General features: G+C 41.9%; 1 protein-coding gene and 1 pseudogene across 1 annotated transcript; both read left to right on the forward strand.

Moving 5' to 3' along the window:
- Positions 1-3,850: 3,850 nt before the first annotated feature.
- On the forward strand, positions 3,851-29,840 carry LOC112635840 (annotated as a pseudogene).
- Positions 29,541-58,187, forward strand: LOC112635989 (cytochrome b reductase 1). The gene is made up of 4 exons (XM_025404210.1): positions 29,541-30,032; positions 49,376-49,584; positions 53,366-53,520; positions 54,597-58,187. Exons 1-4 carry the CDS (start codon positions 29,846-29,848, stop codon positions 54,898-54,900), a joined length of 855 nt encoding a protein of 284 aa, XP_025259995.1. The 5' UTR covers positions 29,541-29,845; the 3' UTR covers positions 54,901-58,187.
- Positions 58,188-72,089: the final 13,902 nt, after the last annotated feature.

Below are 72,089 nucleotides of genomic sequence, written 5' to 3' on the forward strand. Positions count from 1 at the left end.
CATTTCTATAATAGAAAAGTATATGAAATGTACAGAGATGATCCCAAAAATGACAGAACACCACAGCATGCTGGAGGCACAGGGTTTACAAATTCTCACTAGGTTATATAGCTGACGATGTTACCCGTTACGCAGAGTGATGTTCATCCAGGCATGAGCTACTCAATTTTGCTCTGTTACAGGGAATTTTATACTTTCCTGGTTCTAGAGACTCTTTTAAGTGCCACCTGTTCACCAGGTACAACTAGTACAAAGCAATCTCAGCACATGCCTGTTTTTACTGTGAGACTATATAAGATGAAGTCTAATTTCCTGGTTTTTTTCTTGTTGATTTTTTTCAGACGGGGTCTCGCTCTGTCACCCAGGCTATAGTGCAGTGGCACGATCTTAGCTCACTGCAAGCTCCACCTCCCAGGTTCACACCATTCTCCTGCCTCAGCCTCCTGAGTAGCTGGGACTACAAGCGCCCGTGACCATGCCCAGCTAATTTTTTTTATTTTTACTAGAGACGGGTTTCACTGTGTTAGCCAGGATGGTCTTGATCTCCTGACCTTGTGATCCGCCCGCCTCGGTCTCCCAAAGTGCTGGGATTACAGGCGTGAGCCACCGTGCCCGACCCTAATTTCCTAGATTTAATATCCCTTAGCAGGCCTAGACTTCCCCATACCTATCTGGAGTCCATTTATACAAGTCCAGTGTTGCCAGGTCTTGCAATTTTTTTAGTGGTAGAAATCTTGATTTATGTTAAATGTTCAAATTTTTAAATGACAGCCCTTAATTAGAATATTAAAATATTGCACAAGCCAAACAAAATTAATCTGCAAGCTTCTCTCCAGCATACTCATGGGCTGTATACCTAGCAAGGGCCAAGTGTGTTTATTTCTAAACCTCTTTTTGCCAGTTATGTGTGTTATTATAATTATATATTTATGACTTTACCCATGAAATGTGATTAAAAATTTGCTTTTTATTTTAAAAAGATTGAGTACTTTGGAAAGACTCGCTAAAATTGGGTCACTAGAAATTGCTGTCAAATGCAGTGTGTTCAAAATAGTTGTAAAAGATTGAGAGATGTCTTAGCTTGGGTTCCCCCAAAAGGAGACCCTGAGGCAAAAGCTTATATGCTACCTCCTTGGTAAGGAGTGAAATCTCAGAGAGCAAAAATGGGGGGTAAGCAGAGTGAAGCAGACCTAGAAGGAAACCCATTATGAGGATGTGACATCAAGCTGGCCACCAATAAGTGCAATGAAATGCTTAATCTTGTGGTCACACCTCTGAGAAACCACATAAACCACACCTCCAAACAGTATGTGTGAGATGGGTTGGGAAGAATTTATGATTTCTCAGCTCTTATCTGCCACTCCTCAAAGATTCACCCCAGAACATAATCTCTCCTGAATTTTCAGATTGCCCAAGGCAGAATTCACCTTGACATCAGTGGACAGGCAGCAAGGAGGACTCAGAGCAACATGACGTACATGAAGTACTGTTGGCTTGGCAGGTCTTGCCAGCTGGAAGTTCAGAGTCCACACAGAACAGTCTTGGTAACAGTGGCTGGAACAAGAGAATAGTGAGACCAAAAAGATTGGAATTAAAAAAGAGGTAAATGAAAAAAACTTGGATCCTGGACTCAGATTTCTTCATATATGTCTTTGAGTTCTGATCCACTGTAAGAATAACAGTTCTTGAGGCCAGGTGCAGTGGCTCACGCCTGCAACCCCAACACTTTGGGAGGCCAAGGTGGGAGGATCACGAGGTCAGGAATTTGAGATCAGCTGGGCCAACACAGTGAAACCCCATCTCTACTAAAAATACTAAAATTAGCTGGGCATGGTGGCACGTTCCTGTAGTCCCAGCTACCCAGGAGGCTGAGGCAGGAGAATCTCTTGAACTCGGGAGGTGGAGGTTGCAGTGAGCCAAGATCACACCACTGTACTCCAGCTTGGGCAACAGAGTGAAACTTCGTCTCAAAAAAAAAAAAGAAAAAGAAAAAAAGAAGACACAGAATATGTAACGTGAATGAGAGAAGGCCTCTGGCAGCACTGCAATCCACTGTCTCTCCCAATAGGGCATAACACGGGTGAGGAACGCCACAGATGCAGCTGGAATTGTGCTGAAAGAGCTCAAGAGGCAAAGTTCTTTGAATGTTTTTCACCTCCTGGTGGCCATGGATGGAATCAATGCTCTTTGGTGAAGGATCGCTCTGAAAAGAGAAGATAAGTGCCCAATTGCCCCAGAGGAATTAGCACTTGTTTCACAACCTGAGGAAAATGATGAAAAACGACTGGCATGGAGGTGCCATTGTGTTGACTTTGAGCCAGACTGGGTCTCTCTTTAAGCCCCGGAAAGGGTATCTGCTCAAGGAGTTGCTGGGAAAGGATGAATTTGATGCCCTGGATCCCTTTATTCCCATCCTGGTTTCCAGCTATAAGCCAAAGGAATTCGAAAGTTGTATTCAGTATTATTTGGAAAACAATTGGCTTCAACATGAGAAAGCTCATACAGAAGAAGGGAAAAAGGAGCTGCTGTTCTTAAGTAACGCTAACCCCTTGCTGCTGGAGCGGCACTGTGCCTACCTCTAAGCCACAATCACAATATGCGAGGAAGACAATGGACATCTGCTTTAGGCTGGACCCAATGAGATGAGGAAGCCCCGCAGTACACAGGAAGAGGAGCCAGGCCCTTGTACCTACGGGGGATTGGACAGGACTGCAGTTGGCACTGGACCTGCATTAAAATGGGTTTCACTGTGAACACGTGACAAGATACTGCCTTGTTCCAGAAACTTATATCAGTTTATTGGATGTGGTTTTTCACATTGAAGATAAATATGGCTCTTTTCCTAAAAAATAAATTATCTTTCTAAAAAAAAAAAAATTCTGCTGAGGCAAGCAGATCACAAGGTCAGGAGTTTGAGACCAGCCTGGCCAATATGGTGAAACCCTGTCTCCACTAAAAATACAAAAATTAGCCAGGCATGGTGGCGCGCCTGTAGTCCCAGCGACTCAGAAAGCTAAGGCAGGAGAATCGCTTGAACCTAGGAGGCAGTGAGCCAAGATCGCACCACTGCACTCCAGCCTGGGCAACAGAGCGAGATTCTATCTCAAAAAAAAATTTTAGGCCGGGCGCGGTGGCTCACGCCTGTAATCCCAGCACTTTGGGAGGCCAAGGCAGGTGGATCACGGAATCAGGAGATCGAGACCATCCTGACTAACATGGTGAAACCCCGTCTCTACTAAAAATACAAAAAATTAGCCCGGCGTGGTGGCGGCGCCTGTAGTCCCAGCTACTCGGGAGGCTGAGGCAGGAGAATGGCGTGAACCCGGGAGGCAGAGCTTGCAGTGAGCCGAGATCGCGCCACTGCACTCCAGCCTGGGCGACAGAGCGAGACTCCGTCTCAAAAAAAAAAAAAAAAAAAAATTTTAAAAGGTGGGGCGCGGTGGCTCACGCCTGTAATCCCAGCACTTTGAGAGGCCGAGGCGGGTGGATCACAAGGTTAGGAGTTTAAGACCAGCCTGGCCAATATGGTGAAACCCCCGTCTCTACCAAAACATTACAAAAATTAGCTGGGTGTGGTGGCAGGCGCTTATAGTCCCAGCTACTTAGGAGGCTGAGGCAAGAGAATCGCTTGAACCTGGGAGGTGGAGGTTGCAGTGAGCCCAGACTGAGCCACTGCACTCCAGCCTGAGCGACAGAGTGAGACTCTGCCTTACTGCTTTTTTATAATGTAATACCTTTATTGAGCTCTGATTCCTATACCATAAAATTCACCCTTTCAAAGTGTACAGTTCACGGAGGAAAGGGGGCTACTTGGAGTTGGCACAGGTTCTCTGCTCCTACCAGCTTCACCATGTAAAAGGTTTCCTTTAAGATCACTCTGACGTCCGACCTGCGGCTGCTGTACAAAGTACACAGTGTTTCTGAAAGTACACCTTTCACAGCAGTCTTAAAGATTGCAGCAGAATAATTTAAAGTTTCTGCTGCAACAAGTGCAATTACTGCCAGTGATGGAATATAAATAAATTCTGCACAGACTGCTGGAAATGTTTTTCTAAAACATGGTTCAGAACTACAAAGGATGCCTAGAGATTATATTGGAAGGTAATATCTGTTACTTGAAACATACAATTACTTTTCAGAATAAATATTGCTAATTTTTTTTAAAAAGTGTAGAATTCAGTGGTTTTTAGTATATTCACAAAGGTGTGCAACCATCATCACTATATAATTCCAGAACATTGTATAGCCCTAAAAGAAACCCTGTACACATTAGCAGTCACTCTCATGCCCCTCTCCCCACAACTTCTGGCAACCACTAATCTACTTTCTGTCTCCATGGATTTGCCTATTCTTGACATTTCACATAAATGAAATCACACAAAATGTGACCTGTTGTGTCTGGCTTCTGTCACTTAGCATAATGTTTTCAAAATGTCATCCATGCTATAGCACGTATCAGAATTTCATTTTTTTCTGTCCAAATGATATTCTACTTTATGAATCTATCACATTTTGTGTGTATCATATCCATCCATCTGTTGATGGATATTGGATAATTTTCATATTTTAGCTATTATCAGTAATGCTATTGTAGGCCAGGCACAGTGGCTTATACCTGTAATCTCAGCACTTTGAGAGGCCAAGGCAGAAGGATCACTTGAGACTAGGAGTTCAAGACCAGACTGGACAATACAACAAGATGCTGTTTCTAAATAATAATACCACTGCTGTAAACATTTATATACAAGTTTGTGTGTAGACATATGTTTTCAATTCTCCTGGGTAAATACTTAGGAGTGAAATTAATGGCCATTTGGTAACTATGTTTAACTTTTTGAGCAACTGCCAAACTGTTATACCATTTTACATTCCCAGCAGCAAGGTATGAAAGTTTCAATTCCTCCATATCCTTGCCAACACTTGTTCTTTTCCATTTTTTGATTATAGCTATCGTAGTTGGTATGAAGTGGTATTTCATTATGATTTTGATTTGTATTTCCCTAATGGCTAAGGATTTTGAGCGTCTTCTCATGTGTTTATTGGCTATTTGTATAACTTCTTTGGAGAAATGTCTGTTCAAATCTGTGGCCAATTTTTAACGGGATGATCTTTTTGTTGTTGAGTTGTAAGAATTTTTTAATATACTCTGGATACAAACCTCTTATCAGATACGTAATTTGCAAGTATTTTCTCTCATTTTGTGGGTTGTCTTTTTCTCAGTGGTGTTCTTTGAAGCACAAAAAGTTTTAGTTTTGGTGAAGTCTGATTCATTTTTTTAATTGTTACTTATGTTTTTCATGTTATATTTAAGAAACAACTGTCTAAGTTCACAAAGACTTACTCCTATGTGTTCTTCTAAGAGGTTTCAGTTAGCTCTTACATTTACATTATTTTAATCTATAATCTTAGAACGAATGGAATTTAATGTTAACACTATTTACTTTCTTATTCCCTCCTTCTATTACACAGGAAACAAATGGTGTTTGATTCTAAATGTATTCACTAATACAAGGCTGGGGACTGCCCCATGAGGGGTGAGCATGAGGGCCATAAGAGATATTGCTGGGAGCCCACTTTGAAACAGGAATTGGTGACAGAAGCAAGCCCCAGCCACTGGCCTCACTTAGAGCTGGAGGAACAAGATTTTATCTACTCCTAAGAGGAAGTATGGGAGAAACACAAAGATACTGCCAACACACCAGTACAGGCTCACTGAGAGGGGCTATCTATTCTATCATCTTAAGTACATTTCCCCAATCTTCAGGTGGATATGGTTTTCATATGCTCCTACAGTAAGTGACTACACATTCTATGATACTATGAAATTAATACCTGTTATTTTATAAATGTTGACACTAATAGGTGACAGCAAAATAGTGACTATGTTATTAGCTTGTATGCGAGCAATTGTTAACCTTTTGTGCCTGTGAACCTATCAGAATTTCATCAATGTGCTGTGATAAATATTCGTTATTTTGAACTTAATAGACTACATACAAGTGTCTAAGTAGGCTTTTGAGTCATCACACCCCATCACAGAGTAGTAACTACTGTAGTCATAACTACATTACAAAATAATAACTGCTATATTTATACACAATGACCTGTGTGTCTATTTCATGACTTTGATCACTGAACTCAGTACATGCTCTATCAGAAAAAAAAAAAAAAGAAAGAAACAGCAGTCAATTGTGCTTTTAATTATGTAGGAATAAAATAAACAAAATGCATTTTGATAACTATTGATACCTGCTAGAAGACATGTATATTAGATAGGGAGATGTAGCTAGAAAGTAGAATTTCCACATCAAAGAATACTATGATTATATACAGATTGATGAAGCAAAACTATTTTCATCTGTGCTGATGTTACTTTAAAATGCTGTTGAATAAGAAATCCCATTTTTAGGTGTGTTCAGAAGTACATAGTCCCTGACAGTCATTCTGAGAATGTCATTTGGGTTATGGTATTGCAGTTAATGTGTTTAAATACCTAGAACATGTAATACTTGTCTTAGAAGTTTTGAGAAATATATTGGCGATTCAAAGTGAATCCACAGATTTATCAGGAAGGAGCAGAATTGGCACATAGTTCTTTTTAGCAGAACTGCCCAGACTCATGAAGGACTGTGAATGAACTACACTGCAGGATAGGGAAATGTCTTCATGCAGCAGCTATCCAAGATGTTCGAAGCAGCTAGAAATGCCCCACTTGGGACTGGACTGTTTCAGGATGTAACTGAGGACAGAAAACCTGGGATCACAGTTCGATGGAGCTTCTTGGCCTCATGATCAGCATCACAAAGGAAAGAACCTGGTTTGAAATGGTTTTTGACAGCGTCGTTCCTAAGTTGAGCTGTATCTCAGGAAAGAGGTCTAGAGCTCTTCAAAGAACCTGGACAGGCACAGTGGCTCACACCTGTAATCCCAGCAGTGTGGGAGTCCGAGGCAGGTGGATCACTTGGGGTCAGGGAACCAACCTGGCCACAATGGTGAAACCCCATCTCTACTAAAAATACAAAAAAATTAGCCTGGCATGGTGGCACACACCTGTAATCCCAGCTACTCGGGAGGCTGAGGCAGAAGAATTGCTTGAACCTGGGAGGCAGAGGTTGCAGTGAGCCAAGATGGTGCCACTGCACTCCAGCCTGGGCAACAGAGTGAGACTCTGTCTCAAAAAAAACAAAGACCCAAGAATTACTGTGAACCACCATGTCCCAGTGTCACTTAGATATACTGTAGCAGGGTACCTCAAAGTTAATTTGCTGTATGGTCACTGGCAAAGAAAGTACACACACACACACACACACAAAAGTTTATTTGCAATTACAAAATTCGAGCTGGGCACGGTGGCTTACACCTGTAATCCCAGCACTTTCGGAGGCTGAGGCAGGCGGATCACGAGGTCAGGAGATCGAGACCATCCTGGTTAACACGGTGAAACCCCGTCTCTACTAAAGATACAAAAAATTAGCCGGGCGAGGCGGTGGGTGCCTGTAGTCCCAGCTACTCAGGAGGCTGAGGCAGGAGAATGGCGTGAACCTGGGAGGCGGAGCTTGCAGAGAGCTGAAATCACACCACTGCACTCCATCCAGACTGGGCAACAGAGCGAGACTCCGTCTCAAAAAAAAAAAAAAAAAATTCAAAATGTTCAAAAATGAAAAGTAAATCACCCTCTCATCCCCTTTCTCAGTCTGTTTCTGAACTCTCTAGGTTTGTTCTTGCATTACTATAAGGAAATATCTGAGGCTGGGTAATTTATAAAGAGAAAAGGTTTAATGGCTCATGGTTCTGCAGGCTGTACTAGCATGGCGTCAGCATTGCTCAACTTCTGGTAAGGCTTCAGGAAGCTTCCAATCATGGCAGAAGGTGAAGCAGGAACAGGCACATCAGAGGGTAAGAGGGGAGTAAGAGTGGAGGGGGAGGTGCCACATGCATTTTTTTTTTTTTTTGAGACAGAGTCTTGCTCTGTCGCCCAGGCTGGAGTACAGTGGCGCAATCGCGGCTCACTGCAAGCTCCGCCTTCCGGGTTCACGCCATTCTCCTGCCTCAGCCTCCCCAGTAGCTGGGACTACAGGCACCTGCCACCTAGCCCAGCTAATTTTTGTATTTTTAGTAGAGATGGGGTTTCACTGTGTTAGCCAGGATGGTCTTGATCTGACCTCGTGATCCACCCGCCTCAGCCTCCCAAAGTGCTGGAATTACAGGTGTGAGCCACTGTGCCTGGTCAAAGTGCCACATGCTTTTAAACAATCAGATCTTGTGTGAATTAACTGAGCAAGAACTCACTTATCACCAAGGGGATGGTTCAAAAGCATTTACAAGGAATGGGCCCCCATGATCTAATGGCCTTTCACCAGGCTCCACCTCCAACATTGGGAATCACATTTCACCATGAGATTTGGAGGGGACAAACACCCAAACCATATTATCTCTCTTCTTGATCCTTATCTTTTACATGTAGAGCTACAATCTACCTAGAATTGTTTTTATCTATAATGTGAAATGGGGGCTAACTCTTCCTTGCCTTCATACAAAATTTCCATTAGGCTAGGTGTGGTGACTCATGTCTGTAATTGCAGCACTTTGGGAGGCCAGGGTGGGAGGATCGTTTGAGCCCAGGAGTTCAAGACCAGCCTGGGCAACATAGTGAGATGCTGTTTCAAAAAAAAAAAAAAAAGAAGAAGAAGAAGTTTATTAATCCAGCATCATCTATACCACCTTTGTCATAAGTCAGTTCTCTACATATGGACTCTGCTCTATTGGTTTATTTGTCCATATTTGTACCAGTATCACGCTGTCTCAATCAGTGTAGATTTATAACATGTCTTAATATCTAGTAGAGTATGTCCTTGCACATTCTTCTTTCTCAGGAGTGTCATGACTATTCTTGACCCAAACAAATACACATTTTAGAATCTACTTGTCAATTCCACAAAAATTAACTCACTGCAATTTTGATTGGAACTTCATTGACTCTATTGACAAACTTAACTAGAAATGACGTCTTTACTATTTTAGGTCTTTCAATACATCAACAAAGCACATGCCTCTATTTATTTAGGTCATTTTCCATTTCTTTAAAATTTTTTTTAGGTTTTCTGTATAGAGGTTATCGCATGCATCGTGTGAAGAGAGTCCACCAACAGGCTTTGTGTGAGCAACAAGACTGTTTATTTCATCTGGGTGCAGGCAGGCTGAGTCTGAAAAGAGAGTCAGCAAAGAGTAGTGGGATTATCATTAGTTCTTATAGGTTTGGGATAGGCGGTGGAGTTAGGAGCAATTTTTTGCTGGCAGTGAGTGGATCTCACAAAGTACCTTCTCAAGGGCAGGGAGAATATTACAAAGTACCTTCTTAAGGGCAGGGGAGGATATTACAAAGTGCCTTCTCAAGGATGGGGAGGATGTATCATACAAAGTACATTCACAGGGACAGGGGATTATCACCAAGTACATTATCGCAAGGGCAGGGAGGGTGTATTGTCACAAAGTCAATTGATCAGTTAGGGTGGGGCAGGAACAGATCACAATGGTGGAATGTCATCTTTTGTGATTCTTCAGTTGCTTCGGGCCATCTGGATGTACACGTGCAGGTCACAGGGGCTCAGCTTTAGCTTGGGCTCAGAGGCCTGACAGAGGTATTAAATACCTTTCTTTAGAGTTGTTACTAGGTATTTGATATATTTTGATGCTATGGTAAAGGGAATCTCACTTAAATTTCATTTTTTAATCATTTGATGCTTAACTAGGAATGCAAATAATTGAATGTTATTACTTCCTCTATCCTTAATTCCATTTTGTAGTTGTTGTTGTTGTACTGGTTGGGACCTCCAATATAATTAGTACTCTAATTATTTAGAGTAAACAATTTCAACCATTAAGTACAATGTTTTCTGTAGTATTAAAAAATAGGTTCCCTTTAACAAATTAAAGCAGTTTCCTTCTATCCTAGTTTGCTGAGGTTTTTTTCATGACTGTATGTAGAATTTTACGTTTTTACATCTATTAAGATAATCATAATTTTTCTCCCTTTTCTGTCAATGTAGTAAGTTACATTGATTATTTGTATGTTAAAACAATCGGCAGGGTGCGGGGGCTCACGCCTGTAATCCCAGCACTTTAGGAGGCTGAGGCGGGCAAATCACAAGGTCAGCAGTTCGAGACCAGCCTGACCAACATGGTGAAACCCTGTCTCTACTAAAAATACAAAAAAATTAGCTGGGCACGATTGTGCACACCTGTAGTCCCAGCTATTTGGGAGGCTGAGGCAGGAGAATCACTCGAACCTGGGAGGCAGAGGTTGCAGTGAGCCGAGATCATGCCACTGCCACCAGCCTGGTGACAGAGCAAGACTCTATCTCAAAAAAAAAAAAAAAAAAAATCATGTATTCATGAAATAAACCCAACTTTGTTGTGATGTATCATTTTATGTTTTCTTAGATTTAGTTTGCTATTATTTTGTTTAATGAAGATTTTAACTTATAAGCAGTTTATATTAATTTGAAGTAGTCTAATGTTTTGCTGCAACAATTAGAAAATAAAATGAATAAATTGCAAAATTATATTTTTAAAGATATCAGAGAGTTGTGGAAGAAGGAGGAATAGATGAACTAAAATTCTAGAAGGGTAAGAACCCTCTCTAGATGAACTAACAATTGTCTTTGTTTTCTTCACCTGTGGGCCTGACCCCCAGGCAGAAAGACGCTAGTAGCAGAAGAACCAGTAGAACTTTTGATAGTCACACAGGGCTGTTGTGACCTATAAGAAACTGAAAAAACCCAAATACAAGGCTAGTTTCTCGTCTGAGTTTTAGGGTGATCTGTGAGGCTGGGAGCTGGGCCAAAAAGGCAAACTGAACTCTCCCATTGTCTTGTTCTGCTTAGGGAAAAAAATTCTACGAAGGGAAATGAGTCTTTCACAAATTCACAACTAGTCTGTCACTCATGCTGGTGACATGCCTGTTCAGCCTGAAGAATTGTGAGCCAAATAAACTTTTCTTTATGAATTACCCAACCTTAGGTATTCCTTTATAGCAACAAAATAATGGACTAACACAGTACTAGTTTGCTAGGAATGCCATAACAAAGTACCACAGACTACAAAACTTAAAAGACAGAAATTTATAATCTCACACTTCTGGAGGCTAAAAGCTGAAGATCAAGATGTCAATTAGTCTTCTCCCAATGGACTAATGAGGGGAGAAAAAGATGTCAATTGGGTTGTATTTTCTGAGGCCTCTTTCTTTGGCTTGTAGATAACAGTATCCTCCCTGTGTCCTCACATGGTCTTCCCTCTATGTGTGTGTCTGTGTCCTAATCTCCTCTTCTTATAGGGACATCAGTCACATTACCCATTACGCACCCTAATGAACCCCCCACCTTTTAATTTTTTTTTTTAATCTTTTTTTTGTTTTGTTTTGAGATGAAGTCTCGCTCTGTGGCCCAGGCCGAAGTGCAATGGCATAATCTTGGCTCACTGCAACTTCTACCTCCCAAGTTCAAGTGATTCTCTTGTCTCAGTCTCTTGAGTAGCTGGGATTATAGGCACCCGCCACCACATCCGGCTAATTTCTGTATTTTTAGTAGATACGGGGTTTCACCAGGCTAGTCAGGAGTTCTGACCTTAGGTCAAATGACCTTGATGTTATTGTACTTCATTCGTCCTACACATCCCTTCTGAGTCACTCTTTCCCTGTGGTAGATAAGCCCTGGGTCTGAGGGGTAATGGTGCAGGGATCCACCATCTTGTCTCACCACCACCCAAGACAGACATGACTTCTGTTCTTAAGTTCCTATTAAATGTTTCTTTCCAAGAAATTGGATTTGTCAATCTCTTTCTTCACCCTTTCAGCTTCCTCAGACTCTGGGGCAGATTTGCATAGACCTGCCCACTGCAGAACAACCTCCTTGGATAAATCTATTCCTAGGTATTTTACTCTTTTGGACATTATTGTAAATGGAATTGTTTTCTTGATTTTCTTTTGAATTTGCTCATTGCTGACGTATAGAAACACTGCTGGCCAGGTGCAGTGGCTCACACCTGTAATCTCAGCACTTTGGGAGACTGAGGCAGGTGGATCACCTGAGGTCAGGAGTTCGAGGCCACCCTGACCAAAATGGTGAAACTCTATCTCTACTGAAACTACAAACAATTAGCTGGATGTGGTGGCAGGTGCCTATAATCCCAGCTACTGTGGAGACTGAGGCAGGAGAATTCCTCGAACCCAGGAGGCAGATGTTGCAGTGAGCCAAGGTTGCGCCATTGCACTCCAGCCTGGGTGACAGAGTGAGACTCCGTCTCAAAAAAAAGAAAAGGCCGGGCGCGGTGGCTCAAGCCTGTAATCCCAGCACTTCGGGAGGCCGAGACAGGCGGATCACGAGGTCAGGAGATCGAGACCATCCTGGCTAACCCAGTGAAACCCCGTCTCTACTTAAAAAATACAAAAAAAAACTAGACGGGCGAGGTGGCGGGCGCCTATAGTCCCAGCTACTCGGGAGGCTGAGGCAGGAGAATGGCGTGAACCCAGGAGGCGGAGCTTGCAGTGAGCTGGGATCTGGCCACTGCACTCCAGCCTGGGCGATAGAGCAAGACTCCGTCTCAAAAAAAAAAAAAAAAAAAAAGGAAAGGCTACTGACTTTTGCGTGTTGATTTTGTACTCCACAAATTTGCTGAATTTATTAGCTCTAGTGGTTTTGTTGTTAGTTGTGGCGGTGGTATTTTGTGTGCGTGTGTGTATTCTTTGGGATTTTCTATACATAGGATCATGTCATCTGCGAATAAAGATAGTTTTATTTCTTCTTTTCTAATTTGGATGCCTTTTCTTTTTCTTGCCTGATTACTCTCACTGGAATTTCCAGTACAGTGTCGAACCACAGCAATGAAAGCAAGCATCCCAATCTTTTTCTTGATTTTAAAGGGAAAACTTTCAGTCTTTCCCCAATGCATGTGATGTTAACTGAGGGCTTTGTATATGTTGGAGGGAAGTGTCATAAATACCCTTTATCATGTTGAGGAAGTTCTCTTTTTAATCCTAGTTCTCTGACTGTTCCTTATCATGAATGGGTGTTGGATTTTGTCAAATGTTTTTTCTTCATCAATTGAAATGATCATCTGCTTTTTTTTCTTCATTGTATTAATGTGGTGTACAACATTGATTGATTTTCTTATGTTAAACTGCCCTCAGGTATACATTTTGGAAATACTCTTTCACAGTCTGTGGTTTGCTATGTTTCTTTTTATTGATTTATTTATTATTTTATTTTATTATTTTTAAGACAGAGTCTCGCCCTGTTGCGCAGACTGGAGTACAATGGCATGATGTCGGCTCACTGCAACCTCTGCCTCCTAGGCTTAAGTGATACTCCTGCTTCTGCCTCCCAAGTAGCTGGGACTACGAGCGTGAGCCACCATGCCCAGCTAGTTTTCGTCTTTTTTGTAGAGACGGGGGTTTCGCCATGTTGGCCAGGCCAGTCTCAAACACCTGAGCTCAAGCAATCCATCTGCCTTGCCTTGGCCTCCCAAACTGCTGGAATTACAGGCATGAGCCACCACATCCAGAGCTATATTTATTTTCAGTGGTGCCTTTTGGTGAGCCAAAGTTTTTAATTTTGATGAAGTTTATCAACTTTTTCTTATATGGCTATTGCTTTCTGTGTCTTATCTAAGGATGTTTTACCTATCTCTGAATATGAAGATACTCAATTTCCTCTAAAAGTTTTATGGTTTTAGCTTTTATATTTAAGTTCATAATCTATCACAAAGTAAGTTTTGTATGGTGTGAGGGAATTAAAAAGTTCAAGAGGATAATAAAATAAGCTCTTTTCCTTAGATATGCATACAGAGAGAGTAAATTTATAAAGTAGAGCAGGATAACTAGTATAATAGAAGTCAGGATACTGGTTATATCTTGGAGGAGAGAGAGAATTATTATCAGGAAGGCATATGCATGTAGCTTGTAGGGTGCAATGATAATCTATTTTTTGACCTGGGGAATGAGTTATGTGGTTATTTGCTTTGTTGCAGGTCATGGCCTTAGAATAGTAAAGAATTTATGAAAAAAGATCCAAACTATAACAACCATAAAATAAAAGCCTGATAAATTCAACCACATTAAAATTAAGAACATCTATTCCTCAAAAGACTGCATTGTTTTTAGATATTATACATTCTTTTCTAGGAGCATTATTTTGCTTTTCTTAGCTAGGTCTTTCATATCCCTGGAACTGATTTTTGTGTTTTTAAAAAACTTTCCTTAAACATTTCATTTATAGCTGTTTTATATTTTGTTTATTGTTTATGCAGATTCTCACTAATGGTGGCTTGCTTTTTCTTCTCATGAACTTGATCATCTTTGATTGCAAGCTCGATCTGAATCTGTGGATCCTATAGCTCCAAAGTGGAAAGCTCTCTTCCAGAGAGGATTTGTTCCTGTTTCTGTTTGTAGCCAAAGATGCTAAGTTGGTGCAAAAGTAATTGCAGTTTTTGCAATTACTTTTAATGGCAAAAACCACAATTTTTTTTATTCTTTTATTTTTTATTTTTTGAGATGTAGTCTTGCTTTTGTCACCCAGGCTGGAGTTCAATGGCACAATCTCGGCTCACAGCAACCTCCACCTCCCAGTTTCAAGCGATTCTCCTGCCTCAGCCTCCCGAGTGACTGGGATTACAGGTGCATGCCACCATGCCTGGTTAATTTTTGTATTTTTAGTAGAGATGGAGTTTCACCATGTTGGCCAGGCTGGTCTCCTGACCTCAGCTGATCCACCTGCCTCAGCCTTCCAAAGTGCTGGGATTACAGGCATGAACCACTGTACTTGGCCAAAACCACAATTTCTTTTGCACCAACCTACTACCATTTCAGGATCACTTCAGCGTCTTGGCTCAATTCATCCTTCCCAACCATGTGTTGGCCAAAACCTTAGTATTTTAATAGCAGTGCTACTACTATCAGCATTTTTCTCAGGACAACTCTGGTTTTGTTTTCTCTTTTGGAGGGGAAGTTTCTTTAGAGACCTCCCCTAACTCTTAAGAGACTAACAATATCTCAGAGAAATGAGTCTATCCAAGGTCTAATTATTCCACAGCAGAAGGGTGCGTCAGCAAACCTAGTCAGCCTTTATAGGATACTTGAAAGTCCCTAATAATATATTTTGCATAGTGCTCTAGATCATTACATATAGAGCTTCTTCATTTTATGAGCCTGCATAGCCATCTGTTGTATGGAATCTATTTAGCCAGTTTCCCAAGTATTGATCTGTAGATTCCATTGCTATCACAAGCAATGTTGCAGTGTCATTTCACACCTGTGTGAGTATATCTGTATTATAAATTCCTAGAAATAAAATTACTGGGTCATATTTCCCCCATAGAGGTTGTATCAATTTATCATTTTATATTGTTTATACATGCTGAAATTTACATGGAATAGTTGCTTTATGTAATTTAAAAGAAATATACCACATTACTTTTTGACAAAGAATCAATGCAGTGTTACAATTTGGATATTTCACTGAACTCATTAAGAAGGAGATTTTATGAGATTTGAAGGAAAAAGTAAAACTTTCCAAGTACACTTGGAATACTAAGCAAAATTGATCAAATGCTGGACCATGAAGCAAGTTCATTGCTTCATGAGCTTCAAGTGTCTCAAATGCTATTCTTTACATGTGGAAGAATATCTTGTTTTTCTTTCCCTATCAAGAACCAATCTTTACAAAGATTTATTACTGTCAAATGTTTAGTCAATAAATTTGTGAATCATTTATTTGAAAGTAGTTCAATAAATGATGCAATTGTGCATGCAAGTCTGTAGTCTCATAACAGATTAGATGTCATGGAATTGAAGGTATGATGCTAAAATGAGTAACAGATTCTTTTGTCTTTCTTCCTTTGCACACAGAAGTTAATAGCACCTTCCCATGATATTTTTATGATAGAAAACTAGCCCTGCCTCTTAAGCATTCATAAACAAATAAATCTAAATGATAAGGATATAAATTATCATTAACTTAGTACATTACTCATTGAACTGAAGTCCATTTCTTGCTTTAAGATTATAGTTGTAAGGTTTTGGAAGCAAATAAAGAAAAAGGATGTTCATGTCTTCCAAGTTTTCCAGTTTAGAACACCAGGGTATCTAATGCAGAATATCTTCAGAGTAAAGCAAGTTAATGCTCACATTACTTGACGTCTTCAAGGACCTAATAGCTTATGTGTATTTTACTAGCAGAATATATTCTTACACTTTCTTTGCTTGAGCCACTGATTAAGTTATATTTGATTAAATAGTAAAGAAAGCCTTTATGATGTTACAGGAGGAAAGCCAGGAGGTTACTAACACCTTTTTAGTACTTTAGAGCTAAGTAACCATCTTGACACACCTCAAATGTAAATGTATTACCTACGAGACGGGCAGGTGGACTTGGAGGAATTTCTAGAAGCTGGGTTTGTCATAGCTTGTAACATGGCTAAACCTGGACTTGGTTTGGTTAATGGCTATGATCTGGGTTGCGCTGCTTTCTATAGTTTCTGATTTCAGAATTAATTGACCTACCAGGTTGCAGAAGACCCTGAAGGGACAGACCCAGCTAATGATGGCCATGAGTGGATGTCCAGCCCAGCAGTCAGAACATGGTATCCAAAAGCTATGGCCATAAACAACAGTTAGAAAAACCAACTCAATAACAGGAAAATGCAACCCGAGGTATCATAAAGCTGATCCAGGCTCCCACATATGGTTGTTCAGATCATGCACTGCACAACCCTAGATGATGCTATTTATGTAGATGGTATGTCCTAACAAATAGACCAAGCATAGATTGGGAATGCAGGAATGATAAATAAATAGTTGTCTAAATAGGAAATATATACAGTTGGAACAGAGAAAGCCTACCAATAGTCAAAGATTCAGAGGTAAGACTCCAGAATAAGAAGATGGACCCAAAAGGAAATATTTCTGTCTTTAACAGAAAACAGAATCTTATAGGTTTTGTCAGCTCGGGGTGTCATCAAGGAGTGATTCAGAAGGTGTCACCTTGAATTTCACCTCCTCTGGATTCTTGCTATTGCCATGGGTACTGTGGTTCAGTGGTGTACTACTATGCCATTAAAGTTCTGGCACAAGTGGGCAAAAATACCTTCTTTTAATTCTTCTGGATAGAATAGAAATAAACTGGAATTTTTCTTAAAAAAAGATTTTACTAAATACAAAAAAATGAACAAAAAATAAATATTTAAGGTAATATAAAATTGAACTATCTTTACTCAGCTTTTGCATGTCTAGGAATTTATCCAAATGAAATAATTATGAATGTCAATTAAGGTTTGATCAGAGAAGCAGAACCACTGTGAGTGATCCAGAGGGATTTGTGTAGAGGACAGACCTTACACATTAAGTCAGTATAGGAGCTGGTTGCATTGTCTTTGTATGACTGTGGTCCTTTGTGTGGTACTGAACCTGAAGTCAGCAGGGCCTGTAGTTAGGAAGGGAAGATGCATGTGAAGTGGGAGTGAGCAAGCACAAATGGTGATTCACAGGATGAGCTAACACTGATAAACCGAAACTGAAATTTGCGTCTGCCTCTCATTGCTTCCAAACATCCAACTTCAATGACGTGGAAGACTTTGAGATGATCTAATGCATTCCACCATGGAGCTGCACATGTACCGGGCCAAAATCTGGAGAAGTTGAAAGCTGGATCTGTTGGGCCCAGATGCTACCCCATGGAGATAGAGCTGGAATTGCTACTGGCCTGGTTGCTGGCTCCTTTAACAAGGTGGGCCAGCATGACAATATACATGAGCTGCAATGGTGCCTGACTCTGCACCAATCTTCCAAGCCTAAGCATGATTGCTGCTACTATTCCACCATCCAAATCTCATGCAGTCTTTTCATGGTTCTCATTAGCTCAGAAGCATGCAGGGAGGCGGGGTCTGGAAAATGTAAAGTCCAGTTTACTTGACACCATACAAAGTCATTGTGTAATGTTTGTCACAAATTAACTACAGAGATTTTTATTGCAGTATTACCTGTAATAATAAAGAATAGGATATAACCTAACTTCCAACAATACAGAAATGGTTAAAAATGTATGAAACATCCACACATTATAATATATTACAAAGAGGGCTGGGTGTCGTGGCTCACGCCCTTAATCCCCAATTTTGGGAGGCCAAGGTGGGTGGATCACATGAGACCAGGAGTTCAAGACCAGCGTGACCAACATGGTGAAAGCCCCATTTTTACCAAAAATATAAAATTGGCTGGGTATGCTGGCACACACCTGTAATTCCAGCTACTTAGCAGGCTGAGGCTTGAGAATCTTTTGAACCTGGGAGGCGGAGGTTGCAGTGATCTGAGATTGTGCCACAGCACTCAAGCCTGGGCGACAGAGTGAGACTGTCTCAAAAACAAATTGAAATTAAAATATATTATAAAGGACATAAAAGGATGTTTAAGCCCATGAACATATGTTCACAATACATTATTATTGTACCTGGTTGTGTAAATACGAAATACTATTGAGTCGCTATGGCAAACAGACTAACAGCATCCCAAAGATGGCCACTTCCTAATCCCAGAACTTGTGAATATGTTAGCTTACACAGTAGAGGAGAATTAAAGTTACAGATAGAATTATTAAGGTTGATAATCAGCTGACTTTAAAGTAGAGATTATTTTGAAGTATCTAGGTGGAATATTTAAGAGTGGATAAAAGTGGAAGAGGGCAGGAGAAGAGGGTCAGAGAAAGAGATGTGACAATGGAAGGAAGGGTCAGAGAGATGCAGGTATTGCTTGCTCTGAAGTGGAGGAAGGGGCCATGATCTAAAGAATGTCAGTGGCCTATAGAAACTGGAAAGGCAGATAAATGAATTCTCCCCTAGGAGCTTCAAAGAGGAGCTCAGCAGCCCTGTGAGCCCTTGATTTTGGCCCAGTGAGACCCATGTCAGACTTACATGCCCCACAACTGTAAGATAATACATTTGTGTTAGCTAAGCTGCCGTGTGGTCATTTGTTGCAGCAGCAATGGAAAACTAATACTGCACCATAACATAATAAATGGTCAAGACCACCATGCATGCCAGAATACCAAGTGGGAATTTCCAAGTGGATGGCCTAGAATATATGATGCGGCTCTCAAACTCAACGGAAGATATAGAAAGATGGCAAAACAGAGATGGACTACTTTGTGAGGTTTTCTTTGGGCAGAGCTGTGCAGTGACTTTGCACTCCCCCTCCCAGTGGGAAGGGACAGAGGGTAACTTCCCCTTCCCTTCACTAATTAGAGGGGCTTTCAGAACTTAATCTGTATCCCCTTGAGTTTGGGGCCACAAAGGACTGAGTCTAACTGCTGCTCAGGAAACCTAAAGGGCAAGAAAGATGAGCTGGTGATCTGCTTTGGTTTCAGAGGATGAAGGTCTGCAGCTGTGTTCAGCTCAGCCTGTCTCTCCCAGAGTTTGTCAGGACAGAGTAAACAGGTCTTTTCCTGTGGAACAGGTGTTTTTGCTCCTGCCTTAGGGAAGAGGAAGCAGATGATGAAGTTGCAATAGGAAGAGTCTGAATGAAAAACCCAGAGCTGAGCGGGTAACAGTAGCCGAGGAATAGGCTGTACAGCAGTGACGGGAATTATAGCCAGAGAGGCTCAGCAGGGGAGCCTCCCTCTGAGGCTCCCTCCTCCCTCCCTACAAAGTAACTAGGGTTACTTTGAAGAAGTGCTGATTATAATTGATAAACTGAGATAACTGCAAAAATTCTGACGCAACATGAAATTATCAGTGATTTCTATTGGTGACAAGGTCACAGGTCCTATGAATACTAGTAGGGTTTGCTGCATTCATAATAAAGAAATTGCTAAATTTCAGCTAGGAGTTACTGAAAATAAAGATGCAATTTCCCCTCATCCATGTTCTGTCCACATATACCACGTTAAGAACACTAATCTAGTCCCAAAGTGTCCTGTCATGGATTAGCAAACTGCAGCCCAGTTTTTGACCCCTGTGAATTGTTTGATGACAAAGTAAACTAGTAGCAGATTGAAGGCCTAGAACAATGTCTATTCCCTTATTCCAAACTGCTTCCTGTTGACTAGAATCTCAGAGATTTAGCATTGGCTTTAGCAACATACAAATGACAGAAGTCAAGCTAAATTATTTTGCGACAAAAGTAAAAGGTTGACTTATACCATTTGATTTTGCTTTTTAAAAAAGCTTTATCTGCTAACAGAAATGTAGTCAAGCCTTCCTAAGATCCACTGAAATGTAAGATAAAGTTTGTAGGCAAAATTTATCTAGCCAAACACTTGACCTATTAAGAGGGCTTCTCTGGTCTATATTCAGACTTCTTTTTGTACATGCATGATTCCTCCATACTTCAATAAGGCCCTCAGACCTTTGAGCCAAAATTCTGAGACACTGCCAGTGAACGTCCTTTAAAAAAACGCATGTGATAGAGATTATAATTAGAACATTTATTCCTGTTATTACAAAGCCAAACAAGAAAGCATCCAATAAAATTCTCCAGGGCCAGGCGTGGTGGCTCAGGCCTGTAATCCCAGCACTTAGGGAGGCTGAAGTGGGCGGATCATGAGGTCAGGAGATCAAGACCAGCCTGGCTAACATGGTGAAACCTGTCTCTACTAAAAATACAAAAAAATTAGCCGAATGTGGTGGCACGCACCTGTAGTCCCAGCTACTTGGGAGGCTGAGGCAGGAGAATTGCTTGAACTCGGGAGGTGGAGGTTGCAGTGAGCCAAGATCGTGCCACTGCACTCCAGTCTGGGCAACAGAGCGAGACTCTGTCTCAAAAAAAAACCCAAAAAACAAAAAAAAACTCCAAAGGTAAAACAATGTTTCTGGCTACTCTACAATAATAGTATAACCCAGTTCTTACATACTAAAATGTGCCATCCAAACAGTTTGATGTCTTATAAAATTTGGTTTTAAAAAAAATGTGCCAGGGCATTTCTTTCCTTGCTAATTCTCTGTCTTAGGCCGTCTAAACTTCTCGTCAGTCTGTCAGCCAGTCAGTGCACGAATTGTTTTTAATGGCCTCTTCTCTGTTGACAACTGTTCTAGGCTATATTATTTGTCTGTATTCTTAGATCTCTGGAATGTGGAGCCTTGTGGACCTGGGGAACCACCCCTCCCAGAGTTAACTAATTCCTAGAGATAACAATTTGCCTGCCAGCACATCTTTGATACGCAAACCAACCAATTAGGGTTCCAAGCCCAACCTACCTCCTTTTATCAGATCACTACAGGGCTGCTGAAATTATTCAAACTGTCCAATCATAAGGTTGTTCTGCTTGCTTACTTCGCTTTCCCTTTTCCTCTTTTCAAAAACCACAACAAAGGCTTCTGCACTTTCTGCCTGCTCATCTGGCTTCGGTCCTTCCCTGTGTGGCCCTGCCTGCCATGCCTTGCCTCCCATTTCTAGGGGACTGTGAACATAAAAAACCTCCTTCCTTCACGGCGATCATTTTATGTCTCTGTGTTGTACTATATCTGCTCAAAACAATTTCCAGGTACATTTTTAGACAATAGGCTGGAAGAACAGCAGCAAGTAAGACACACCAAATCTGTCTTTGAAGAGCTGAAAATCCTTGAAGGAGCTTATGTTTTAGCCTAGGGTTTATAAATTTGCATGGGCTCTAAAATAAATAGAACCTAGATGTGACCAAGCACCATTCTTTTCTTCCCCACCTGGGTATTTTCTGCTAACATGTGGGGTAAAGGTGGTAGATGAGAATTGGGGAATCAAGGATTTAATCCTAATTCCCTTTTGCCTGGATAAAGACCAGACTCTACCTAGAGCACACTCCACCTACTAATGCCTAGGCTGGAGAGAAAGGACCAGGATAGGGTCCTTTTAATTTTATCTTGCCACATGATTAGGAAGATGCAAGATGATTAGGAAGAGGTGTGGTGACTCACACCTATACTCTCAGCGCTTTGGGAGGCTGAAGCAGGAGGATCCCTTGAGTCCAGGAGTTCAAGATCAGCCTGGGCAATATAGGGAAACTCTGTCTCTATAAAAAATTTTAAAAATTAGCTGAGTGTGGTGGCACACACCTGTACTCCCAGTTACTCGAGAGGCTGAGGTGGGAGGATTGCTTGAGCCCAGGAGTTTGAGGCTGGAGTGAGCTGTGATCATGCCACTGCATTTCAGCCTAGGTGATAGCGGGAGAGCCTGTCTCAAAAGAGAGAAAAAAAAAAGGAGGGGGAGGGAGATGGTTAGGAAGACTTACCAATGTCTTTCCTGAGTGCTCCTGCCTTACCAGTTTTCCTTAAACCAAACTTGCACTGGATGCTGACTGAAGTGTGAAAGGAAAGTAACTCTTGGGGCCTCCAAATCACTCAGCTAAAGGGAAAAGTCCAGCTGGGAACTGCTTAGGGCAAACTTGCCTCCCTATTCTATCCAGTCATCCCTCTGCTCACTGAGATAAATGCATAACTGATTGCCTCCTTTGAAAAGGCTAATCAGAAACTTTAAAAATTGCAACTTTCTATAACCTGGAAGCCCCTCCCAACTTTGAGTTGTCCTGCCTTTCCAGACTGAACCAATGTATATCTTACATCTATTAATTGATGTCTCATGTCTCCCTAAAATGTGTAAAACCAAGCTGTGCCCCAACCACCTTGGGCACATGTCGTCAGGACCTCCTGAGGCTATGACATGGGCACATGTACTTAACCTTGGCAAAATAAACTTTCTAAATTGACTGGGGCCTGTCTCAGTTACTTGGAGTTCACAGAAGTATTTAAAAATTAAATGGAGGATGAGGCAAATCTTACAAAGCAGTGTAGTGTGGAGGGAACAGAAGTCATGCCTAGGTCTAACCTACTCTTCTTCCCATGTTCTTCTCCCATGCTCCCCACGTAGCATGAAAGAAGCTCTGTTGAGTTAGACATTTTGCTTGAATGCCTCTCAAAGATGCTCTGCTCACTCCCCATTCTCCCAGACACCTTTCTCTTATCCTTGTGTCTGCTTGTCAGTCCAGTGTCTTACTCTGTTCCCTTAGTAAGAGAGTTCCTTCCTGCCTCTTCCCAAAGGAAGAGGCTACGGACCAATACAAATGAAACCTTCCACTGCCCCAGCCCTGCCCACATGCGGCAGGTGGACCCAGAGCCTCTTGAATTGGAGAACCGGTAGAGGCTGCTTCCACAGCCATTATCCCCACAGTGAGAGCAGAGGCTAATCTCTCCAGTTCCCTCAGAGGAAAAGTCCCTCAGCAATGCAGGTGTTTGTTTTAGACAACATAGTCCAGCCTCACATGAAGAAAGCTATTCCTCCCATTAATATGGGTTTGGCTATGTTCTCTTCAAAGCAGTAATCCTTGCTTTATTTCATTAAGAAGCCTCTGACCACTTCCAGTTTTGGCTTGCCTCATGAGTCATGGTGCCGGCAGGGAGTTCCTTTGTCTTGGTCATCTGGGGCAGCTTTCTGGTCCAAATCTGGTTTTTTGTTTTTGTTTTTGTTTTGTTTTGTTTTGTTTTGTTTTTTGAGACGGAGTTTCACTCTTGTTGTCCAGGTTGGAGTGCAATGGCACAATATCGGCTCACGGTAACCTCCGCCTCCTGGGTTCAAGCGGTTCTCCTGCCTCAGCCTCCTGAGTAGCTACAATTACAGGCACCCACCCGGCTAGTCTTTTATATTTTTAGGAGAGATGGGGCTTCACTGTGTTGGCCAGGCTGGTCTCAAGCTCCTGACCTTGTGATCCACCCACCTCAGCCTCCCAAAGTGCTGGGATTACAGGCGTGAGCCACTGTGCCCGGCCACTGGTCCAAATCTCTTAACCAGCAGAAGGGACAAAAGAGAAAATGGGAAAGCATGTGAGCTCATCCCTTCTGCCTGTGATTTTCTCATACTGCGTCCGTTCCTCCATTCATCATATGTCCTCAGAAGGCATGAACAAAAGGCTAGGGGAACAGGAGTATTAGGTCAGAATATTTTCCCCACTTGTATCTGATCTTGCAAGAAACAGCTGGTTTGCATAAATCATTTAATTGAAGTGAGTTTAATAAATGAACTATTTACAGAGGTGCAACAGCCTTAAGGGAACTCGGCGAAGAGTGGTGAAGACCAGGGACAAGCACAGCAGGAAGCCAGTGCCACTCATAGATGCGTAGAAGCAAGTGGTGATGGTGTTACCTGACCCCTGTGAGAGCCACAGCTGTGGAGGAGGGAACACCTGAAAGTCCCGTGGCAAAGACGAATGCAGCCACTGCAAAACCATGTCCCAACAAGGAGTCATAGTGGGATAAATAGGCTGACTTGGCTTCCTGCCTTCTAATCCCCGGTCAGCACCAGCCATCAGCCAAACCCAATTGGAAGCCAGAGGACAAGAAGTGTCAGATGACACAGTCTGTAGGCGTCAGCCTCCCAGAGCACAAGCCAAGGCAAAGGGTGGAGAGTGGAGGGGCAAACAGAGAGGAAGCAACACACAGTCAACAATCAGAAGTGAAAAATGGTCGGCTTATCCCACAAAGCAAACCACTGTGTGCGGCTTATTACGACTTACTTTGTGGAAGTTCAACAGACAGATGGCATCTAGAGCACCCGGTACCTCATCTCCAGATGGGTGGGATTTCGGTTTTCTTTCCACAACCCTCACAACATGTCTCCTTACTCTACATTCTACATCTCTGTCAGGGACAAAAAATTCTGCATCAACATGTTTCTAGCCTCTAGGTGTTTTTTTTTTTTTTTTTTTTTTTGAGATGGAGTCTCGCTCTGTCGCCCAGGCTGGAGTGCAGTGGCCAGATCTCGGCTCACTGCAAGCTCCGCCTCCCAGGTTCACACCATTCTCCTGCCTCTGCCTCCCAAGTAGCTGGGACTACAGGCGCCCACCACCACGCCTGGCCAATTTTTTGTATTTTTAGTAGAGACAGGGTTTCACTGTGTTAGCCAGGATGGTCTCAGTCTCCTGACCTTGTGATCTGCCTACCTCGGCCTCCCAAAGTGCTGGGATTACAGGCATGTGCCACCGCGCCCAGCCAGCATCTAGGTTTTTCAGAAAGGCCATCTTCTTCAATGCTGTCCCCTACCTGCTACATCAGGAATCACCCAACAGCATTGCTGCAGGTTATTGAGTCTGATTAGATACTTTGGTGACAAACTGCTTACAATCTCCAGAGGGAAACTTCTATCATTTAACAACTCTGTTTTAAAAAAGTTCACAGGCAGGGGTGGTGACTCATGCCTATAATGCCAGCACTTTGGGCAGCCAAGGCGGGTGGATCTTCTGAGCTCAGGAGTTCGAGACCAGCCTGAGCAACCTGATGAAACCCCCTCTCTACCAAACATACAAAAATTTGCCAGGCATGGTGGCACATGCCTGTGGTCCCAGCTACTTGGGAGGCTGAGGTAGGAGGATGAGTCCAGGAGGTGGAGGTTGCAGTGAGCCGAGATCATGTCACTGCACTCCAATCTGGGTGACAGAGTGGGATCCTGTCTCAAAAAGAAAAATAATTAATTAAAAGGTTAACAGTAAGCCACAACAATATTTATTGAAAAATGTCCCCTTCTCAGTGACAGTTTTGTTTAATATCAAAGTTAGATTCTTTTTTTTTTTTTTAAGACGGAGTCTCGCTCTGTCACCCAGGCTGGAGTGAAGTGGCGCTATCTCGGCTCACTGCAAGCTCTGCCTCCCGGGTTTACGCCATTCTCCCGCCTCAGCCTCCCGAGTAGCTGGGACTACAGGGGCCCACCACCACGCCCGGCTAATTTTTTTGTATTTTTAGTAGAGACGGGGTTTCACCATGTTAGCCAGGATGGTCTCGATCTCCTGACCTCGTGATCCGCCTGTCTCAGCCTCCCAAAGTGCTGGGATTACAGGCTTGAGCCACTGCGCCCGGCCAGATTCTTAAAAGATAATTTAAAAGTTGAAATTCTCTCAGTTTTACATATAACTTCAAGATGATTCAATACCATTGGTACCATTTGGCCATGTTTTCATCCTCCTGAAATGTTTTGTTAAATGGGGTCTGGAATCCCAGAGATTCTCATCTGCTGCTGCTATGAAGCAAAATTAACTCAAGAGTGGAGTGAAGGTGTTAGGAGTAATGTTTCAAGGGGGTGAAAACATTAATTGGGAAAAAAGACTAGATACTTTTAGGGAGAGGGATAGAGATACAATGATGTCGTTATAGAATTATAAGCTAAAGTTCACAAAGGAAAAGAATCAGTGTAAGGTGAAACACGGAATGTTTGCAGCACTCAGGAACAACCACCAAAAAAAAAAAGGTCTGAAAAAATAAAACTGGAAGATTCAGGGATAGTTTCCATGTATTCCTAGGGATCTCACTCTTCTCTCCTCTGCTCTGTGCCCTAAATTGACCTGGGATGGATTACATGAACTGCCCTGTGGCATCTGATTAGGTTCTGGTTAGCCCCTGGGAGACCCTGGGCGGAAGATCAGAGGGGAGAAGAGTAAGGCTGGAATATTTATCTGCTTCCATCTTTCTCCCTATGGGGTCTCTGCAGGCTGGCTGCATCCCTGTACTCAAGGCCTCTATCGGACTTCCCCCTCCACACAATTTTCTCTCTGGATTCCAGTAATTCTCTACCCTTCAGACTTGGGGCACTGCCTAACCCTGAGGATTGCCACACACTGCCCACAACTTCATAAACAGTCTTGTTCATTATTAAATTACTCAATTCCAATATGCTGTGTGTTTTCTGCCAGGACCCTGATTAACACACTCAGTCTTATTAGCCTCCCAACACATGTTTATTGAGTAACCACCACGTCAAGGAGGAATAAAATGACTAATTGGAGAATCAATGCCTTCAATAGGGCAGTCTGAGAGTGGAGACAGCCAGAGAGGCAGATCATTATATTATATCCTGACAGGTGACACAAGGAGGCACTGGATGGGGAGGTCAGTGGGATATGAAAGTCTGGGCAGGGGCAGACTCAGGGAAGGTTTCTCAGTGGAGATGGGGTCAGGGAAATTTAGAGGCAGGGGCGTGGGTAGGAAGTGGTCAGAAGCTGCCAGAGCAGTTTACAGCCAAGGACATCAGAGCCAGTCAGGTTATGGTAAGAGACTAGAGGGGAGGGCTAAGCTGGACCAGATCAAAGCCTTGTGCTGGGGAAAGGTGTCTTTCTCTTCCATTTGCTTACTCTCCCCACCAAGGGAAAAATAATGACACAGGTGAGGTCTACAGCCTCTTACTCTGAGCCCTTAATCCTGCCCTACTACCATGGCCTGCCACTCCTATTTCTTTAGTCTGCTTTGAAAATCACCTCCATATACTTCCTGCACATTCTAAGGTCTTTCAAGACAGCAACAAGACAATACAGCAAACTAGTCCTTGGAGATGAGCTACAGAAGAGGGCTAGAAGTGAACGTTCCCAAATGCATTCTGGAAGCCCTGGTGGTCAGAACCCTTTTTCTTTGATAGCATTAGATAATGCTGACACTATTTTTGTCCAGTGGAGAAGGGTGAGGATAATGTTGGAAAGAGGGCAGGGAGCGAGCTTCACTTCATCAACAGGGGCTTTGGTTCAAATCGGTTTGGGTGGCCTGGCACTTTGAAAATCCATTTATCACACTAAATGGCAAGTCCAGGTCCAGGAGGTTCCTGTCTTCCCTCTCTCAACAGCAAACTGCAAGTAGTTTCATTGCAGGATAAGGCCAAGCCCACTGCTGCCCATGCTGTTTTTGTTTTGTTTCGAGACAAAGTCTAGCTGTCACCAGGCTGCAGTGCAGTGGTGCGATCATAGCTCTCCTGAGCTCAAGTGATTCTCTTGCCCCCACCTCCCAAAGCCCTGGGATTACAGCCATGAGACACTTCATGGGGACCCCGGTTTACTGGTTTTTGTTTGTTTTTTGAGACAGAGTCTCACTTTGTCATTCAAGCTGAAGGCAGTGGTGCAATCTCAGCTCACTGCAGCCTCGACCTTCTGGGCTCAAATGATCCTCCTTCCTCAGTCCCCAAGTAGCTGGGGCTACAGGTGCACACATTTGTATTTTTAGTAGAGACAGGGTTTCACCTTGTTGTCCAGGCTGGTCTCAAACTCCTGGATTCAAGTGATCTGCCCGCCTCAGCCTCCCAAAGTGCTAAGATTACAGGTGTGAGCCACTGCGCTCGGCCTTTACTGTTAACTTAAAACAAAAAATTATAAATTTGAAAAAGGAGGAGACTTTCTTTTAAAAGATTATAGCCTGCAAGGTGGCCATTCCATAGGCTGATAAACACAGCCTCTGGCCTAACACCAGAGACAGGCACTTGGAAGGCAGAGGGGTTGGGGTAGAAGCTTTATGCCGAACAGTTTGGCCAAACATACATACTTAACAGGTTACAGGAGGAACTATGAATATTGATGGAGGTGGTCCTTACACATGCATATTGAACAAACATGCATGTAACATGTTCTCTTTGGGGTGGAGACTTAACATTTAAATGTATTACTTCAAATACTTCAAACCTATACTTCAAAAGGTCTTTTTAGGCCGTGAATGCATACAAGTGCAAATCCTGTAAACTGGCCAGAACTAGTCCATGGTCGGTGGTCTTCTTATCAGGAAAAAGTTCCTGAAATCAGTTTCTTGTCCAATGAAAGCTGTAGTTCTGGCTTGTGGAACAGGGGTTCAGTTGGTCAGCATCTGTGAGCTGATTAAGTTGTAATAGTTTTAACATCGCTTATCTCAAACCAGTGCTTGTTTAGCCTCTAGAGAAAAAGAAAACCTTTGTGGCAGTTAGACCATAGTTTATTCCTTAAGTGTAGGAGTGTGTGACTTAGGTCCTTTTTATAATATGATGTCATATTGCTACAAAGAGTCTGTTCCGTCCGCCTTATGATTTATCTTTTAAACATTAATGGCCGGGCACGGTGGCTCACGCCTGTAATCCCAGCACTTTGGGAGGCCGAGGCGGGCGGATCACAAGGTCAGGAGATCGAGACCATGGTGAAACCCCGTCTCTACTAAAAATACAAAAAATTAGCCGGGCGCGGTGGCAGGTGCCTGTAGTCCCAGCTACTTGGGAGGCTGAGGCAGGAGAATGGCAGGAACCCGGGAGGCGGAGCTTGCAGTGAGCCGAGATCGCGCCACTGCACTCCAGCCAGGGGGACAGAGCAAGACTCCGTCTCAAAAAAAATAAAAATAAAAAAAATAAACATTAATGCTAGTCAGTTGTTGAGTCTAAATTCCAAAAGGGAGGGGGTAGACTTCCTGATTTCCCTTCTGGCTGTAGCTAGAAACTCAGCTTTAAGGTTTTCTGGGGTCTCCTTGGCCAACGGGGTCCATTCAGTCAGTGAGGGGCTTAGGATTTTACTTTTAGTTTACACCACCCTACGGGTTCCTCCTTAACACCCTTTGATGTCAGAGACAGCAATTCTCCAGCACTGCGGCTAAGGAGGCTTCTTTAGAGTTAAAAGCACACACATAACCTTACCCAACGGATCCCTCTCTTCTCTTAATCAAGAGGGCGCACCACTGCCCTACTCAGCCTCCCCACAAATAAGGACGAGATACGGGAAGGGTTAAAAGCAAGTGGTGGGTATAAAATCCTCGGAATTCTCTCTTTGAGCAACTAACTAGGGCTGTTACTGAAGCCCTCTGCGAGCTTGGATGCTGGGCGAGAGTGAGGCCACCAGGCAGTGAGCGCCCTCGGCGGCCGCGTGATCCCGGGGGTGGGGCCCGTTTCTGAGTTGGGGCTAGCTCCCCACCCCCAAAGGCCCCACATTCCGGGCCAGCAGCCCAGAAAGTCCCTCCCCGCAGGCGGAGACAGCCCCAAGAAGTCGACGCCCCGGTCCCGCCGCCCGGCCACTACCCAAAGGCTGCCGCCGCCTCTCCAAGTTACTGTGGACCCCGCGGTGCGGAGTATGGGGCGCTGATAGCCATGGAGGGCTACTGGCGCTTCCTGGCGCTGCTGGGGTCGGCACTGCTCGTCGGCTTCCTGTCGGTGATCTTCACCCTCGTCTGGGTCCTCCACTACCGAGAGGGGCTTGGCTGGGACGGGAGCGCACTCGAGTTTAACTGGCACCCGGTGCTCGTGGTCACCGGCCTCGTCTTCATCCAGGGCATCGGTACTGGCACCTCCTGGGGGGTGCGGGGAGGAAAGCGGGGAAAGCGACTGGGGGCAGAGGGTCCTCCGTGAAGCGCCTCCCAGCTGAGGAAATATTGGAGTATCGCGGGGCCCAGAGAAGTGCGGTGAGGAGCGCGCGGGAAGCCAATTTGGCGGGGTGGGAAGGCGGCGCGGGAGGGAGGCTGGCCGGCTCTGGGGGTGAGACGCAGCTGCGGTTCGGGCGGATAGCAGCGAGCGCGGGGCTGGGGGTGCGCGGTGGAGACGCGCTGCTGGGGGCGGCGGAGTGTGGCCCGCCCCACTTGGTTAACTCTTTGCGGCGAGTGGCTGGGACGCATTGGAGGCGCCTCCAAGACCCAGAAACTTGAGCCCGGGAGCGATACCGGAGCGCCACGCAGTCGGGCCGCTGCAGCCCACTCGCCCCGGAAAGTCGCCCCTGTGGACCGAGCCTGCGCAGTCGGGGGCGCGGAAACACTTTCGCCCCAGCCTGTTGCTGAACTTGCTTCCAGCCTGCAGACGAGGAGGGCAAGGCCCCAGGGAAAGATTGCAGGGGCGAGAATTTGCCCCTATTTGTAACATCCTAGGCCCTGGGTGAAGGGGCAGGCCAAGGGGGGCGAGTGAAGCATCCGCCCTAGGTTCCTCTCCTCCTAGAGCGTTAAGCTCAGTCGAGACCGGGAAGCTGCCAGGACTCCAAAGAATGTTTCGCCGCCCTGCCCAGTCATTGGACAGTCTTGAGCCCGACTGGTTTATGTGGCAGCCGAGGGCGAAAGTTCCCCCGCCGGGCTTCCTATTGGGCACTGGCCCAGCACTCCGGGTGGGAGATGCCTGGAGAGGGCCCGCGGCTGCCTTGCACCGAGGGATGCCTGTGCTCCGGCTGCCAGCGGCGCGAGCTGCGTCCGTGTTTGGCCCGCGGCGAGCCAGCCCTGGGCCTGCATTCTCTGGGCTGAGGCTGGCGCGGGGGTGGGGCTCGGCAGTCGCTGGCAGTGTTTGTTGTCATTGTGTAGTGCCTCTCACAATGTCCTGACAGCTTCCTTCGGTTTGCCGTGTAGCTGGAGGAACCTCTAGCTTGTGGCGCAAACAACTTATTTGTAACCACTTCCCAAAAGGCATGGCCTTGAGAAAGTAGTTAGAGAAAGGCAGCAAGGGGTGGACTGGGGTTATGTCGCAGAAGATAATCGAGAGTAGTAGCAAGGGTTTGGAAAGATATGCCCACCGGCCGAAATCTCTAGCTTTGCCTCCGGGCAGGCTGCCTTTTCTTCACCAAATATTTAACTCCCCACAAACGAGTGTGCAAAATAGTGCTGACCTCATTCCTAAAGAAAAGTGATTTTGGTTTTTGTTTTTGTTGGTTGTTTTAAACTTCTACTGCAGCTTTCGCAAGTGTGGCCAGCATTCTCCCACTCTGGAATGTAGTGGAAGGTGTTACTAACCCTCAGCATTCAAAGGGTTCCCTGATGTGAGATCGGCATCAGGGTGTGAGCACCACTGGGCACCTAAGGCATTTCGTTGCGTAACTCTCAGTTATTTTGCCACTACGCTTATAAGAGAAAAACATACTCAAGTTCCAAAGTAACTGTCAGAAGCACTCTTTCCTTCATGGTTGGAACCCTTAAGTTTGGCCCAGAGCTGTCTACACCTTGTTTGCTCAAAGAGTAGAACCAGTCTCCTCTTCTACCCAACTCTTCAGAGCAGCTTCTAATACCAAAAAACTTTCTGGAGGTCTTGGAATATCTTCTCATAATTAAGGTTAAGGGAACAAGTATTATTACTCGTTGCCTGACTTGCCACAGAGGAGAAGACGTCGGAATGGCTAACAGTGATTGCATGCTGTATGTCCGCTAAGTGCATTATGTCACATGTATGTAAGAGTAAACTGAGACAGAGAAGAGTTATGTAACTTACCCATGAAAGCGGTTTTAAGTCTTTTCAGTGACCTTATCGTCAAAGTTTGATTCTCTGCTTTTATGGCAGTATGCTTTTTTTCTGCCAAATCTTTTTAGACAGCGAAAACCTTCATGTAAAATATGTTTTGAAACTCTTCATTCATGTTAGAGTCCAATATACAGTTTTCCTAAAAGGTTTTTTAATTTCTCTAAACTTTGTACTTCTCTTAATCTGTTCATATTTACTCTTGGACAAAAATGTGTAAATTTTGGCAATTTTCATCTGCTGCTCTTATGAAAATCTTGTTTCTTTTTTTCTTTCTTTCTTTTTTTTTTTTTTTCTTTTGAGACGGAGTCTTGCTCTGTCGCCCAGGCTGGAGTGCAGTGGTGCGATCTTGGCTCACTGCTACCTCTGCCTCCCAGGTTCAAGCAATTATCCTGCCCCAGTCTCCCGAGTAGCTGGGATTACAGGTGCGTACCACCATGCCCAGCTAATTTTTATATTTTTAGTAGAGACAGTGTTTCACCATGTTGGCCAGGCTGGTCTCGAATTCCTGACCTCAAGTGATCCACCTGCCTTGGCCCCCCAAACTGCTGAGATTACAGACGTGAGCCACCGCACCCAGCCGATCTTGTTTTCTTTGGGTTCAGTTACTGTATTTGTATCAGTGGTCCAGAGTTTGTCCCGTCATTACTCATCGTGTTTCCTGTTTGGATCCTGGATGTGCAAATCACTTTAATCATATAATGCATTTAATTGACATGAGCATAAATGTTTTCATAAATATAGGCACATGCATAGTTCTCCCCAGTTCTTCCATATCTTGGCCCACCCACCCACATTCCTCACCCTAAGTATTAGGAAGGCTCCAGTGGAAGGAGGGGGAGTAATAAATAAACTTTATAGGCCGTGAGGGACCCACACGTTACAGACTTGCCATGTTATAGCAGACTTTTTTACTGTGTGTGATTGCTGCAAGGAGGAAAATTTTAGGCTATGAGATTTCAGATCTCTAACAAAGAACACGATGTAATGGAGTTCTTCTCTTCTGTAATACACAAATATTTGGAGATGAGGAAAGGAAGGCTAAAGTACAGTTATTACTCTAAGTATAAGATGTTTTAGAAATGCAATATACAAATAGTAAACAATATTTGAAATTAAGAACAGGTATGAGTCCTTTGAAACACCTTTAAGAAGTAAGCTCTGGGCCGGTGCAGTTCAGCTACTTGTGAGGCTGAGGCAGGAGACTCACTTGAACTCGGGAGGCGGAGGTTGCGATAAGCGGATATCTCACCATTGCACTCCAGCCTGGGCAACAAGAGCGAAACTCCCATCTCAAAAAAAAAAAAAAAAAAAAAAGCTCTGGCCGGGCATGGTGGCTCACGCCTGTAATCTCAGCACTTTGGGAGGCCGAGGTGAGTGGATCACCTGAGGTCAGGAGTTCGAGTCCAGCCTGGCCAACATAGTGAAACCCTGTCTCTACTAAAAATACAAAAATTAGCTGGGTGTGGCAGCACGTGCCTGTAATCCCAGCTACTCGGGAGTCTGAGGCAGGAGAATTGCTTGAACCTGGGAGGCGGAGGTTGCAGTGAGCCAAGATTGTGCCATTGCACTCTAGCCTGGGCAATAGAGTAAGACTCTGTCTCAAAAAAAAAAAAGAAAAAGCTCCAAAGAAGCAAAGTTAACATAGAAGTTACAAAACAAATATCCCTCTCCTCCTTTATTCCCCTTTCCCTTTCTCGCTAACCCTCCCTCTCCTTGTCCCATTTTATCCTCCATGTCCCTCTCTCGCTCTCCCTTCCTTTCCCCTTCTCTCTCCCCACCTCCCACACTCCAAGTATATTTTGGAAAATGTATATATTCTATATTAAAGTATAGCAGATCATGGGAAATCTAAAACTAAAATAAAATTTTAAACTAGTGGGAAATCTAGCTAACAGACTCTGACATGAATGAGGAAGAGTTTAGAAGAGGCTTTGTGCTTCTCTGAAAGAAATGTTTCCCATGAAATAAGTATACTACTAGGAAATCAGAGAAATGAACCTTGAAAAGGAGGCCACAGAAAAGACTGAAACAAATAAACGCTCTCAAAGTGGCTGTTGACCTTTTAAAGGTTCAGCAAGGTGGAATGTGTTCTTTAGTGAAAGGTAGAAAATTCAGGTATCTAAGTTTAGTGAAAAGAAGCCTTGGCAATTCTATACTCCTTCCTTTCCTGTGTAGAACTCGTTTTATTGTATAAACTGAAGGGAGAGAAATTAAATAGTTTAATGATCTCAAGTTGATTTTGTGAGAGAATATAACTACCTTTAAGTAACATTTAAAAGACTAACAGAAATTAAGAGCAGTTCTTAAAAAGCAGTTGGGATATCCTATTAATTTATCTAAAAGTGACCAAATTCCATGATTACTTAAATAGACTTGAAAAGCTCTTGGGGTAAAATCCAGCAAATAAGAAAATAGAGAAAGTGCCCCAAATACCTACTCTAAAATAAGCTTCAGGGACACCATTGATAATAAAACCTGTCAATCTTAGCGATACAAGGGTTTTTACAAAGCATAAAGAGATGATTTAAAGAAATTTTGTGAAGAAAACCACAAAAAATATCCCCAACATATTTTTTGTTGTAAACAAATACACATAGATTTTAAAATAATGCAACCAATAAAAATGTTTTAGATACGACTGTGGTGCAGTTCTATATCCCCAGCACCTAGAATAACACTGGGAACTGGCACATGGTAGATGAGTAAGTGGTTGTTGAATGAATGATTATTTCTGTACCATCATTGAATTGTTAGTAACAAAATGCAATTTACAGCCACTTATTTGTGACTATAATAATAGTGTTTAAAGTAAATACACGCTTGTCTTTCCCTAGCGATTCTCCTGTTCAGCCAGTTTAAAAGCACTGGCTTATCAACCTCCAGGAAGAATGGACATCTATTGCACTGCAAATGCATCTTTATTCTAAGGCCTCTAGCTGATGAGAATGTTGCTGCTTAAGTACAGTCTGTGCCTCCTTTTCCCTTCATCCCAGTTTTCTCTCCTTTTTCTGCATCAGGTTTCCCCCCTAACTGGCTTATTTCCAACATAGTATAATTTCTATCATCTTCGAAAACAAAACAAAATCACTCTTGACCCTGTATGTCCCTCAGCTACTGCCTCAATTCTCTGCTTGCCTTACCACAGAACTTTTTGAAATTTTTGTCCATACCTGCAGTTTCTAGTTCCTTTCTTCCTATTCTTTCTTGAGCCCTCTCCAATTAGGTGTTCACCTCCTGCTCCACCAAAATTGTGCTTAACATGGTAGCTAATGATCTCCATGTTGCTAATTCCATTGGTCAATTCTCAGTCCTCATAGTGTTTGAGTGGAAGGCAGCATTTGACATAATTGACCCCTCACTCCTTGGGACACTGTCTTTTTTTCTTTTTTCTTTTTCTTTTTTTTGAGACGGAGTTTCACTCTTGTTGCCCAGGCTGGAGTACAGTGGTGCGATTTGGGCTCACCACAAGCTCCACCTCCCGGGTTCAAGTGATTCTCCTGCTTCAGCCTCCTGAGTAGCTGGGATTACAGGCATGCTCCACCACGCCCAGCTAATTTTGTATTTTTAGTAGAGACAGGGTTTCTCCATGTTGGTTAGGCTGGTCTTGAACTCCCGACTTAAGGTGATCCACCCGCCTCAGCCTCCCAAAGTGCCGGGATTACAAGTGTGAGCCACCGCACCCAGCCAGGACACTTTCTTTACTTGGCTTCTCTTCACCTGGTAAGTTGGGTGGCTTCCAGGACACCTGATTCTCGTGACTCTTCTCTCTTTCCTGGCTGCCTCATCCTCAGTCTCCTTTGCTGGTTCTTCCTCATCTTCCTGATGACTTCAGGTTAGAGTATCCCACGGCTCAGTCTTCTGACCACTTCTTTTTTTTCTACACTCACTTCTTTAGTGGTCAATCTTATCCAGTCTCTTCTTGGCTTTAAGTACTATCTACACACTGAACCCTCTCAAATTTGTGTATTCAGCCCAGACTGTTCCCTGAACTCCAAATCCAAATATCTATTTGCTTACTCAAACTCTCTACTTGAATATCAAATAGACATATCCGAATCTCAGCTCTTGATCTTCCTCATGCCTGCAAAACCAACTCCTCCCAGCACAGGCTCCACCATCTCAGTAAATGGCAACTTTATCCTTCTAGCCGTTCAGGACAAAATTATGCAGTCATCTATGATTCTTCTCTTCCATACTCCTCAGCCATTTCACTAGAAAATCTTAGAGACTCCAAATTCAAAATACAGTATTATCCAAATTCTGACCACTGACTATTAATTTATTGTCTGTTTTCTCCTACTAGAATATAAGCTCCCAGAAGGAAGGGATTTTGTCTGTTTTCTTCAATGCTGTATCCATAGCATTACCTAACACATAATAAGCATTCAATAAATATTTACTAAATTGATGGAAGTTTGGCCAATTCTTTAAACCAGAGGGTCACACCTACAAGGATCAGTGTACAAAGTAAGTAGGTGAAGTCGATTTAGTATACAGCACCCACCAGGGTGTCTTTCTGGATTCAACTAGATATTCAGACACGAGAGACTACTGCCAGGGGCGGTGGCTCACGCTTATAATCCCAGCACTTTGGGAGGCCAAGGCGGGCAGATCACCTGAGGTCGGGAGTTCCAGACCAGCCTGACCAACATGGAGAAACCCATCTCTACTAAAAATACAAAATTAGCCGGGCATGGTGGCTCATACCTGTAATCGCAGCTACCCAGGAGGCTGAGGCAGGAGAATCACTTGAACCCAGGAGACGGAGGTTGCAGTGAGCTGAGATTACGCCATTGCACTCCAGCTTGGGTAACAAGAGCGAAACGCCGTCTCAAAAAAAAAAAAAAAAAAAGACATGAGAGACTATTAAGACCATACTGGACACCAGTCTACTCAGAATGATGTAGGACAGAAGCCAGAGCTTGCTGGCAGGGCAGTGGCAGGGCAGTGGCAGTGGGCATCGTTGCAGCAGCAGTCAACATAGCCCTCAGTAAGCTATCCTTTCCTCAGGTGACAGCTCAGGCACTGGGAGATGAGATCTGCACTGGTGAGATCAGAGCTTAAAGTCCCCATGCCACATAGGAACCATTGTCTTTTGTAGTACTCTGTATGCCTAGTTCCATGATCCCTGCAAGGGATATGTAGTGGGTTGAATAGTGGCCCCCAAAAAGGTATGTCCAAATCCTAATCCCACGTATCTGTGAATGTGACCTTATTTGGAAATAGGATCTTTGCAGATGTTAACTATGGATCTCAAGATGAGATCACCCTGGATTTAGAGTGGGCCCTAAATCCTATGATTGGCGTCTTATAAGAGAAAGGAGAAGGAGATTTGAGACAAAGACACACAGAGAGGAAGGCCATGTGAAGACAGGCGGAGATTGGAGTGATGTGACCACAAGCCCAGGAAAATGGAGAATTGTCGGCGCCCCTAGAGGCCAAAGAGGGTATGGCATGGCTTCTTCCTTAAGACCATCCTGCTATTATAACACCTTGATTTTTAATTTCTGGCCTCCAGAACTGTGAAAGAATAAATGTGTTGCTTTAAGTTACTAAATTTCTGGTAATTTGTTATGGTGGCTCTAGAGGATTAATATAGGATATAACAGTTATCACTGCACTCTGGGAAGCCCAAAGTATTGGTATCGTCATCAGGTATTTACAGATTTTTCTTTGTTTCAGTCCAGACACAGTTTACCAATTGGGTCAGTTTTTATTATTACCAGTGTTGCCTAATAACTGGTGATGAGCCACTTTATCTGTTTACGAGGACAGTTAATTAAAGATCAGATCGTCATGCAGCAGAGCACAGGTGTGAGAGGTGGGAACTGTAGGGAACTACAGAGTGCCCACTCCTGGCAAAACAGGAAGTTTCCACTTAGCCCTAGTGGGTCATGGCTACGTGAGGATGCCAGTCCAAGGTTGCCAGGGCTTCTAATTGTCCCGAGAGAATCCAGATTTTTAAAAAATTGGTTCAAACGAAAAGTAAACCAGCCACAAAAACAAAACCTCCAAAACATTGGGCTGATCAAACAAAACATCTTTGGACCAAATTCCAGTCCATAGCTTCCAGTTTACAGGTGACTCCTGCTAGGGTTTTCTGACTTGACTTTGCAAGGTTTTACATTTTTCCCTTAAAAGGTAGAACATTCTTCCTTTTTAAGAAAGATAGAGGGCCAGGCACGGTGGCTCATGCCTGTAATCCCAGGACTTTGGGAAGCCAAGTAGGGAGACAAGTCTGGGCAACATGGTGAAACCCCATCTCTACAAAAAAAATACAAAAATTAGCCAGGCGTGGTGGTGTGTATTGTTAAGTCCCAGCTACTCGGGAGGCTGAGGCTGGAAGATCACTTGAGCCTGGGAGGTTGACGCTGCGGTGAGCTGTGACCATGCCACTGCACTCCAGCCTGGGAAACAGAGCAAGACCCTGTCTCAAAAAAAATAAAAAAAGAAAAAGAAAAAAAAGAACAAAAGAAGGTTAGACTAGAAATCTTTGTTATAACTTTTTTCTTTATATAGAAACTTCCTTAAAAGGTCAAAACAAGCTTTGAAATGTCTATACAGACTTCGGCTGTACTTTTCTAAGTTTGTTGTTGTTGTTGTTGTTCAATTTCTTAATATATTATCCTATCCATTTAATTAACATATTTATTAAGTACTTACTGTGTGCCAGACACTGTAAAACAAGTAAGATACAACTCAGTCTGCAAGCTGTTCCCATTTGATTTGGTTGGACACGAATTATGGTTTCTTTCTTTTTGCTTGTTTGTTTTCATACAGGGTCTTGCTCTGTCAGCCAGGCTGGAGTGTAGTGGCGAAATCATGACTCACTGCAGCCTTGACCTCCCAGGCTCAAGTGACTCTTCCACCCCTCCCAAAGTGCTGGGATTACAGTTGTGAACCTCCACACCATCCCAGCTCAAATTATGATGGGGATTTTTGTTGTTTTGTTTAGAGATGTAGTTTATACTGATCCTTAAATATTTAGAGCTGGCTGGGACCTTAAGTTCTACCTTCATATTAGAGACCAAATGTCTGGCCAGGGTCAGACAACCAGCTAGTATCAGAGCCAGTACTCTTTCTAATCCATCATAATACTGATATGAGGCACAAGAAAATATAGCTGATCTTTCTGAAAACACACAATTTCTGAATATTTTTAAATGTGTATTCAATTAATTGAATTTTTTTCTTTTTATACATGTATTTGGTACGATGTAGCTGCCTTTGCGAGGATTTTAATCACTCAGAGATGTTTCTAGGCCTAAAAATATCTTCCAAATCATCTGAATCACTTCCTTCATTTTGACTTTTCAGAGATTTTCGGTTTCATGACTTTCATGCTGTGAGACAGTTTGAATGCACAGCCATGTTTCAAAGCTCTGATTTTCTTTGACAGCCACTGCAGGAATCTTTTCAAGAAGTTTATTTAAAGCAGATTCTCTGCTTTTTCATTTAAACTTAAGATCCTTTGGATAGAATCTGGTAAGCTCTTGCGTGCAGAGGGAAATGAGTTATGGAGACAGATAATCCTGTTCTGAACATTCTGCTAAGGAGACAGAAATAATACTTTATTCAAAGAGGGAAGGGAAGTGTAATGGGCACACCATGTTTAAGTAGAATTCGTAAGTGTTGTAAAATTCCAGTGTACTTCAAACTCAATAACTTACTCTTATTTTATTTTTGAATTCACTTCAAGTTGTTAAGTGGGTCCAAGTGCAGAATGCTTTTTACTTATTTGAAAGGGCCATTTGGTCTTCTATTAGCTAATACTTGGATCAGCAGTACAATTTTTCTGAGTTTTTTTATTTGTGCATTTTATGGGCCTGGCATGGTAGCCGGCAAAACCCTGTCTCTACAAAAAAATACAAAAATTAGCCGGGCATGGTGGTGTGCCCCTGTAATCCCAGCTACTCGGGAGGCTGAGGCAGGAGAATATCTTGAGCCCAGGAAGCAGAGGTTGCAGTGAGCCAAGATCACGCCACTGCACTCCAGCTTGGGCGACATAGTGAGACCCTTGTCTCAAAAAAAAAAAAAAAAGACTAAAAAATAAATATGTGAGGTGATGGATATGTTAATTAGCTTGATTTAACCATTTCATGATATGTCTGTGTGTGTGTGTATATATATATGGAAATGTGTGTGTGTGTATATATATGGAAACATCATGTTGTATAGCACAAATATATACAATTTTTATTTGTCAACTCTCTTAATTAAAAATAAATTTAAGGCCGGGCGCGGTGGCTCAAGCCTGTAATCCCAGCACTTTGGGAGGCCGAGACGGGCGGATCACGAGGTCAGGAGATTGAGACTAGCCTGGCTAACCCGGTGAAACCCCGTCTCTACTAAAAAAATACAAAAAACTAGCCGGGCGAGGTGGCGGGCGCCTGTAGTCCCAGGTACTCGGGAGGCTGAGGCAGGAGAATGGTGTAGACCCGGGAGGCAGAGCTTGCAGTGAGCTGAGATCCGGCCACTGCACTCCAGCCTGGGCGACAGAGCGAGACTCCGTCTCAAAAAAATAAATAAATAAATAAATAAATTTTTAAAAAAGTAAAAGAGGATTTGCTCATTTGCTGGGCATACTGAATGAACTACGGTGCTTTATTAGCAATTATTCCTGTGCTTTATTTAGAATTATTTGGGCCGGGCATGGTGGCTCATGCCTGTAATCCCAGCACTTTGGAAGGTGGGATCTGAGGTGGGCGGATCACTTGAGGTCAGGAGTTTGAGACGAGCCTGGCCAACATGGTGATACTCCATCTCTACTAAAAATACAAAAATTAGCCGGGTATGGTAGTGCTTGCCTGTAATCCCAGCTACCCTGGAGGCTGACGCATGAGAATTGCTTGAACCTGGGAATCGGAGGTTGCAGTGAGCCGAGATCCCGCCACTGCTCTCCAGCCTGGGTGACAAAGAGAGAGACTCTGTCTCAGAAAACAAAAACAAAAACATACTTACTGAATTCCTACTGTATGCCAAGCTCTATGCTAAATACTGGGATGTGACAGTGAACAAGATAGGCATGTTCCCACCCTCATGAGTCACAAGATTTTAACATAGAAGAACTAGAGTCAAAATGTTTTCCATGTTTGAGGACATTTCTCTCCCTCTAAGCACTCTTCCCCTACCACACACACTTTGACAGATTCCAAATTTGCATTGCCTGCTATAAGACAAACTCATATATATAAATAGTTTTGTAATGGTATATAGATGGAAATCTGGTGTCAAACCACAGACATTTTTAAATATCTAAAATGTATACATTTTAGAGAGTATATATTTTCACATATTCCTGAGTTTTGGTTATGCAACAAGGAGCTGAGACATTTTCTTTTCTTTTCTTTTCTTTCTTTTTTTATTTTTTATTTTTTTGACAGAGACTCCAGCTCTGTTGCCCAGACTGGAGTGTAGTGGGTCACTGCAACCTCCATCTCCCAGGTTCAAGCAATTCTCCCACCTCAGCCTCCCTAGTAGCTGGGACTACAGGCGTACGCCACCATGCCTGGCTAATTTTTGTATTTTTTGGTAGAGACAGGGTTTCACCACTTTAGTCAGGCTGGTCTTGAAATTCTGACCTTACGTGATCCGCCCGTCTTGGCCTCCCGAAGTTCTGGGATTACAGGTGTGAGCCACTGGACCCAGCCGACATTTTCTAATAATTAAACCCAAATTCAAGTTACTGTATTTTTCTCTTCATTGTCTTAAGATAATTATACACAGATATTAATTTCTTCCTCCCTCCCTTTCTTTTTAAGTTTATCATGTTAGCATGGTCCACCATCAATATCTTTTCTTTTAAAGGATTTAAAGTATATTTCTCTCATATATATGTTTGTATTTCCCCTCCTTTTCTGGGAGAAATGGAATGCCAACTAGAGCCTCTAACAGCAAACCCTTGTTTTGGTCACAAGTAGCTGTTTTATACCATTTCCCCTTCTTGTGGGCTTAGGGGACCTTTTTCTTCCTTCTCACTGAACCTCAGGAATGGTGTCTAGGTAAGTGCCAAGCCAAAGAAGCAAGAAATATTTAAATTCCACTCTCCAGGCAGTTTTTATAACTGTCGAGAATAGATTCTTGTTTAGGAAATATGGCTTGATTTGTTAAGATTGCCCTTTTCTCCCAAAGTCCACCATATTTCAGTTGCTTATACATTTTAAAAAGAATGTAAACAGCTTATGCAAATGCAACATTTTGCATTTATCCTTCATTTATCCAGAGAGCATTTTGAAGCATATTGAACTTTGCAGCAGAGCCTCTATGTAGCCAGGATAGATGCTGTGAAAACTCCATGTGCTAGAGGTCACATGCCTCACTTGTGGGAGAGCTCCTCAAATCTCCGCAAGATGCCTATTGAGTAGGTAAGACTAATTGGCTAGTGGGTTTGCAGGCTTATGAAAATAATGTTTTAACTTTAAAACTGGAATGAGCTGTTTCAACCATAAGAAAAAACATAATAGATCCCTAAGTACCCACGACCCAGATTTAACAGATGTTAAGCTTTTCAGCAACATAAAATTTTATAAGCTGTTAGCTGGGTATAGTGACACACACCTGTAGTCCCAGTTACTCTGGAGGCTGAGGTGGGAGGATGACTTGAGCCCGGGAGGCAGAAGTTGCAGTGAGCCAAGATCGCACTACTACACTCCAGCCTGGGTGACAGAGTGAGACCCTGTCTAAAAATAAATGAATGAATACATAAAAATAAGACATTTTATAAGCTAAAACTTAGAGCTGGTGAGAATCAAGGATGAGACAAAGTGATGGAGGAGAGAGGTTGTAAGTAGGTGCCCTAACCCAAGCCAGAAACAAAACAAGATAGAAAAACTCTTAAAGAGACCCAGGGAGACTCTCACACCATAATTGTCCGGGCTCATTTGGATCAGAGGTGAGCACCTCTCCTGCTTCAGAAACCCCTAAGGGCTTCCCCTTAGAGTAACAGGAAATAATTGGTGTTTGATGACCCCAAATGATCAATAAAAGATTGAATGTATTCTATTCATTCTACTGCTGCACAGGGAAAGCCAGTGTGCAGCCAATTTGTGTAAATGTAAAAGGTTTTTAAAAATCAAGTTTTCACACTCAAAGGGGGTGAAGTTCAGTTTTACAGCAAATTTGACACATTTCTCTGTGATGCTTCATAGTATTAGAAAGAGTAAGAAGTCTTTACTGGGAACACAGTTGTCTTTGAAGTTTTGGCTTTATTTATTTATTTATTTATTTATTTATTTATTTTTGAGACAGAGTCTTGCTCTGTTGCCCAGGCTGGAGTGCAGTGGCTTGATCTCAGCTCACTACAACCTCCACCTCCTGGGCTCAAGCAGTCCTCCTGCCTCAGCCTGCTGAGTAGCTGGGACTATAGGCACACACCACCAGGTTTGGCTTATTTTTGTATTTTTTTGTAGAGATGGGGTTTCACCATGTTGCCCAAGCTGGTCTTGAACTCCTGGGCTCAAGCAGTCTATCCACTTAGACCTCCCAAAGTGCTGGGATTACAACCATGAGCCACTGTGCCTGGCCCCAACATTTTTAAAAAGTAAACTTTTTTTACTGAAGAACAACATACACGCACAAAAGTACCTAAATCAGAAGGGATGTGTTTTTATCACATGAACACCTCTGGGTACCCAGACCAAGAAGCAATATTCTAGGCACATCAGAACCCCCCCAGCAACCCTTGTAACTCCTTTGAGTCATGATATCATGATAGTTCCTCTTTTTTTTTTTTGAGACAGAGTCTTGCTGTGTCCCCCAGGCAGGGTGGAGTACAATGGTGCGATCTCAGCTCACCTCAACTTCTGCCTCCTGGTTCAAGCGATTCTCATGCCTCGGCCTCCCAAGTAGCTGGCATTACAGGCACATGCTACCATGCCCAGCTAATTTTTTGTTTTTTTGAGACAGAGCCTGGTTCTGTCACCCAGGCTGCAGTGCAGTGGCATGATCTCTGCTCACTGCAACCTCTGCCTCCCTAGTTCAAGCGATCCTCCTGCCTCAGCCTCCCAAGTAGCTGAGATTACAGACGTGCACCACCATGCCCAGCTGATTTTTGTATTTTTAGTGGAGACAGGGTTTCACCACATTGGCCAGGCTGGTCTCAAACTCCTGACTTCAAGTGACCCACTCACATTGGCCTCCCAAAGTACTAGGATTACAGGCATGAGCCACTGCACCCAGCCTGTATTTTTAGCAGAGACAGAGTTTCACTATGTTGGCCAGGCTGGTCTTGAACTCCTGACCTCAAATGATCTGCCTGCCTCAGCCTCCTAAAGTGTTGGGATTACAAGTGTGAGCTACTGCGCCCAGCCTACTCTTAACTTTTAATATCAGAGATTAGTTTTTATTTTGGGAAATTTTGATATAATATGATCCAGATTGGGGAGAAAATGCTACTGTGGTTCATTGTTCATAATTTGCTTTTCGAGTGTTGAAACCCTGAGTATTTTTTTTCTGTATGTAGATATTCAAATTCACTCATCTAAGACTCCTTACCCAGGGTGGTGTTTGTATAATATGATGGTGATGATGATAACAAAAAAACAACAATATTAATTTTAAACCATGAATTGAGGAGGGACAAACTACTTACCCTCTCTGCCTCAGCTTCCTCTGTACAATAGTAATAATTCTATCTTCACAGAGTTGAGGTGAGAATTATAATGAAACCGGGAAGCACTTAGATGGTACCTACTAGCTAGCAAGGACTGAATTGTGTGTGTGTGTGTGTGTAATAAATGAGCCCAACCCAGGCAAAGGGGAGTTGTGTTATTAGGTCTTCATATATCGCACATTTTTATTTTACTATTGTCTGATCACACACAGATTGCAGAAGGCTCCACTTTGTAGATAAAAGGTCACTAGGTCATTGGGTAAAGAGGCATTTGCTTTCCCAGAAAACTAGAGAATTATGTACAGTGTGCTTAGAGGAGAAAAAGCATGAGGAGGGGAAACCACAGTGTTTGCATTGACATCAGTTTAGTTTCTAGATTTGATGAGTCTGTAGAAAGTGCTTTGCACTTGTTTATTTAAACAAAACTTATGGGTCACACATACACACAAGTAACCTAGTGAAATCTGAATAAGGGATGCAGGAGGAGGGAGAGAAAAAAACAAAAAATAAGTAAATCAAAAAAAACCTGAATAAGGTCAGAGGATTATATCAATGTCAATTTCCTGGTTGTGCTATGGTACCATAGTTATATAAGATGTTAGAGAAAACTGGGTGAAGAGTATATGAGATTTCTCTGTACTGTTTCTTACAACTGCTTGTGAATCTACGATAATCTCAAAATAGTTTAAAAAATAAGTTCTAGTGTTCTATATAGCACTGTAGGATGACTAAGCAATAATATGCTATATGCTTTCAAGTAGCTAGAAGAGAGGATATTGAATGTTTTCAACAAAAAGAAATGAGTTTGAGGTGATAAATATGCTAATTACCTTGATCTGATCACTATACATTGTATGTTTTGAAACATTACTATGTACCCCATAAACATGTACAATTATTATATGTCAAGTTAAAATTTTAGGCCGGGCGCAGTGACTCACACCTGTAATCCCAGCACTTTGGGAGGCCAAGGTGGGCGGGTCACCTGAGGTCAGGAGTTCAATATCAGCGTGGTCAACATGGCAAAACCCCGTCTCTACTAAAATTAGCTGGGCGTGTAATCCCAGCTACTCGAGAGGCTGAGGCACGAGAATCTCTTGAACCCGGGAGATAGAGGTTGCAGTGAGCCGAGACTGCACCATTGCACTCCATCCTGGGCAACCAAGAGCAAAACTCCATCTCAAAAAGAAAAATACAGAGATTTAAAAAATACTTATGGAGGAGCTACATGCTTTGAGTCCAGGGCTGCCTTAGGCTCTGGGGATACAGTAGAGAAACAGCAAGACACATTAATGCCCTCAGAGAAGATGAAGTAAGCGTGAGAGGGGCCTTGAGCTTGCTTTAAAAGTGTACTTTTTAAGGTATTGCATTAAATCATTTGAAAAGATTTCTTGAATATAGAAATGATTATCCAAAAAGTCTCCACATTCTCAAGGAAGAATAACCAATCAACATTTACAGGATACCCATATACACACTACATTTAGTAAGTAGCAATCCTTCAGGGTTGGGATTAAGTAAAAGAAATATTGTCCTAATGGTGAGGACTGTTAAGTGTTAGAATGGAACCAAAGAATAGGAAAAATGACATCTTGTGCTGAAAGCTTTAAAGGGGCTGAATTCACATCTGTGTTTGTAGGTTTAGATGTGTTTCTGCCTGAAAAAGGAATAGATAATCCCTTATATTTTTATAATCCTATGAAGTTCCTGGGTTTTTTTTTATTTGTTTGTTTGTTTTTTGAGACAGAGTCTCATTCTGTTGCCCAGGCTGGAGTGCACTGGTGCGATCTTGGCTCACTGCAACCTCCGCCTCCTGGGTTCAAACGATTCTCCTGCCTCAGCCACCCAAGTAGCTGGGACTACAGGTGCCCACCACCATGCCTGGCTAATTTCTGTATTTTTAGTACAGACCGGGTTTCGCTATGTTGGCCAGGCTGGTCTCGAACTCCCGACCTCAGGCGATCCACCTGCCTTGGCCTCCCAAAGTGCTGAAATTACAGGCGTGAGCCACTGCGCCTGGCCTGAAGTTTTATATATTAAAATTATAAAAACCTTTGGTGAAGTGAGGCTCCTTTTTATTTTCTGGAATTAAGAAATGTTCATGAGGCCAGGCACTGTAACTCATGCCTGTAATCCCAGCACTTTGGGATGCTGAGGCGGGTGGTTGAATTGAGCCCAGGAGTTCAAGACCAGCGTGGGCAGCATGATGGAATCCCATCTCTACTAAAAATAGAAAAAATAGCTGGGTGTGGTGATGTGTGCCTGCAGTCCCCGCTACTCAGGAGACTGAAGTGGGAGGATCACCTGGGCCCAGGAGGTCAAGGCTGCAGTGAGCTGTGATCGCACCACTACATTCCAGCCTGGGTGACAGAGAAAGAAAAGAAAAGAAATATACGTGATACCCTGCTGATATAGTGGAATCCATCTTCTGAGGAAGTATTCTATAAACTTTTTCAATCTGCCACACATTTCCAGATATCTAAATTTTCCCTGACACAGACTGGAGGGATGGATAGGGGCAGGATTTTATCTTCAGAACAAAAATTAACTGCATGTTGGTTAAGGTGGTCATATAATTTATTGCTTAAACCAGGATGCTTAAGAAAGCACTTTGAAAAAAATTTTTTTTTTTTTTTTTTTTTTTGAGATGGAGTCTTGTTCTGTCACCCAGGCTGGAATGCAGTGGCATGATCTCAGCTCACTGCAACCTCTGCCTCCTGGGTTCAAGTGATTCTCCTGCCTCAGCCTCCCAAGTAGCTGAGATTACAGGTATGCACCACCGCACCTGGCTAATTTTTTTTTGTATTTTTAGTAGAGACAGGGTTTCATCATGTTGATCAGGCTGGTCTTGAACTCCTGACCTCAAATGATCTGCCCACCTCAGCCTCCCAAAGTGTTGGGATTACAGGCGTGAGCCACTGCACCCGGCCATAAAAAACTTAATTGGAGTTTGTTCTACATGCAGAATGATGAATCTTCTATGACACCTGTGAAACCAGCACCTAGACTGAGAAACAGAATGTTAGTAGAGTCTTCAAAACCCCTTGGGTGTTCCATTGTAGTTGCTATACGTTTAAGGCAACTACTATTCTGACTTTTCCAATGCAGAGATGAGGTTTGCTGGTTTCTATACTTCATATAAATTGAATTACACCGTATACTTGTTAATGTCTGACTTCTTGAGATTGACATTATAGGTTGATCCATATTACTGGGTATAGTTTTCTAGTTGTAGATCATTTCTTTCCATGGTGTAAATCTTTTTTTTTTTTTTTTTTTTTTTTTTGAGACGGAGTCTCGCTGTGCTCCCAGGCTGGAGTGCAGTGGCCTGATCTCGGCTCACTGCAAGCTCCGCCTCCCGGGTTCACGCCATTCTCCTGCCTCAGCCTCCCAAGTAGCTGAGACTACAGGCGCCCGCCACCACGCCCGGCTAGTTTTTTTTTGTATTTTTAGTAGAGACGGGGTTTCACCATGTTAGCCAGGATAGTCTCGATCTCCTGACCTCGTGATCCACCCGCCTCGGCCTCCCAAAGTGCTGGGATTACAGGCTTGAGCCACCGCGCCCGGCCGCCATGGTGTAAATTTATTTATTCATTATATTGATGATGGGTATTTGGGGGAGTTTCCAGGTTTTGGTTACTATAAATAGTACTGCTAATAATATTCTAGTATCTTTTGATGAACATATATACATATTTATTTTTGGCATATACCTGAGAGTGAAATTGCTGGACAATAAGGTATGCATAACTTTACCTTAAGTAGATACTGCCAGTTTTCCAAAGTTTGTTCTCATTAAAGCTCTCATCGGCAGAATATTAGAGTTCTGACAGCTGTATATTCATTTTGATATTCAGTGTTTTCCAGGTTTAGCCATTCAGATATGTGGTAGAGATATTCTCATTTGGTTTAAATTTGTATTTCTCTATTGCATGGTTTAAATTTGCATGTTTTTCTGTCCCTTTCTTTTTCTTATCAAACTAAGACTCTTTTTTTTTTTTTTTGGTCTCGCTCTGTTGCCCAGGCTGGAGTGCAGTGGTGCAATCTCGGCTCACTGCAACCTCTGCCACCCGAGTTCAAGTGATTCTCATGCCTCAGCCTCCAGAATAGCTGGGATTACAGGTGCACGCCACCCCATGCCTGGCTAATTTTTGTATTTTTAGTAGACACAGGGTTTCACCATGTTAGCCAGACTGGGCTTGAACTCCTGACCTCAAGTGATACCCCTGCCTCAGCCTCTCAAAGTGCTGGGATTACAGGCATGAGCCACTAGGCCCAGCCAAACTAAGACATTTTTAAGAAGAAAGGAGACAACAGGCATAAATCAGATTGTTAATATTAGGAATTTGGTTTTGGATGTGATAAGTTTGAGATGTCTGGGAAGCAAACACCATATGGAAATACCAAGAAGACACTGGATTATGCAGGTCTGGAGCTTAGAAGACAGTTCTGGGCTGGAGATATAAATTTTGGAGTCCCTGCCATGGAGACAGCATTTCAGTGAAAGAGTGAATGAGATCACCCACAGAGGGAGTCCAGAGGGAGAAAAAGCCCTAGGACCGAGCCTGAGAGGCACCAAGGTTCATTCACAAGTTGCGGGCAAAGAAAATGCCAGCAAAGGAGCCCCTCCACCGTCCCCTAGAAGGAGCTACTGAGAGGCAGGGGTAACTTGGGGAAGAGGGGAGAAGCAGAAGCCAAGGGAAAAAGGTTTCAAAAAGGGAGTGTCCAGTGTATCAAACTGTTCGTTTTGTGTTGATTAAAAAAAAAAAACAAAACACATTCTGTGTCCTTTCATCTCTCCCTAGCTATCATCGTCTACAGACTGCCATGGACCTGGAAATGCAGCAAGTTCCTGATGAAATGCATCCATGCAGGGTTAAATGCAGTTGCTGCCATTCTTGCAATTATCGCTCTGGTGGCCGTGTTTGAGAACCACAATGTTAACAATATACCCAATATGTACAGTCTGCACAGCTGGGTTGGACTGATAGCTGTCATATGGTATTTGTTACAGGTCAGTAATTCAGTGTATTTACAAGCAAGTCATAAAAACAATTCAGAGACTGTACATTTTTTTTTTTTTTTTTTTTTTGAGACAGAGTCTCACTTAGCCGCCCAGGCTAGAGTGCAATGCCGTGATCTCGGCTCATTGCAATCAGTGTCTCCAGGGTTCAAGTGATTCTCCTGTTTCAGCCTCCCAAGTAGCTGGGATTACAGGCACCCACCATCATGCCTGGCTAATTTTTGTATTTTAGTAGAGACGGGGTTTCACCATGTTGGCCAGGCTAGTCTTGAACTCCTGACCTCAGTTGATCCGCAAGCCTCGGCCTCCCAAAGTGCTAGGATTACAGGTGTGAGCCACCACGCCTAGCGACTGCAAATGTTTTCTAAACATTCTTTACATTTGTTTCTATTATAACTGTTTTCCCCTAAGGAGGCACCAAAATTGCAGAATTCGCAGAATAAAATAATAAGAAATCAAGATTTCCTATGCTGGATATAACTTTTAATCTGGATTCTCTAAAAACCAACTTATACTCTGCTCTATATCTTAATATGTAAAATCAAGAAATATCAGGCTGGGCACACTGACTCAGGCCTGTAATTCGAGCATTTTCAAAGGCTGAGGTGGGAAGATCATTTGAGCTCAGAAGTTCAAGACCAGACTTGGCAACATAGGGAGACTCTGTCTCCACAAATAAAAGAAAGAAAGAGAGAGAGAGAGAGAGAGCGCGAGAGAGAGAGCTCGATCTAACAATTAGCAATAAAGAGAATACCTATTTAAAAATCTGGGTCTTGGCTGGGCATAGTGCACTGCTCACTCCTGTGATCCCAGCACTTTGAAAAGCTGAGACCAGTGGATCGCTTGAGCCCAGGAGTTTGAGATCAGCTTGGGCAACATGGCGGAACCCCATCTCTAAAACAAAAACACAAAAATTAGCTGGGCAGGGTGGTGCACGCCTCTTGTCCTGGCTGCTTGGGATGATGAGGTGCACAGATCCCTTGAGACCAGGAGGCAGAGGTTACAGTAAGCTGAGATTATGCCACTCCTGCCTGGGCAACAGAGCCAGACCCTGATCTCAAAAAAAATAAATAAATAAAAATCTCTGGAGTTAATTAAAATGGTTTCCAGAGGAATATAGGCTTAAATGCTTTTATTACATTTTTTGGAAAGAAAACTTAAAATATATAAGCTATTCACTTAGTTAACTATAAGGGAACAGCAAAATACACCAGGAAAAGAGAGAAAACAGAAAGAATCTTAGGAATGAAAATAGGAGAGCAGGAATGAGAAATGTATGTTTCTGTGGGTAAGCCACAGAAAAGATATGATGATTTATGGAGATATATTTGTGCTAAATCCCTGAGCCCCATTTTCTTTCCCTTTCTTTTCTTTTTTCTTTCTTAGACAGGGTCTATCTCTGTCACCCAGGCTGGAGTGCAGTGGCACAATCTCAGCTCACTGCAACCTCCATCTCCAAGACTCAAGCAATCCTCCTGCCTCAGCCTCCAGAGTAGCTGGGACCACAGGCATGCACGACCACACCCAGCTAATTTTTTGTAGAGATGGGGTTTTGCCATGTTACCCGGGCTAGTCTTGAACTCCTGGACTCAAATGATCTTCCCACCTTGGTCTCCCAAAGTGCTGGGATTACAGGCATGAGGCACCGCACTTGGACCCCATTTTCATACAGAAAGCACAACATGGACATCAGGAAGCTTGCTCTTCGATACTAATAGAATCACTGAAGTTCACTGAAGATTTAGGAATATTCTGAACCCCCAAGAGGGAACCCTCTGAACCATTTCTAATATATTCAGGCATTTTGGGTATTAACTAAATAATAAAATATGCAAACCAACCTATCAAATGCATTTGTTATTACTTTTTTAAATGTAAATTACAGAATTTATTGTATTAGGATATACTTCAGAAAACAAAAGTTAATCTTAGCTATTCTTGGCCCTTTGATCTATGTAAATTTTAGAATCAATGCATCAAATTCCACCAAAAAATCTATTAGGATTTTACTTAATCTATAGGTGAATTTGAGAACTGACATCTGTATAATACAAGTCATCCAACTAATTATCATGAGCCTGTTTTTTTTAGCCTTCTCCAAAGTATTGCAAAGCTTTATATTTTCTTTGTAGAGTTGTTGTCTCCAACTTATTGCTAGCTCCTTGCTATTAAAAATGGTATCATTAAAAATTAATTCACTTGTTGCCTCTTTACAAAAAGTGCAACTGATCTCAAGTATAAATTTATACCTAGCAAACTTGATAAACTTATGTTAGTAATTAATCTCAAGATTCTTTTGGATTGTTTTATAATCTTATGTGATTAATAAGTTTTGTTTCTTTTTCTATCATCATATTTCTTTTTCTTGCCTAATTCAGTAGCTGAGACTTTCAGAAAAATGCTGAATAGGAATAGGTGATAAGGGATGTAAGACAAATCCCTTCTGCATCCGAGTCATGTCTTGGAAGAGAGCTAATCTGAAATGCCTATAGAGCATAAGCAGACTGTGTGTGAGCAAGAAATATACTTTTATATGTTAAGCTCTTGAAAATGGAGCCTGTTAGTTCCTATACCATGTTCTGTCCTAATATAATCAGATTAAAATAATTATCTTCTATTCCTAGTTTGTTAAAACATCTCATCTCGTACATGACAGTTGAATCCTACCAATGTTTTTCACCATCTGTTCTGATGATTATATGATTTTTCCTCTGCAGTCTGTTAAAGTGACAAATCATACAAATTGTTTTGTTATTAGTTTCCATTTATTACTATTTTGTATTACACATGAGCTGATTCTCAGTGTGAATTAGTGCGTTGGACTCCTCCCCCTGCCCCCCTTCTTCTAGTATCTCCCCATTAGCCCTTGGATCTCAATCAAGAAAGTTGACTGAACAGTGATGTTACCGCTTTCTCCCCACTCTCCTCTCTTTTCATAATTGTTTTGCTAGGATGGTAGATCCTAAATAGGCATCTGGAAAAAAAAAAGTTCCTTTAAACTCAGTAATTCAGTAGCCACTAAGTCATCTTTATCTTGTTGAAGAGAGGATACTTGATGGGCAAAGGTGTGGGGTGACAAAACCATGAAAACGTAACAGACTTCAGTTTATATAGGAACCTTGCTGTCTTCTCTGCAAAGATGTATCCCACTAGCGATTTAATTATCAAGGAAATGAAGAAAACTTTTCTGCAGAATTCATTTCTTTCTCATAAAACAAAGGTCAACTTCTTTCCACATAGCTTTTTAGGTTGAACTCACTAAATTCTGTGTCCTCATGTACTTGGTTTTAGTGATTTAAAAAATCTGTTCCTTCCCTTCCTATTTAGCAACCTTAGGAGATTAGTAAAAACAAACCAATAAGTACCAGAAAGTTCACTATAGTCGGATTAAGGATAGCAAAAACCAAACAGAAACATCCATACAGAGAACTATATAAATAAATTGTTATACCTTAGGATATTAGCCATTAAAAGGAATAAATTAGATAAATGTATAGATATCAAAAAGATTTCCAAGACATTCTGTTAAGGGAAAAAAGCAAGATGCGGAACAATATGTATAGGGATAGTAAATTTTCTGGAAGGATCCATGAGAAGGTGATAAAAGGGGTTACATTGGGTAGTGGAACTGGAGTGAGGAAACCTCACTTTCTACCCTTTGGTTCTATATGAAAGGTTTTCTCATATTACACATGTTGTTTTTTAAATAATAATTTAAAATTAGTTTAAAACTTAAAATTAAATGATAACCTTTGCACTTTTTGGTATTTAGCTTCTTTCAGGTTTTTTAATCTTTCTGCTTCCATGGGCTCCGCTTTCTCTCCGAGCATTTCTCATGCCCATACATGTTTATTCTGGACTTGTCATCTTTGGAACAGTGATTGCAACAGCACTTATGGGAGTGACAGAGAAACTAATTTTTTCCCTGTAAGTTGCATAGTCTTCTTAATTGTAATACTTAAGCCATAAAATGTTAAAGACTTGTTCACTGGGAAAATGTAACAAAATTTTTTAGATATTAAAATTAAAAAAATATTTTAAAGAATCTGTTATATCATATAGGTAATATGATATTACTAAAAGTTTAGAAGGACCAAAAAGTCTGACAAATTGTACTACTCTTACAAAACAACTATTGAAGCTATACATTCCCTTTCAATCTTGTTGATATTCATGTTTTTATATTAATTGTAATTATAGTGTACATACATTTTTGTTTTATCCTTTTTTAAAATTTTAAGTGATACTGGTGGAGGGTGTCCAGGTTTTTGGCGTTTTGAACAAAGAAGTGGACAAAACACATAAACAAAGCAAGTAAAGAATGAAGCAACAAAAGCAGAGAGTTACTGAAAATGAAAATGCACTCCACAGGGTGTGAGTGGCCTGAGCAGTCACTCAAGGGCCCTGATACAGAATCTTCTTGGGTCCAAATAGCCCCTAGAGGTTTCCCATTGGCCACTTGGTGTTCACCCCATGTAAATGAAGTGGTGGCCCGCAGTCAGTTTCATTGGTTGCAGAAAGCAACCAGTTAGAGGCTGAAGTTGAGTTACAAAGTTACATTCCTATGCAAATGTCTGATTGGTTATAGAAAGCAACCAATCAGAGATACTTTCAATTTTCCATCTGCCATGCAGAAAAGCGGGGTTTGCAAAGGGAGTAGCATCCGGTCGTTTTGCTGCTTAGATGTGGAAAGTTGGGGTTTTCCTTTTGGTTTAGTTCTAGGAAGTCTGTGTGAATTGACTCGAGGTTGCCGCCTCCAGACCCTACCTGCCTCAAAACAAGTGTTACAGATCCTATATTATTTTCGTATTTATTATTTTTAAATCAATTTCATTATATATTCCTGAGTGAATTGTAGTATAATTTATATTTCTCCTTAATAGCAAGCTTTGAGACTTTACATTGAAACTGTACTAGTGTGCATTTGAGCAGATAAATTCAAGACTGTTTTGCATGTTGCTGTATCATCCTGTTAGTAATTGGATACATCTTTTATTTCATAGGAGAAATCCTGCATACAGTACCTTCCCACCAGAAGGTGTTTTCGTAAATACGCTTGGCCTTCTGATCCTGGTGTTCGGGGCCCTCATTTTTTGGATAGTCACCAGACCGCAATGGAAACGTCCTAAGGAGCCAAATTCTACCATTCTTCAGCCAGATGGAGGCACTGAACAGGGAGCAAGAGGTTCCATGCCAGCCTACTCTGGCAACAACATGGACAAATCAGATTCAGAGTTAAACAATGAAGTAGCAGCAAGGAAAAGAAACTTAGCCCTTGATGAAGCTGGGCAGAGATCTACCATGTAAAATGCTGTAGAGATAGAGCCATATAACTTCACGTTTCAAAACTAGCTCTACAGTTTAGCTTCTCCTATTAGCCATATGATTATTGGGCTATGTAGTATCAATATTTACTTTAATCACAAAGGATGATTTCTTGAAATAATTTGTATTGATTGAGGCCTGTGAACTGACCTGAACTGGAAAGGATGTGATTAATATAAATAATAGCAGATACAAATTGTGGTTATGTTACCTTTATCTTGTTGAGGACCACAGCATTAGCACGGTGCCTTGTGCAGAATAGATGCTCAATATGTGTCTACTAGTGGTTAATTGGATAAACTGGCAGCATCCCTGGCCTGTTGTCATGCAGTCATTTCCTGTTAATTCTGGGAGCCAATGATTTCACAACTCAAGGAAAGCAGTCCTAAAGGTTTAAAATCAGATCATGAATATCTGGGACAGGGTTTAGATCATGACGCTACACAGATACCATGATGAGAGTATATAAAAAAAATTTAGGAGAGCACCTGGTTCCTTTCTCCCCATGCCTGCCTTCTGCTCCCTCCCCAGCTGGTTTGGGCTCAAATTGTTCCTGGAGACAAGGGTTTATGTTAGGGTATTGATAGATTAGAGCAGGTGGTTGAAGAGATCTTCTCTGGTCAGACTTGGAAGAATTTCCAAAACTGAGCTTAGCCCCAAGACTTCCCTAGGGTTGGTGTACTTTATGATCCAGATGCTAAACCTCTTAGAATGCAAATATGCTTCAACACTTAAGTAGCATACACTGCCCTACAAACCTCAAAGAGCACTTTTTCCTAAGTTCTTATTTTTATTTTTGAAAGTACTCACATGGCACTTACTATGCTCCAAACACTCCTCTAAGCACTTCACAAATATTAACTCATTCAGTCCCTAGACAGACAGGATGAAGTAGGTATTGTTACCGTTCCCATTTTACAGGTGAGAGATTTGAAGGCTGGGGAGGCTAGTAACTCACCCCAAGGTCACACGGCTCATACATGGTGGGACTGAGACTCAAATGCAGGCAGCCTGGCACCTCAGTCTGGATTCTAACCATTTCACTATGCTATTTTTGTCTTGTACTACTTTGACCTACCCCTGAATAAACCTCAATTGCTGGAGTAGGGTGGAGTTAAGGGGATGCTTTTTACCTTTTGCTGTCTGCTGAGGCAGATTCCCCAGATAACCAAGGAAAAGGGGCCACCCATACCTGGAAATAGGCCATAGGGCCCCTGCCACTGCCAACAAGCCATGGCCTACCTTGATTCTTGTTTGATCTTAAAATTGTGTCTTGGTAACACAAAGATTTGGACAAGCACATCTGTGGCTTTCAAGTTAATTAATTGCAATTTTTTTTTTCTTCAGGATTTTAGCTGCTGAACAACTTTCAGTTTGGAGCTAAAAGAGACCTATCTCATGGTCTGCCCTTCCCTGGGGCAATAGCTAGGGTCTTTCCTGATTTTTATGGAATTTTAGGGGATATTTTGAGCTTTGGGTCCTCAGTAGTGAATTGAGACTTGGAGGTGACTTTTCATTCATGGAGTATCATCTCTGTCTGGGCTCTGGGCTGACAAATTAAAACCTAGAGTAGTGCTTATGCTGAAATGATACTTTTCATTTTTTGGTTGATTGTTTTGCCTTCCCTTCAATTTTAAACTGAAGCATTTTAATGTGGGTAGAAACTCTACACCAAATACACTAAACATTTTGGTGCTTAGTGGATTTCTTTTTAGGTAACTGGTAATTACTTCCAAAGACTGAATACAAGCCACACTCCACCATATCCCTTAAACTTCATGAAAAACCATTCAAGATCCCCTTGCTGCAACACTGTTCTCTTCTTCTCTACTAAATTCTATTTCCAAAATTGGTAATAGAGCCAGAAGGATCCCCAGTACCCAGCCATCTGCTTGGCACAAAGTGGTAGCACAATTAAATTCAGTATGGGTAGAGCATGATACAGTCTTGGTGCCATAGAAGGAGTAGTTGCATAGTCACACATCATTTGATAAGTTGGATGTTCCATTACATAGAGGTACCAAAATTCCAGGGTTTTTGGAGGAAGGGATTAGATAGTGACTAAGCTGCCAGAATTGAGGCAGCCATTCCTTTTTATATAGGCTAAGAAACAGGTTATCAGTGAAAAGTTAATTATGGCTTTGGCACTAGAATAGCTCTGTTGCAAAATATTTAAGCACCCCTCATCTCAGCCCTTTATTTTATCTTTCATGTGGGCTAATGTGAGGATAATCTTACAGATATTATAGGAATTTCTTTTCTTTCTATCTTTATGAAAACAATGCATATAAAATATATCTAGAAAACCTTTCTGTTTGAGACTCTTCTTTAATGGGCTTTTGATTCTAATGATAATTGTACCTTTATCTTTCAAAAGCTGATATTTCCTACCTAAGCATCTCCCCAGAAAAATATCTCATTAAAAATCCCACAAATAATAGGGAGAAGAAAGCCTTAGGTATCAATTCCAAAACAGTGATTGAAATTTCTCAAAATAATTATGACTTCTGTCATCTTCAGATATAGTCTGGCTTGGTTTACCCCATAATCTAATTTCAGAAAGGAAAGCTTTAACACTCATCTGAATCAACATTAAAGCCTTTTCTCTCAAAGTGCTTATTAAGAAACTCAAATGAATATACTTTTTGAATTAATGTCATCAAAAGTGTACGGCTTCCTGTGCTGCTTGTGTCAAATGGAACCTGCCCTCTAAAGCACTTTCTTTCCTTTACTTGCATGGTTTCATGTAAGCTGTGCTGTTTAGAAACAACATCTCAGACTTTACAAATAAATGACAAAGAAGCTGCACTTTTTAAGGGATACTCACAAGCGGTTTCTGTGTTCTAAAAGACAAAATACAGAATGTGTGTCATTTTTAATTAGATTCTTTCCCCTGCTGAGTTGGAAATTCCAGTGCAGCACTGATTGACCACAGTTGCCAATCTAAAAGCACAAAGAAGTAAAGCTTTATGCTATTTTTATTCAATATGATAGAAAATTTATCTTGGTATGTCCTTTTTTAGATAACTCCAGCAGAAAACTGTAACTGCTATGTCTTCAGGAAAATGTAGAAGAAAGAAAATTATTATTCTTTAATTCCTACGAGGTACCTGAAAACCTTAAGTGGAAAAGATTTCTATCTTTTTATCTTAGTGCATTTATGGAAAAATATTAACTGTCCTGAATATTTTATAATTTTGTAGGAAAAATATGCATCTATTTTTTCTTGACTTCTTTTTATATAGTAATAAAAGTTATTTTGGAAGCTCTTTGTGTGCTATCTATTTGTCCGGGGTAGCAGGGGTAGGCATTGTTGTGAAAGTTTCTTTAACATGGTTTTTGGTCTGTTTGTTTTTCAGCAGAGGTAGTCTTTTTTCAGTTTCTTGATTATGTTAACTGAAAAACTAGACTCTGTAATATATAATACATATTTTATAATATCATTTAATATTAATATTATATAGTTATATATAATATTGAATATTTTATATAGATAAAATTTTTCACAGTAAATAATTTAATTAATGCAAAGCAGCCAAGCAGAAGGACTGCAGTTATCACTCAAATCGCTCTTCCTGAAGGCTCAGAGGTTAGGGTTTTCCAATGATAGTTTGGTGGGCAGGGAACAAGGGAATGGATGCTGCTGATTGGTTGGGGATGCAATCATAGGTGTGTAGAAAACGATCCTCATGCAGAGTCCCCCTCTGGAGGGGGGCCACAGGACCAATTAAGTCATGAGTCACAAGTCTGGGTGGGGTCAGCTCTTCGCTACCTGACCAATCTTAGGTTCTACAATAGTGATGTTATCTATAGGAGCAACTGAGGAAGTCACAAATTTTGTGACCTCTGGCCACCTGATTCCTGAGCAGTAAGAGATTAGAGAAACTGATGCAGGGCAGGGGAGCCCCAACGTAGAGCTTAGCCGGTGTAGGTTTCTGGCTTTGCCCAGGAAAGAATTCAAGGGCAAGCCAGAGGTGGAAGAAAACAGCTTTACTGAAGAGGCAGTGTTACTGCACCATGACTGATCCTGTGGAGCAGTGCTGCCCCCTAGGCAGAGAGTAGCCTGTAAAATATTTTAAAGAGGTTTATTCTGAGCCAACACAAGTGACAATGACCTGGGGAACACAGTCTCAAGAGATCCTGAGAAAGTGTGACCCAGCAGTCGGAATTACAGTTTGGTTTTATATATTTTAGGGAGGCAGAAGTTATAGGAAAAGGCATAAATCAATGTATGGAAGGTATGCATTGGTTTGCCCCAAAAAGGTGGGATAACTTGAAACAGAAGCTTAGTTTATAGGTAGATTCACAGACTCTTTAATTTGCAATTGGTTAAAGGAATAGAGCTCTGTCTGAAAATTTGAAGTTGGCTGGGTGCAATGTCTCATGCCTGTAATCCTAGTACTTTGGGAGGCCGAGGTGTGAAGATCACTTGAGCCCAGGAGTTTAAGACCAGCTTGGGAAACAAAGTAAGACCCCATCTCTGAAAAAAAAAAGAAAAATTAAGTTATCTAGGTGTGGTGGCATGTGCCTGTTGTTCCAGCTACTCAGGAGGCTGGAGGCTGGGATGGGAGGATCACTTAAGCCCAGGAAGTCAAGGCTGCAGTGAGCCATGATCATGCCACTGCACTCCAGCCTAAGTGACAGAGCAAGACCCTGTCTCAAAAAAAAAAAAAAAAAAAAAAAGGAGTCAACAGAAAGGAATATTTTAAGATAAGGAGCTCCATTAACCAATAATACACTGAATTGGGGTGAAATGTAAGGGTGTGTGACTTAACCCTTATCTGATATGACCTTAAGTCCTGTATATAATTTGGTATTTTATTGGCATAAAGAGTCCATTTTGTTAGTCGTATGATCTCTATTTTAACATTAATGCTGGTCTGTTGTACCTAACTCCAAAAGGGAGGGGCTATCATGAAGGGTGTCTGACCTCCCTTCTGATTGTAGCTGGGAATGCAGTTTTTAAGACTTTTTTGGGGTCCTTTTGGCCAAAAGGGAGTCTAGTCAGTGGGGGGTGAGGGGTGGGGTTAAGACTTTATTTTTAGTTTACAATAGAAAATGCTGTCCGATTTTTCATTAAAATGTGTATTGGTACCACGCCTTTTACATTGCTGTAAGTAACAGAGGACTGTTTGAAAATCGTCATGGTGTTCTCTTCCATACAAGATCTGAATTGGAGCCACATTCTGTAGTGTAGAAAAGGTGCCAGAGATGTAGGCAGCCCACACAGATGCAGTTTCAGTTGGAAAATCATGAAAGAAGAGTCTATTAAAACTGTTAGTTATTACAGAACTCTGTGTTTATAGTACATAAATTATAATGGTACATAATTTATAATAGGTGAACTGGTTTTTTTTTTTCCAAATAAGAAAGAAGTTTCATTAGCATTCAAGTAGTGCCAAAACTCATCCACTCTTAATATGGTCACTCATTTAGCTCTTTTTCACTTACTTTTTGTTTCCATGGTATTTTATGTCATGTTGCTATAGTAACACCATAGTACTACATGTCCTATTATCCCATACAGCTATAATATTATGTATGCATTGAATTTTTATAAGTTACATCATATTTTGTCACTAACATATTAATTTCAGAAGAATTGTATTTCATTTCAGATATCTTAATTGGCAAGTACTTTCAACACTTACGACTCTATGGCTCAAGCAGATTACCATACAATTTTACATATATAAGTTCATTTAATTTAATTTACAGTTGCACTACATAACTACTACCCTATAGTCTATTCTTAATAATTTGTTATTTTTGTTTATTCACATTTCTAGTTATCTATCCATCTCTTTATTCAAATATTTCCTCTTAAAATTTTTTTTTTGGATTCTCTTCCTTATCATCTTAAATTTCTGACACATTTCAAAATATTGCAACATCAGTAAATTGGTGTGGCTGGCTATTCTTGGTTTGTTTACTATCATAGAAGGAAAACATTCAATATTTTATCACTAAATATGTCATTATGGCCTTCATCGGGTTGGGGACTTTTAAAATGCTGAGTTTTAAATTTTTAATCATGAATGGGTGTTAAATTGTATAAAATTAGTTTATTTATTTATTTGTTTTTTGAGACAGAATCTCACTCTGTCACCCAGGCTAGAGTGCAGTGGCATGATCGCCGCTCACTGCAACCTCTGCCTCCTGGGTTCAAGCCATTCTCCCACCTCAGCCTCCCAGGTAACTGGGATTACAGGCACATGCCACCACGCTGGGCTAATCTTTGTATTTTTAGTAGAGATGGGTTTCACAATGTTGGCCAGGCTGATCTTGAACTCCTGAGCTGAACTGATCCACCTGCCTTGGCCTCCCAAAATGCTGGAATTACAGGCATGAGCCACCAAGCCCAGCCTCTTCAGGTAGTTTTTTAAAAAAATGTTTTGCCCAGAATTTTTAGTTGTTATCTGTGGGAAGCTTGTACCAATAGAAGCTAATGCCTCCATTACTGGAAGCCAGAACTTTGCAACACTTTTAATTGCTAATATGTAATGTGATTTTCCAAAATAGGGAATATAATATGCAGTATTTATAGTTATGATATTTTCCTTACTTACTTGATCAAGGAGTTTTTGTTTTTGTCTTTAATGGAACAGCTACAGAATTACTACTTTGCTCTGTTTTGGGAAAAGTTGGTCAAAGAACAGCTTTACTCAAGATGCCCTTACAACTGTTTGCCAAGTTACAGACTTTGCTTTTTATCCACTTAAATTTAATGTTTGCCTAATTAAGTGCTGTGGAAATCATAGCTGCTTTAAATACCTTGCAATTAAAGGCAAGAGTTTGACCCTCTTTGTAAGGTAAGTATGGTAAGAGTATATTAAGTACTTGTGATCTCCACTTAAAAACGTTAAGCATCGAGGTTTGGGTTATTGGATGAGAGAAAAATTCTGCATGTAAGATTGTATTCTGGCAGCTTGACACTGAGATGGAAACACGGACAAAACAAATTCATGCAAAAAATAGATACATGAAGCAAAAAGCATCATGTAAAGGCAAAGGCATTTTTTGCATCTACTACTGACCAGTTCAGTCTTTTGTTCCAAGTGAGCAAGCTATTCATTTTTTCCCAACTTTCTATTTTTAAATTTGAAACTGTAGAACAATTGAAAAATGGTATAATAAAGACACATACTGTCTAATATATTTAACAATTATTTACATTTTGCATTTGCTACATTTGATTTCTCTTTCTTTCTATCTCTTCCTTCCCACACAGTTTTTAAGGTAAGTTGCAGACATGATAAGATATCTTCTAGGAATAAATTAATTGCATTATATCATCTAGTATCCACTTAAGGAAAGCATATAGATCTTGTCCCAGATGATGTCCTCTTTAGTACGGAAATTATGTTCCCTTTCAGAAAAGAAGGGTGAAATAGAAGAGGAAAGCCAAGGGGACAAAAGAAAGAAAAGATTATGCGAAGTTAATAATGGTCATTAGTTCATAAAGTACATGTGGTACGTGAAGCACTATTGTACAGGATACTACAGTATTCTAGTACACTATTAATATAGTCTATGGGAATAGCAAATTATTCTAAGTAGTGGTTCTCTGCCAGGCTTAAGATTTCTGCCTTGTAATAGCTACAACATAGTCAGGATCTAGTAAAACATACTCAAATATCCTACCCAACTTTCTCCACCTTGCGAAATTGAGCATCTCCTCTAAAACTCAGATTTTAGAGCTTCTCGGCTCCTGCTTCATCTCCTTTGCCCCTGCTCCCACCACGCCACAGTCTGGGTGGAGTGTTTCTCCTCAGAGCATTCAAAGAACTTGGTTCCTGCTTCGAGCCCATCTTATCACATTGTATTTATGGCTCATTGCTTCTCCTCCATTGATTTCTACAAGTACTGGCAAGTTGGGATTTGTGATAGGGCCAGACAGGTATTTGTTGAATGTTTATGGAAGGTTAATCAAAAAGATAAGCAGACTGTCATAGCAAGAGAATTGGGAAGTAGGGGGAAAAGAGAGAGTAGCTTTGGATGGTGGAACCAGTGAGAGCTCTGCGACTGGATGGTAAGAACTGTGGGATTCGCTCTGGGCTGAATTTAATCTCCCTTCCTAGATCACTGACATTTTTTCTTAATGTCTTCCCTCCTTAGTTTCTCAGTGCCCTGAGCCTACTATTTTCCCCTCATTGAAAGTCATTCATATTAAGGTGTATAGTATGGCAAAATGGGGGTGGGGAGGGCACCTTGATCTCAGGGAATCTTCCTGGGATTGTTTGGGGAGCTTGACATGTGCCCTAGGAATTTAGGGAGCATCATGAACAAGTGTCTGCCTCCACCTTGAAAATGTAAACGCTGGGGAGACAGGCTGGTTGCCGCTCCAATAACGGAGCAAAGGAGAGGCCACTGCTGCCCCAGGCCTGGGCCTGTTGGGCAGAAAGCACGTCTCTCCAAGGGGCTCACTTCCTCTGTCCTTAGCCAGCGCCTAGACATCTGGTGATACCTACGGCTTTTCTGCTTTAAGACAGTGTTTGCCCTTGTAGGTAGCCTTCTTAGACAAGATCTAGGACGACTCTGTAAAAAGTAAAATAGAGGTTCCTTTTCAAAGACTTTCCTCCCCATCTAATTAGGAATAAATAGTAACTTATCTTAAAAGCAAAATGTATTCAAAGACCTGTGCTAACATTCTTAAATATCTGCTAGCCGTAATAAAGAAGTCAATGTACTTTATGTTCTTAGCTCCCACAGGTTAGCCTAAATATTTGCCCTGGCATGCTTATACTGGTCCAAGCAAACATGAGGTCATAGCTTGTTCCTCTTCCTCTTTAAAAGTGTTTTTACCTTTCTCAGCATTCCACAAGTTACTTCTTCCTTCCTTTGTTCTCCTCTACCTTTGCCTCTTTTAAATTCTAAGTTGCTAGCCAGTCGGGAAAAATACAGAATGTGAGGTCCTGTTCCAGCCAGTGGAAACCCGACACAGCACTAGGGTGAATGCGTCAGGTTATAAATGACCCTGTCTCATTTGTTCAGTGTACTCTCGTGGCAAAACTTCTGGCGAGTGTACCCTTTCTGCAGGAAGTAAAAAATGGCCTTACTAAATAAATTAAATTTATGTTCAAGTGCTATTTCTTTACAGCACCTGGGAACAAGCATTTCAAACAACTCCTTACCATTTATTCCCCTGGCTCCACATCTCTTCTTAAAGGAATGTGGACTTTCTTCCATGATTATCGGCTGCATGAAGAAATGTCTTGGAGCCAAGAGAATACATCTTCATAGGATACTAGGCTTCAGGGAGCTAGAATAGAGGAGTGGGGAGCACAAATTGAAAAGGGTTCCCCTCACTCACCACAGAGGCACAGCCCGTAAGGCCAGCCATTCTAAGGACAGGCCAATTTGGGTGGGTGAGGATGCTGGACAAGGGAGCGGTCCCGGAGCACATGTCTGCCGACCTTTGTTCATGTTAGAGGTAGCCCACAGGGCAGTGCTCATTTATATCACCAATCCATAAGAATACATTTTTGTTTTGTCAGAAAGACAGTGTCTATAGAATTATCTGAAACCTTCTTTTCAGATCTGACTAGAGTGAGTTAGCTACCATCACTTTCCTTCTGGTAGCAGCTCAAGGGGCGTGGTAGGCGAGTGAGGTTTAGAGTGAAAGGAAGAAGGCTTATGCAGGGTTTGGCTGGTGAGTGTTCTATTAGGGTGAGAATTTTGGAAGGAGGAGCTTTCTGATTGACTTTCAAACACAGTTGGCAATCTGGTTGGTTTAATATCTACTGGTACATAACTAGGAAATTTCTAGGCTGAGTGGAATAGTATCAGTTTTTCTGTTTCAACTGGAAGAATATCTGGTTGTCAGCCTCAGGGTCAGAACTGTACATAAGCAATCCCTCAGTTTGGTTAATGTTATGGTAGAAATTTAGTCTGAAGTCTAGTCCAAATAAATGTTTTCTATATACTCATATCTATTTATATGAATCTTATCACATTAAGGCTAGACTGAGACATGTCACAAATCTCTCTCTTGTGGAATGAAGGTGAAAAAGAGAAATACAAGCATTGGGTGAATGTTGAAATGGATAAGTTCTGAGATTCCTCTTAAAGTTTAGATTTTGATGAGATTTCCTGAACAGGTCCCTCTCTTGTAGCTCAGGGGCCAGAGGGACTGTAGAACTCCAGGGGGCCAGGCCCTAGCTCAGCCCTGGCACACACAGGCAGGCAGGTCTCCCTCCCCTAGGGTAGCCACCTGTGATGAAGGAGGAGGGTGGGAAGCATCTTTGCCCTCCCCAGCCCACAACCTGGCTCTCTGTCTGTATCAGCACTCACGTTCCCCTTCAAACCTCTAGGTCTTGAGCAGATTGTAGGAGGTTCTGGCCCAGTGAACTCACCTAGAACATGCACATGAAGGAAGTGAAAGAGTGCGAGGCAAGAGGAGCAGTGACAGCCTTAAGTGTGAGCTAATTCACCCCAAGAACAAGCAAAAGTGCAAATAAAACTCAAGGACATGGAAGAGTGTAGAGTGATGATTAGGATTCAGGCCTCTCCTTACCTAGCCTTCCTCCATTATTCTCTCTCTCTCAACCTCTCTCTCTCTCTCTCTCTCTCTCTGTCTCATTTAACAGAGCACTAGATTGCGAATGGAGTGCAAGCAGAGACTGAGAATTACCACTGTAGTGATTGTACGTGTATGGCAAATCATCTTAAAGATTTCTTGTATTTGGAAACAATGTCTAATAAAGAATGGCAAATACAAAGTTATACTATACAAAAACTATGTCATCAAAAATTATATTGTTCAAGTGAATAATTAGCAATATGAAAATATGTTCATAAAATATTAAGTGAAATAAATGGAATATAAAAGGGTTTGTAAATGTGAATGTGCATACACTCTCAAATAACTGGAAGCATAATATACCAAATAGTTAATTAGTTAATAATGGTTATCTTTGGCCTGGTGTGGTGGCTCATGCCTGTAATCCCAGCACTTTGGGAGGCCAAGGTGGGTGGATCACCTAAGGTCAGAGACCAGCCTGGCCAACATGGTGAAACGCTGTCTCTACTAAAAATACAAAGAAGAAAAAAGACAGATGTGGTGGCACGGGCCTGTAATCTCAGCTACTCGGGAGGCTGAGGCAGGAGAATCGCTTGAACCTGGGAGGTGGTGGTTGCAGTGAGCCAAGGTCGTGCCACTGCACTCCAGCCTGGGCGACAGAGCGAGACTGTCTCAAAAAATAAAGTAAAATAAAATAAAATCGAATAAAATCGTTTAAAAAAATGGTTATCTTTGAGACATGGTAGGATAATGGGCATTTTTCATTTTCTTCTTTTTGTTTTCTCTGTATTTTCTATAATTAAGTGTTACTTTTGTACTAAGAAAAACATGTATTATCAGAACCCCATCTGCCTCATTGACATCATCCAAATGTTTGCTTAGTCTAATTTATCAAGAAATCGAAGATAACATATTTGTAAGTAAAATAAATGCTTTCCTAACACCAGGAAAGAGGAACTAAAGCGTTTGCCAAGAGCCTAACTTGGTCAGATACCGGAATGACCTGAGGGACTATTTGCTTTGTAGCATCGTTAATCTCCAGATGGCAGAGACATAAACATTTACAAGTCTTCCAAAGGTAATGCAATTACTGGAAGCTGGGCAGTATATACTTATGAGAACTGGACAAAGCAGAAAGATCTGGATTCTTGTAGGAACTCTATCATGGTCCAGGGGTGTAATCCTGGGCAAGCCGCTTCATCTCTCCATCTGCTACAAAAAACAGGTCCTTTTATATTCACTCACCAGTTAGTGATTGAGGCTTTCCTGTGTGCACTGCTCATAGGCACTGCCTGGGGCTCATGCTGAATTCTATGAGTCTGTTATTTTATAGATTATTGCAGCCAGTTTAATTCATACACCATTTCTATCCTTCAGCACAGAATTACCTACAATTGTCATGGCTTACAAGTGGAATAAACCTTTGTAATCTAGGTATCGAGGGTTCCAAAAAAGAGAGACAGTTAGTAGGCTTTGTGAAAGTGACAAAAGAGGCAAAAATGGGACTGGACACAGTGGTTCACAAATATAATCCCAGCACTTTGAGAGGCTGCGGTGGGTGGATCACTTGAGGCCAGGAGTTCGAGACCAGCCTGGCCAACATAATGAAACCCAGTCTCTATTAAAAATACAAAAAAATAGCTGGGCGTGGTGGCACACACCTGTAATTTCACCTACTCGGGAAGCTGAGGCAGGAGAATCGCTTAAACCCCGGAGGCGGGAAGCGAAGGTTGCTGTGAGCTGATATGGTACCACTGCACTTAAGCCTGGGCAACAGAGTGAAATACTATGTCAAAAAAAAAAAAAAAAAAGAGGCAAAATGGGGTAAGGAATAGACTGAGTAGAGTTAGACGTGGGTTAGAACAGAATCCGCTTGGCCCAGATTAGCTTGGAGGGCAGGGAGGAGGAATGAAACGCTGAGCAAAAAGCAATGAAAGAAATTACAGATCATGGTGGTAAATTCCCAAACATGGTGGTTTAAATACCTTATTCACCACAATGTACAATTCATTTTTCTTTTCTGGCAACAATAATTTGTACCAAATGGTGTTTATGTGTTCGCTACTATTGCAAGAGAAGGAGAGGTCGAGCAAAACACCTTTGAAGATCTAATACTGTACACAATGGCTAAGGTCACAGGTTTTAAGAAATATGGGGACTATGAGCCAAAATCAATAGAGACTGGTTTTTTTTCCATGAAAAAAATAATGCAAACTAAATAACTTTAAAAAAGACCATGGTGTCCGGAAAAGTTATTTGTATGCCTCTCAGAAGATATTTCCATACATTGCTAGGCACAATAGTTTGCTCTATTTTGTTTTTGATATATTATAATTTGATTGTCTTTTGCCATCACACAAAAATTTTGTGCAGTTAATTGTTTTCCCTCATTGTACAAGAAAGTGCCCATTAAGAAAATTCATAGGTCTGTTAGTAACAAACAACTAGAAAACAAACTAGTTGGAAACATGCTCCCATGAGGATATGCACTCACATTTGAACACATACACACACAGAGACCGATAAATGCCATCTAACAAAAAGAAATATGAGGTATTCAATTAGCAAAACTGATCATTAACCAGAAATGTAACTATAAAACCAAAAATACCTTTGAGCAAAAGTTGGTGAGGACATTCTCTTTGTGAGAGCTCCATGTCATGCAATGTCAAAGAACTCCCCTCAGCTCAGCTGTCTTAGCCAAAGATAGGGCTAGCAAGGTAAAGGTACGCTGTATGTTAAGTTAGATAGAGGGTTAATAGGAATATAGAACCTAGTTACATGCTCTGAAATCAGGACAGAAGGCGTTTCCAGCCATTATGATAGATTGATCTGATAAATGAACACTTATGAATAAAACAAACTCATGTTTTATTATACAAAAAATAATAAAGTTTCTTGATTCATAACCCATATGCCTGATGGGCTCTCTTCCTTGTGTCAAGAAGCTATGAAAGCTCAATTGAGACAGTAAATAACATGTCATAGCATTACAATGCCTTACAGATTGTACATTATATATAATGTAATTAAATATGTAAAGTATAGTCACTTTACGGTCCCAAGCCTTATCCCTTACTAATTTCGAGAACTTCAGTAAGTTCTCTGAATTATAGCTTATGCATCTATAAAATGGAGCTAAGGATACATTAATATCGCTGGTTTTAAAATAGGTCCTCAAATTGTCTGACACTCTTTCACATCAAAAGATGGAACCTTGTTCTCCTCTCCTTAAACATAGACCAGGCTTAGTGACTCACTTGTAAAGAATCAAAGGCAAGACTAGTGCAGTTGCTCATGCCTGTAATCCCAGAACTTTGGGAGGCCAAGGTTGAAGCCAGGAGTTCAAGACCAGATTGGACAATATAGCAAGACCCCATCTCTACAAATAAAATAAAGATTAACCAGGCATGGTGGTACACACCTGTAGTCCCAGCTACTCAGGAGGCTTAGGTGGGAGGATCGCTTGAGCCCAGGAATTCAAGACTGCACTGAGTTATGATCTGCCACTGCACTCTAGCCTACGCAACAGAGCAAACAGTGCAAGACCCCATCTCTAAAACAAACAAACAAACAAACAAGCAAACAAAAAACAAGAAGGCAGCAGACAATACTATGTGACTTCAGGGACAAGGTTTCCTAGCTCTCTTTCTCTCTCTCTCTTGCAAGGCTTGCTCTGGGAACCCAACCACCTTGTCATTTGATGGGGAAACCAAACACTACATGTGTATTAACCTATTGTCACATGCTATAAAGAAATATTTGAGAGTGGGTAATGTAAAAAGTAATTTTAATTGACTCACAGTTCACATGGCTGGGGAGGCCTCAGGAAACTTGCAATCATGGCGGAAGGGGAAGCCAATGTGTCCTTCCTCACATGGCAGCAGGAGAGAGAAGTGCCAAGCAAAGGGGAGAAAAGCCCCTTATATAACCCTCAGATCTCATGAGAACTCACTCACTATCACGAGAGTAGCATGGGGGAAACTAACACCGTAATTCAATCACCTCCCTCTCTCAACATGTGGGGATGACAGGTCCCTCCCTCCACACATAGGGATTACAATTTGACATGAGATTTGGGTGGGGACACAGAGCCAAACCATATCAACATGGAAAAGTCACAAGTTGATATTTGGACAACAGTTCTGCATGAGCTCCCAGCTAACAGCCAACATCAGCCTCCAGACATGTGAGTGAGTGAGTTTTGAGTTTATTCTAGCCCCCAATCTTTGAACCACCCCAGCTGACACTGAGTAGAACAGAGATAAACTGTCCCCTTCAAGTTTTTCCCAAATTTTTTTTCTTTCTTTCTTTCTTTTTTTTTTTTTTTTTTTTTGAGACAGTCTTTCTCTGTCACCCAAGCTGGAATGCAGTGGCGCAATCTCACCTCACTGCAACCTCCACCTCCTGGTTTCAATCTTCACCGGGAAGCCATTTCATTTTGCCATATGAAGAAGCTAGAAAGGAGGAACTTTTATTTTCAAACCCAGCAACTCCTGGCTCCTCTATATTTCACAGTTCTCTTTCACTTCTCTGTTTCTCTTGAATTTTACTATACTCAGTGAGAAAAACCAGGCAGCTTCTTCAACACTTTTCCCAAAAATCCCTTTAGATAGATGGTTAAGTTAACTTGGTATATTTTCTATTCTCCATGTTACCACAGGTGACAGTGTTGCTAAACTTTTTGCTGCTATATAACAGCTCCCAGTAACATTTTCCTCATTTTCCCATAAGCCCTAACCAATGACTTCTACAAGAACCATGAGGTTTCCACTAACAGTCTCTTGAAGACCCTTCCAAATTCTGCCTGCCACCCAGTCCTGAAGCCATTGCCACATGTTAACAGTTTTTGCTGTGCTACCAAACTCTGTTCCAGTTATCTATTGTTGCATAACAAACCACCCCAAAATTTAATAACTTAAAACAGTAACAACATCTATTTCTTCATGAATCTACAATTTGAGGGCCTGGTGGGGTGGCTCACGCCTATAATCCCAGCACTTTGGGAGGCTGAGGCAGGTGGATTACCTGAGGTCAGGAGACCAACCTGGCCAACATGTAGAAACCCTATTTCTACTAACAAAAATTAGCTGGGCATGTTGGCATGCGCCTGTAGCCCCAGCTACCAGGGAGGTTGAGGCAGGAGAATCGCTTGAACCTGGGAGGCGGAGGTTGCAGTGAGAGGAGGTTGCACCACCGCACTCCAGCCTAGGCGACAGAGTGAGACTCCGTCTCAGAAAAAGAAAAAAAGAAAAGAAAAAGAAAAACATGGTCCAAAAATAAAGTGAGTTTATTTTTGGGTGTGACTATAAAACTCTGCTGAGACCTCAGAAAGTCTATAAGGTGTTGTTTCATAGGCCCTTTCAAGCAGACAAAAGGCCTAGTAACTTTTTTGTTTGTTTGTTTTTTCCTTCTTTATTTGTTTTCAACACACCATTGCTGGCTTGAAAGGCCTACAGATCTCAAGGGAGTTATCGGACTGCAGCTTTAAGAGAAGGGAGAGAAGGGCTAAAGGAGATTTATTGGTACGGATTTTGCCTAATGGAGTTACAAGAAGACTATAATTTTTTTAAAAAAGAATTAGAATTAGCTTGGACTGAAAAGGACATTCAGGCCTTTGGATTCCAGGCTTCTAAGAGCAGGAAGCAGTCCAAAAAGACTGTCACTCAGCTGCAAACATGGCTACTGTTTTTTTTTTTTTTTTTTTTTTTTGAGATGGAGTTTCGCTCTTGTTGCCCAGGCTGGAGTGGAATGGCATGATCTTGGCTCACTGCAACCTCCATCTCCCAAGGTCATGAGAGATTCTCCTGCCTCAGCCTCCCAAGCAGCTGGGACTACAGGTGCGCACCACCATGCCCAGCTAATTTTGTATTTTTAGTAAAGATGGGGTTTCTCCACGTTGGTTAGGCTGGTCTCAAACTCCAGACCTCAGGTGATCTACCTGCCTCAGCCTCCCAAAGTGCTGGTATTACAGATGTGAGCCATTGTGCCTGGCCCAACATGGACCACTTTTAATGGAAAAGAAAGAATGGCTCAGAAGGTGGGACTGAGAGCGCAGTGGGTGGAGCTAAAAGCAAGGTGGACAATTTCCAGGTGTAGGACCAAGCCCCATCAAGGAACTGGCAACATACACTCAGCTGGATTTCAGAATCCCTGTGCTCCAGTGGCTGTTGTGTGCCTCCCCTTTGCCTCCTTTTTGAACAGAAGCCTCTACAGCGATTATCCTGTGCTTGCTCCACTATTGTACAATATATCGGGTGCAGCGGGCAGAGAGGCAGCTTGTCTTTTGATTCACAGGTCTTCAGGTGGAGAGGAACTGCACTGCAGGAGCTCTACTCCAGGAACAGCGCCCAAGGAGCCTCAGCCACTCCTGCACCTGATTTACATGTTAAGGTCATGGACCTTGAGCCCCAGCCTGATGCTACAGGAGATACAATGTTTAAGGGGTTTAGGGAGGGGAGTGAGTCTATTTTGCAAGTAGGGGAAAATGTAGGTAATGTATGTCCAATGGGCAAATTGTGATGGTTTTAAAATATGTCCACAAATTCTATGATATTCTTCTCAGCAAAAGGTAGAACCTAATTCCCCTTCCCTTGAATCGTGGCTGGCCTCAGCGGCTTACTTTTAACCAAAAGAACATGGCAGAAGT

This window comes from Theropithecus gelada, chromosome 12, assembly GCF_003255815.1.
Source record: "Theropithecus gelada isolate Dixy chromosome 12, Tgel_1.0, whole genome shotgun sequence".
Taxonomy (NCBI): Eukaryota; Metazoa; Chordata; class Mammalia; order Primates; family Cercopithecidae; genus Theropithecus; species Theropithecus gelada.

Excerpts from the sequence above, each read along its gene's own strand:
- LOC112635989 (XM_025404210.1), top strand. The coding sequence starts at position 29,846 with ATGGAGGGCTACTGGCGCTTCCTGGCGCTGCTGGGGTCGGCACTGCTC. Across the intron at positions 30,033-49,375 it reads CGTCTTCATCCAGGGCATCG|CTATCATCGTCTACAGACTG; the intron begins GTACTGGCACCT and ends ATCTCTCCCTAG. Across the intron at positions 49,585-53,365 it reads TCATATGGTATTTGTTACAG|CTTCTTTCAGGTTTTTTAAT; the intron begins GTCAGTAATTCA and ends TTTGGTATTTAG.